We start from the raw sequence: 69,192 nt of genomic DNA, 5'->3' as shown, positions 1-69,192 counted from the left end.
AGCCAAATGAGCCATAAAGGATATTACACTGTGATAGATAGGTAGATCTCGAATTTAGATGAATTTAAATGAAAGAATCACCTAAATCAGAGTTGAAATAAAGGAGATATAACTATCAAAAGATTTGCCTAAATTAGAAATTCTGGGAAAAGAAAAGATGTATTGTTCCGCGGACTCATACTACAGAGCTATGGACCAATGAGAGCTATAGGGGGTGCACCGTGGACCGGTGTAGTTGCTATGCTACAGGCACAATGTATGGCCAGTGAACCGGAGGGAGGATTGGGTGGCCGATCCACCATGGACTGAAAGGTGATTGGGCCCATATGTTAGAGAGGGAGGGAGAGGGATCAGTGGCTTCACGGTGGCTCATTGAGAGAAGGGAGAGGCAACCGAGAGAGAGGAGGGAGACTGGAGTGGGGTGAAGGGTGCCGATGGAGAGGGACGTAGACCGGGGCAAGGTCGGTCAGAGAAGAGGTGGCGGCCAGCTAGAGGAAAGGAGGCGACATCATAGGGGATCTCGTCGGTCGGGCAAGGAAGAGGTGGCCGATGGAGAGAAGCTAGCTCGTTGGCGGCGGCTCTTTGGGCGAGGGAGAGAGAGGTGGCCAAAGGGGTTGAGTAGAGGGAGCTGACGGGCAGTGGAGTTATGACGGCGGCCTGGCACGCGGGACAGTAGCACGGTGTGGCTACGAGCGACGGAGACTGGCTGGGTAGCGCACTGGTGAACGACGCACGAGCTGGCAGCGCGGCACGGTGGAGAAGGGCGTGACCGAGCGATGGTGTGAGCCGGCGATGGGAGGGTGGCGCGACAGCTTGGACCAGTAGCGTAGGCCAGCGGCTGTGCGCATGGGCGTAGACGAGGGTGCGGCGATGCCGAACGGAGGAGGACGGAGCAAGAAGAGGGGCTCATTGGGACAACGCAGTGGGGGGTCAGTGGTAGCGCACCGACGACGACAACAGTGCACACGACAACTACTGCACGCGGGAACGACGCGCGGAAGGCGACAACACGGTGCGAGCAGAGAGAGGCTGGCTTGGGCTGGGCTAACTGGGTGGCGCGGCGTGCTGGAGTGCGGTCGAGCGTCTGGTGGCGCGGGCCGGCGCTGTCGGAAGATTAACTCCTGTCGCAGGGATCCCGAGAGACCCATTTTTAGAGATTCGGCCGGGGGATGATCCTGAATAAGTTCGTCGGAGAAATAAATGGAAGTGGAAATAAATGCAACGACCGGTGGTGGGGGATGATCGACCTAGTGCAAAGGGAAGTAAATGCACCGGAGTTTAGACAGGTTCGGGCCGCAGAGGGGCGTAATACCCTACTCCTGTATGGATGCTATATCTTACACTGAGGGGGATCCCTCAAGGATATATCTGGTTACAAGAATATGTTGTCTAACTAAGAGCTTGAGGCTCCTTGTTCTAGCTCTGCTCAGACTTGCTTGCGATGTTTTCGTCTGAGTGTGGCACGGTCGACCGCTTGGGCCTGTTCTCTCCTCCGATTTTCCGATGTTTCTATCGTTGTCCGATTTTTTCCCTCCTTCTTCTTTCTGTATGCCCATCCTTTTATACACTCGCCGGCCACGACATACCCCGAACGGGAAAGAAGGGGCACAAGTTCCAAGACGCCACGACTGAGAAAGACGTCATCATTTCCTCTGGGCGAAGTGACAGGGGCGGTGGAAAAACGCGGCGCGAGTCCGGTCACTCGTCATTGTGGACGTCCTGGCGACGGGTGCCGTTGACAGGGCCCACCGAGCAGCCACAGAGGCACCTGGCGCGCCCGCCCTGTCTTGTTCCTCTACCACGGCAGGGCGGCAGGCGGAACGCCTTGATCCTGATAACGTTATCCCGAGATACACCGGATGATACGGGACGAGACCCGTGCAATTAATGGCCCCACGCCTCTCTACCAAAGCATGGCAGGGACTGACACCGCGGCGGGAGCAGTTAGGGATGTCAGGCCGCGCATGCCCATTAAATGCGGCCTCGAACCTCTGACTGGTTGACACCTCATCGGCGTGCCCCTCGGGGGCCCTTCTGGGTCGTCGGGGCACCGAGTGCTCGGGGGTACTGTTCACCTCCCCGAGCACTCTCTCCCGAGCACTCTCGCACGAACCTTCGGGGAACCGAGTGCTCAGGGGCTGCCACGTTCAACCCCGAGCACTCTCTCCCGAGCACTTTTGCACTGACCCTCGGGGAACCGAGCGCTCCTCGAGCGCTCTCTCCCGGAACTTAGCTTTTCTGATCATCGGGGAACTAGGGTGCTCGGGGGCGACCAAGCACCTCCCCGAGCACTTTCTTCCCGGTATTTGGACTCTGCGGGTCATCGAGGAACTGGGGTGCTCGGGGACCAGAGGCTGTGGCCCCAAGCACCTTCTCCCGGAACTTAGATTTTCCTCATCCAGCAGGAGGGACCTCGCGGGATGGTGACACGCGGCGGCTGCGCGGGAGCAGAAGCTTCTGGAAGATACCCACGCGGAGGTCGCGCGGGAGCGGGAGATTTTGAAGACCGCCCGCGCCGAAGCTGCGCGGGAGCGAGAAGACGCCGCCCGCCTGGTTGAGCGTCGCGGCAGCAGGCTGCCGAGGCCCTTGCCATGGCGGGGCAGGCGCAGGAGAGGGAGGAGGCGGTCGCGGTCCTCGAGAAGGCGGCGGAGGAGCTCCGGGCTGAGCTGACCAGCCGAGAGGGCGAGGCCGATCAGACACGCGCCGGCCTCCAATGTTGGGAAGAAGACCTCCGGAAGATTGAAGAAGATATCCGCCGGTGGGAGAAGGACGTCTCCCTCCGGGAGGTCGACAATGAGATCACGGCGGCGGATCTGGGCGCCCGGGAGGACTCGCTGGCCCACCAGGAGGACGTGCTGACCCACCGGGAGGGGGAGCTGACTCGTTGAGAGGGGGAGGCTACCGCGGCGGCAACGGCCGTCGCCACCAGGGAGGAGGAGAACGCTAAACACGAGGCGGAGCTGACCGCCCGTGAGCGCGCCTTGTCCGAACTGGTGGCGCAGACAAAGCAAGCCGCCGGCTCCGCAACCGCCGGCGGTTCTTCTGGCGCGGCCGGGGGCCAGGGACTTGAGGCGCAGCTGCGGGCCGCGAAGGAGAAGCTCGAGACTGCCTTTGTCTCGCGGGTCAACCTGCAGCAAATGTTTGAGGACATACTCCGGCGGATGCGGCAGGCCGTGGAGAGGGCCGGCCTTGGGCGACTCGTCGCGGACGAGAAGAGTGATAGCCCCGCACAACAAGTCCTAGGGCTTCAACAAGTCTGCGAGCGCCTCGAGGCGCTGCCCTGGGCCGTCCAGGAACTCGCCGCCTGGGAAGGACGTGGCTTGGCCCACGCGGTGGCCGAGCACGTTCTGCCCTGCTACCGGAGCAGAGACCCGAACTTCCCGCTGGAGCCGGCGCGGGAAGGAGTGGTCGAAGCCGAGGGAGAGGCCGCCCAGGAAGCAGTTTGGAGCACCGCTGCCGAGGTGGCGGTCGGCTTCAGGAGGGAAGTGCCGCCGCCGCCAGCCCACGGGGATGGCCCAAACGACTCCGATGCCGACTCTGCCGCCGATTAGGCTTTTGCAGTAGTTTCCTTTTCTTTTATTTTTGTCTTGGTTGGATGTAAATATGGGAGTGATCCCTTAGAAAAGCTTGTATTTTCCTTGTGAATATAATGGCAGCTTTTCTTTGGGCTTGCAACTCCAGTGCTCTTGAGTACTTATTGTTTCTTCCGATGTTTTGCCTTGAAGTCCCGGGGAGTACTCAGTCGGACCGTTCCCGACCTTTCCGTCCCCGAGAACGAAGTCCTCTCGATCGTTGTTCTTGGCGCGTTCAGCCCCCGAGCCCTCGCGAGTCCGCATCGTCTAAGTCAAAAGACAAAGACACGAACTTCTTTGCTCGGGAGATGGGTCGATCCAGCACGGAACACGCCATGACCGGTGGATATTTTTTCACCTCGCGACCACTCAGTCAGTAGACCAGAGACGCGCGCGAGCGGAAATGTGACCAAGAGTCCCCATGGTTCGGTGGTGCCCGGGCTTAAGACGGACCGAACCGAGCACCGACAGCCCGACCCTGAGGCCTAGGCTCCGGACTACTCGAGTGGCTCGAGCGATAGGATTACCCAGGGCACCTAGGGACTTGGTAGTGCTCGGGGTCCTTAAAATCGGACCGAACACCACGACCACCACGAAGGACTTCGGTCGGACATTACCGCACGTGCGGTACACCTTTCTACGGACTGTTCTGTCGTTCCAGGAAAAAGTAGACACACGGTAGAGTTTTGTGTGCGAGGAGATCATCTCACCGGGCAGATTAGAATACGAGGGCCCCCGAGGATGACTCGGGAACAGAATACTATTGAGCGTAAATTTGTCTGAATTTAACCACTCACCGGATAGCTGTCGGCCTTTCGGCCAACCGATCCAGGAGGGGCGTGTGCTTCCGAGCTCGGGGTGCCCGGGGGCTTGGTTCCTTCAGCCGGAGCGCCCGAGCGTCTAGGGGCACGCGAGGATCCCGGGGTCGGGTGATCTCGACCACTCATGCTTAAGCGGTAAGACCACCCGAGGACCCTTGGGGCCGATCAGGGACCTGGGCATTGAGGCCCTCGCGGTCGAGCTGCTCTTGATTGTCGACCTGTGACTTAAGAGAAAATAGGGAATTTCTTTGCTTAGTGCGCTCTGTTGGTGCGGTACTTGTTATAGACTGCTCTCATTTTCGACCCGAGACCTCTCGAATACCCAGACCGGCGGACAAGAGTAGACAGAGGCATAACCCAGAGGTCCTATGGTCCGATGGCGCCCGAGTATGACAGACCAGACCGAGCACCGACAGTCTGCCCCTGGGGCCTGGGATCTGGACTACTCGAGCAGCTTGAGTGATAGGATTACCCAGAGCGCCCAGGAACTCGGTAGTGCCCGGGAGCCTGTCACGATACCGAACACCATAGCCTACCACATCAGACGTAAGTCAACGGCAACTGCCCGCGTGTATACCGATTGTGATTCTTTTATCAGCGGGGAAAATGAGAGAGCGAACTTTTTCTCGCACAATCGAGCGTCTCACCAGACAGATTAAACATATGGAATCCAGAAAAATAAATTTGGCGTACGACTGCACGTTAATACTTACATTGAATTGACAAATTTTACAAGGTTGGACGACTTACCTACCCAGCTAGTGGTAGCCCCCGGTCAACTTGGACGGGGGAGAAGCCCCCGGCCTGGTTGACATGAGCCGCGAGCATGGCCGTCTACGGGTAGAACCTGCGCAAGTGCTCGATGTTCCATGGGTTGGGAAGCGGCTGCCCATCTTCTGCTGTCAACCTGAAAGAACCTTCTCGCGGGACCCCGATCACGGTGAAGGGACCTTCCCACATAGGGGACAGCTTATTCTTTTCTTCGCGCGATTGGACGCGTCGGAGAACTAGGTCCCCCACCTCAAAGGACCGTGCCCGGACGTGGCGCTGGTGGTAGCGCCGTAAACTTTGCTGGTACCGAGCCGCCCGGACGGCGGCACGCCGCCGGCACTCTTCCAGGTAGTCGACGTCGTTGCGCCTTTGCCGCTCTTGCTCACCCTCAGAATATGCATGCACCCGAGGGGAGCCTAGAGTGAGCTCGGAGGGGAGGACCGCCTCAGCGCCGTAGACGAGGAAGAATGGAGTCTCCCCGGTGGCGCGGCTTGGCGTGGTCCGGTTAGCCCATAGCACGGCGGGCAGCTCGTCCACCCATCCCTTCCCGTGCTTTGCGAGCACGTCATAGGTCCGGGTTTTGAGGCCCTTTAGTATCTCCGCGTTGGCGCGCTCGACTTGCCCATTACTCCGAGGATGAGCGACGGAGGCGAAGCAGAGCTTGATACCGAGGTCTTCGCAGTAGTCCCTGAACAGGGCACTCGTGAACTGGGTGCCGTTGTCGGTGATGATCCGGTTCGGGACACCGAAGCGACTGGTGATGCCACGGATAAACTGGAGCGCCGTGTGTTTGGTCACCTTGATGATTGGGACCGCCTCCGGCCACTTGGTGAACTTGTCGATGGCGACGTACAGGTACTCATAGCCCCCGATTGCTCGAGGGAATGGACCCAGAATGTCCAGCCCCCAGACCGCAAAAGGCCATGATAGGGGGATGGTGTGAAGAGCCTAAGCTGGCTGGTGAATCTGCTTTGCGTGGAACTGGCACGCCCTGCAGCGTCGAACCAGCTCGGAAGCATCCTGGAGAGCTGTAGGCCAGTAAAAACCTTGCCGGAAGGCCTTCCCGACCAGCGTGCGGAACGATGAATGGCCACCACACTCGCCCTTATGGATCTCAGCGAGAAGCTCGCCGCCTTCTGCCCGGGAGATGCATTTCAGGAGGACACCTCCTGCGCTACGCCGGTAGAGATCCCCATCTACTATGGCATAGCGTCTGGACTGCCGAGCAACTCTTTCGGCAGACGCCTCATCCCCGGGGAGGGACTTTTCCTTTAAGTACCCTCGGATGTCGGACATCCACGAGGCATCTTGAGAACATTCAGCGAGTGCAGCGCACTCGCCGGACGGCGGCACCCTGATGGGGCTTCCCACTGAGGGCACCGCCGGGGTCCCCTGAATTGAGTTCGAGGTTTCCCCTTCGTCCTGTTCGACAGGCAGGACGGAAGGCCGTGCGAGTCTTTCTTCAAAGACTCCGGCAGGGACGCGCGCACGGGAGGAGGCCAGGCCGGAGAGCTCGTTGGCCAGAGTGTTGTCGCGGCGAGGGATGTACCGCAATTCCAGGCCATCGAAACGCCTCTCCAGCTTCCTGACCGCTGCCACGTACGCCGCCATTTGAGGATCTGTGCACTGGTACTCCTTGGATACCTGGTTGACCACCAGTTGGGAGTCCCCTTTGACCAGGAGGCGACGAATCCCGAGCCCCACCGCAGCTCGGAGGCCGGCGATGAGACCTTCATATTCCGCCATGTTGTTGGATGCGCGGAACTGCAACTGCACGATGTACTGGAGCTCTTCACCCGTTGGGGAGGTGAGAACCACTCCGGCCCCCGCGCCTTTCAGCGAGAGGGAACTGTCGAAGTGCATGACCCAGTACCCGGGCGCGTCGTGTCCGGGATACGCAGAAATCTCTTCTGGGACGACCTCGGGGACGGGTGTCCACTCTGCCACGAAGTCGGAGAGCGTCTGGCTTTTGATCGCCTGGCGATTGACAAAGTGCAGGTCGAATTCCGCCAGCTCCACCGCCCACTTGACAACACGCCCGGTGCCTTCTCGGTTCCGGAGAATGAGTCCCAATGGATACGTGGTAACTACCGAGACCTTGTGCGCTTGAAAGTAGTGGCACAGCTTCCGGGAAGCGATGAGCACGGCGTAGAGCAACTTCTGAGCCTGGGGATACCTTGTTTTGGCCTCCCGGAGGACTTCACTGACGAAGTACACCGGTCGCTGCACCCGGCGGGCCCGGACGGCGGCTTCACCCGAGGGGCTGTTACAGCCCCCAGGCTCAGCAGTGTGGTCGGGGCTGGCCGGGTGCTCGGGCTCGACTCCCTGGTCGGGAGGAGCAGAGTGCTCGGACTCGACCCCCTGCTCGGGGGGAGCCGCGAGGACTGGGGAGTGCCCGGGGGCGGCCGGGAGCTGGGACCCAGCACCTGGCCCCGCGCACTCGTCGCGCTCCACCACCAACACCATGCTTACGACCTAAGAAGTGGCCGATACGTAGAGCAGTAGGGGCTCACCTTCGAAGGGAGCCACCAGCACGGGTGGTGAGGTGAAGTACTTCTTCAGATCGCGGAAGGCCTGCTCGGCCTCTGGCGTCCAGTCGAAACGACCGGACTTCTTCAGAAGCTTGAAGAGGGGGAGCCCTCGCTCCCCGAGCTTGGAGATGAAGCGCCCGAGGGCCGCCATGCAGCCGGCGAGACGCTGGACCTCTTTGAGTCGAGCCAGGGGGCGCATCTGCTCGATGGCCCGGATCTTCTCTGGATTGGCCTCGATTCCTCAGCCGGAAACCAAGAAACCGAGGAGCTTACCCGCCGGCACCCCGAAGACACACTTCTCGGGGTTGAGCTTGAGGCGGGTGGTGCAGAGACTGTTGAAAGTCTCGGCAAGATCCTCGAGCAGGGTGGCGCGGTCTCGGGACTTGACCACGAGATCGTCGATGTAGGCCTCGATGTTGCGGCCAACCTGTGAATCATGGGTAATGCGAATGGCGCGCTGGAAAGAAGACCCAGCATTGCGCAAACCAAAAGGCATTGACATATAACAGTAAGTCCCCACCGGAGTGGTAAAAGCAGTTTTTTCTTCGTCCTCTACGGCCATGCGGATCTGGTGATACCCAGAGTTTGCATCTAAAAAACATAAAAGATCACATCCCGCGGTTGCATCTACAATTTGATCAATGCAGGGTAAGGGAAAAGGATTTTTAGGGCTAGCCTTATTTAGGTCGGTGTAGTCCACACACATGCGGAGCTTGCCGTTGGCCTTCGGGACGATGACTGGATTTGCCAGCCAGTCGGGGTGGAGGACCTCTCGGATAAATCCGGCGTCAAGGAGCTTGCTGACCTGCTCCCGAATGAACTCCTGGCGCACAGGCGCCTGCCGTCGGACCTTCTGCTTCACTGGGCGGGCGTCCGGGCGCACCGCCAAGTGATGCTCGATCACCTCCTTGGGGATCCCGGGCATGTCGGACGGTTGCCATGCAAACACGTCTGCGTTGGCCCGGAGGAAGGTGACGAGCGCGCTTTCCTATTTGTTGCCCAGGTCACCGCCGATCCGGATGACCTGGGTAGCGCCTTCGCCCACCACGACCTCCTTCGTAGGAACAGAGGCGTCGGCGGCGAGTCGGGGTTTGGATGAGGAGGGTCCCGAGCCCCCTGTGCAGCCTTCGACTTCGGCCCGTGCTGAAACCAGAGCCATGTACGACTGCTCGGCGCAGGAGACGGCACCGCCGGAGTCGGCAATCACGGAGATGGGGCCTGCTGGGCCCGGCATCTTAACCGTGAGGATTAACTCCTGTCGTAGGGATCCCGAGAGACCCCTTTTTAGAGATTCGGCCGGGGGATGATCCTGAATAAGTTCATCGGAGAAATAAATGGAAGTGGAAATAAATGCAACGACCGGTGGTGGGGGATGATTGACCTAGTGTAAAGGGAAGTAAATGCACCGGAGTTTAGACAGGTTCGGGCCGCACGGGGGCGTAATACCCTACTCCTGTATGGATGCTATATCTTACCATGAGGGGGATCCCTCAAGGATATATCTGGTTACAAGAATATGTTGTCTAACTAAGAGCTTGAGGCTCCTTGTTCTAGCTCTGCTCAGGCTTGCTTGCGATGTTTTCGTCTGAGTGTGGCACGGTCGACCGCTTGGGCCTGTTCTCTCCTCCGATTTTCCGATGTTTCTATCGTTGTCCGATTTTTTCCCTCCTTCTTCTTTCTGTATGCCCATCCTTTTATGCACTCGCCGGCCACGACATACCCCGAACGGGAAAGAAGGGGCACAAGTTCCAAGACGCCACAACTGAGAAAGATGTCATCATTTCCTCTGGGCGAAGTGACAGGGGCGGTGGAAAAATACGGCGCGCGTCCGGTCACTCGTCACTGTGGACGCCCTGGCGACGGGCGCCGTTGACAGGGCCCACCGAGCAGCCACAGAGGCACCCGGCGCGCCCGCCCTGTCTTGTTCCTCTGCCACGGCAGGGCGGCAGGCGGAACGCCTTGATCCTGGCAATGTTATCCCGAGATACACCGGATGATACGGGACGAGACCCGTGCAATTAATGGCCCCACGCCTCTCTACCAAAGCATGGCAGGGACTGACACCGCGGCGGGAGCAGTTAGGGATGTCAGGCCGCGCATGCCCATTAAATGCGGCCTCGGACCTCTGACTGGTTGACACCTCATCGGCGGGCCCCTCGGGGCCCTTCTGGGTCGTCGGGGCACCGAGTGCTCGGGGGTACTGTTCACCTCCCCGAGCACTCTCTCCCGAGCACTCTCGCATAAACCTTCAGGGAACCGAGTGCTCAGGGGCTGCCACGTTCAACCCCGAGCACTCTCTCCCGAGCACTTTTGCACTGACCCTCGGGGAACCGAGCGCTCGGGGGCTGCCTACGGGAGCCCCCCGAGCGCTCTCTCCCGGAACTTAGCTTTTCTGATCATCGGGGAACTAGGGTGCTCGGGGGCGACCAAGCACCTCCCCGAGCACTTTCTTCCCGGTACTTGGACTCTGCGGGTCATCGGGGAACTGGGATGCTCGGAGACCAGAGGCTGTGGCCCCGAGCACCTTCTCCCGGAACTTAGATTTTCCTCATCCCGCAAGAGGGACCTCGCGGGATGGTGACACGTGGCGGCCGGCCGGCCTGGCCTCGGGACTCAGGGACCCCCGGTTCCTGATACACCGACAGGCGCGTGGAGCTACGCAGTGGATCTATGCTGCGCTGCGCTGTGTTAGTGTGTACGCATGCATGGAGAGGAGGCTGACATTGTGCTTTGCTGTGATGTTGTATGGCGTGTGTGTGCAGGTGCAGAGCTCGGTTTGTGATGCTTTCTCGTGTGTGTGCTGTGGTGGTCTTATGCAGGTGGATGGAAGAGAGGAGAAAGCAAATTGGCTTTTGCGTGCTCGTGGAAAGATCAAAGGAAGGGTGTGAATAGGAGAGAAAAATGGCGGCACAGTGAGCCGTGAGAGAGGACTTTTGGTGCCATGGTGTGAACATGGAGGCAATGTGGCAGCTGGGAGATCTTTGAGGGAGGTAGAGGGAGAATAGAGAGAGATTGAGAGAGTGATAAATCAATTGTATGGATTTGAATTGAAATGGATTTGTAAACTGGGCGTAATAATTAAGATAAATGTATTTGAATTTGGAATCGAATGTGTGATGATTCGATAAATGCATTTGGATTCGAAATGGATTTATAACAATACAATTTGAATAGCTTGAATTGAATTGGATTGGCATGAATTGTCAAGATATTGGAATGATGATTCAAATATGACGTTCGAACTTGAACCAAGATTCGAATCGATTGAACTGAGTATGTGAAGTGATTGAACGGGAAGGCATTAATTAGAATACAGGTATTTGAATAGGGAAAAGATTTACAGCTCTGATTGTGGGAGAGGTTTGAATTGAAAGGAATTGAATTCGATTTGATTTTCGATGAATTTAAACAAGATTGATATTCGAATTTGAGAGACATTCAAATTCGAATCCCCACATAAAGAACCATAAGAACTATTAAACCAATTGCATATGATTTAATTTAATGCATGAAGAAGTTTATAATTTAGTTTAGTGCAATTAGAATACCTAGCCAATCTAATATATATGAATATATACATATTGGTATACACACACATTCAAATACATATTTCCTTGATCGTAGGTGGTTTAATTAATTTCATTTTTTTAATTTGGAGTGAATTTTGCTATAACCTATATGCTTAAAACTCATGATGTTAGACTCACTACATTGTTTCTGATATTAGGAGATATGCACATTCTTGTCTATCCAGCTTACCATGGTGGGACAACCTTAAAAGGATTATTGATTCTATTCAGCTGTTGTATACCTTCCTCCGATTCATTGATCAAGACAAGAGCCCGACACTAAATGAGGTGCTCCTGAGATACAACACTGTCAAGCAGGAGTACAATTTCTTGTATCATAATGATAGGGATACCTTGCATACATACAAGGTTGTTGCCCATCGCAAAATGTATGATCTGACGAAAGGGACCTACGTGAATGTCGGTACTAATTCTTATAGTACTAATGTTTATGGTATTAATGATTTGATCATCAACTTGCACGGGCTGTATTGAATCCTCGCACGCACTACGCGTATGGCATGGGACCAACCTTGTTCAAAGATCTCCGAGAGGCATTCAAGAGGATGAACGATCTTAATACTGCCGCGGAAGCACTTCATGAGGTTGAAATATATCGGACAAAGTCTCAGTTATTCTCTAGTCCGCTCGATGGCATGTGATTGGGAAGTCTCCACCTGGTACGCACTGACATATCTCACTACATTATTTCTGACATTACATATGCTATTTTTCTAAATATTAGATCACTTTATCTACTTGCAGCGCAATGGTGGTTTATGTTTAGTTTGTCTACACATACACTAACGATGCTTGTCAGGCACCTAGTGTCTCAATGCACTTCATCTAGTGGGTGTGAGAGGAATTAGAGTACATTTGCATTCATCCATACGAAACTTCGCAACCGATTAAGCTACAAGAAACTTAATAAGTTGGTATATGTAAACTACAACCTGATAATACAGAATAATTTGGATGCAGGTATCAGGTCGACTGTTGATGATGATCCATTTCAACAGCTTATGAAGCTCACATTGAATGAGGAGAACAATCTGCTACATGACTGGATGGAGATTGACAAATCAAATGCTATCTCAGAGCTTGATGAGGAGGACACAAATAGTGATATATCCTTATCAGCTCACCTGGTGACAGACACAGTAAACCTATATGATTTGCAATGGCAGACTGAGGTAACTACACAATCACAATAGACTACTAAAGTGGTTGGTGACACACATGGGAAAGAGGAAGCAGCAAAATGCGTATCAAAAGAAGACCAAGAAGATTAAAGGTAAGGACAAAAAACAAGTGCAAAGCTATGAGAGTACAAATAGTGGCTCGAAGAGCCCAACTTACCAATAGTCTAATGACAATAGCTCAAAGACAGATAGCGGTGATGATGTTGGTCAAGGAGACGGTGCTCCTCCACGCCCATCATCTGTCGTTGTTCCCGTGCAATTCACTAGTGAGAGTCAATTTACGCATGTCACACAGGATCAGGACTAGGACCACAGTGCCCTATCCTCACAAATGCATTTCATATAAGGTGGTCATGATGGACCACAAGATAATACAAGCTCTTATAGCAACTATAGCATAGAGAGTAATTCTGGATCATTTTCATACCACTATCCTGTCCCCGATGCAGTCACAACCTTCTATTCAGTGGATCTATGTGTGATAAGACTATGAGTTTTATACCATATTACAAGGACAATGATCAACAACTTTTGTATGGACGGAGTAAAGTTGGGCAGAGTTTAAACCTGAGTTGATATCTGCACAAAGAATAATGCTCATATTTGTCGATGAGTACAATACAACCCAATGTAATCGAAATTAGTGGAACTGAAGGTGATGATAATTTATTTTATGCAACTACTTTATTTGCATACCATGGTCATACTTGTATTGCTATTAATATCTATTTGTTTCCTTAGAAATGTCAAAAATATAGTAAATATTATGCCATTTTTTCATGATTTTAACACATTTTGTCATATTTTCCATGATTTTTCACATTTTCTCCTATTTTTCTGCATTTTTTATGATTCTCGTTTTGTCTGCTCGATTTTTGTTCCAATTCGGTTGGTTTTCGTCAAAATCGAATGGTTTTCAATGTTATCAAATTTCATCAAAATTGATCGAATACCGAAGAACTCAGACGATTAATCAGAGAAATCGTCCGATTACTAAATCCACAATTTAGTCGCTTTTGCCGTGGTCAAACTAGTTTGATCAAGTGAATTCGGTCAAATTCTCGTCGAATTTCAACTGAATTTTACGAATATCACGAATACCAAGAAATCAGTCACCTCAGCATTTTGAGATTCAAACAAAATTTTAAACCTTGTTGCGGACCATCTTTAACGTTGGTCACCACTTGCCTGCTACCACCCTCCACTTTACCGGCACAACCTCCATTCTATCTTTACTCGATGCAACCCTAATGCCACCCGCCTCTTCATCATCTTAATTCTAGCCTTCGGTGTATCGTCTTGACCATCTCTACATGCGCCTAACACTCATTATCCTTACTCTTTCACACCACTAATCCAACCCACCATGGATCTCCGCAATCTACCATTATTCTGCCATCATCCAACAATTATAGGGTTAGAGATCGGATGAACCTTAAACCAAATAGTCTGCACGAGCTCTAAATACAATAAATTTGGTAAAAACCAACCACCTTGTACACGAAGAAGCATCGCATGACAATGACAGTACCATACAGTCTATATAATTTTGTGTTCTCCTTTTTAAGTATAATTTTGTGTTATCTCATTAGCTACGTGCTTTGCCACCATAAACGTGGCCTCTGACAGCAGCCTCACATCGTCCTCCTTATAGGGTGTAATTAAATCGGATACAAAGATATATAACTCATCATATATTTTATCTTATATTTTTTAATAATTTTTCCTTTGTCACTATAAATTCATCAAATCTCTTATATATCAATGACATATAGGTTCATATCCATATTCAGTGGCATATAAGGGAGCTATAAAATTTGTTATGGCACATGAGGAATTCTCTCTATTTTTTCTCGCAGTCAGATACAGATATTATTGAATAATTATTTTCTTATCATGTATTATATTTGATATTTTTTTGAATCGGAGTCGAAACGAATAATGCTATAAGCTTTCGGTTAGTCAGATAGCTGAAAATTTTTCACTTTATTTGCATCGTCACGTACCACATTAAACAATATAGGCTGCAATCAAAATGAGCACATATAAAATGATCATTGAAATATAAAAACAAAAACATTTAGTATCATCTATCTACTAATGTGTGACATTCTACCTATATATTAATATATTTTAAAGTAAAATCATAATAATATTTCTGTTAACCCATACCATCCGGATACTTCAAATATTATTTCTTATATCCGACATACGAAATAGCCATAGTTACCCCATATTTACTTCCCAAACATTCAATCGATCGTACGGGCGAAAAATATCCGTTTTTAGCGGATATTTTCAGCCTAATCCTCTACCTCCGAAAGCAAAGGCGGTTGCCCAGACAATCCGGCGGGAGCATAGCTACCGGCTTCCCTCCCTCCCCGCGCCCAATTCCCGCTTCTGCTCCAGCCTTCGACACCCCGTCCCCACACGTCGCAAGGGCAAAAACGTCATTTCAGGCCCCTCCCGTTTTTAGGAGACCATTCCCCGCACGTTGCCACCACAAAGCCGACCTGCGGAAGCGCAAGCTGCCGAGGCGACGGGCCGCACCGGCGAAACCCCAGGCGTCCGGCAGGAGCCACGCGGCGACGAAGACGGGAGGGGTCCTCGCGTCGCCTTGTGTCTCCGAAGTCGTCGTCGGTGCAGCTCGATCCCGGCAAGTCTGATCCGGCTCGCGGTCATGTCGAAGAGGTAATAATACGATTGCTCTGCACGCTCAGTTGGACTGCTTCTCTGCCGATTCGAACTAGAGGTGGTGATGTTAAGCTCAGGGGGGATCATATTGGTGTCGTTGTGGCGATTTAGTTCAGATTTAGCTCGTATTGTAGCATCGTAGTGCGGTCTTCGTGTAGAACGGAGCTAACAGTGTAAGCGTGGAGGTAAAATTTTTTAGTTAGATGCTGCTTGTTTGTTGGTCAGTTGTGGTAACTATGGTGGCGTTGGCTTAAGGAAGGCAGCAATTGTGGATTCCAGGTCGTATGTAAACTGTAACTGCCGTTAAATTAATCTCCGAGATGTGATTTTGGAAATACCATAGCACGTTTGGTCGTGTAGGGGATTGATCTCTCCGTGCATCACTAAGTATTTGACTGGGGACTCGAGTCAACTATGTAAATTCAAGTCGCGATTCGGCTGACGGCAGTGCGCAGAGAATGGTCTAAGAGCTGCTGAATGCAATTTGTTTTGGGGAAAAAGTAGAGGGATGGTGTGTGTTTTCCGGCATTTTTATCTTTTTGAGTCAGGAGTAAAGTGGAGGTGGTGGTGAACTTTTTAGAACATTGTGACAGAGGGCAGGGGGAAACACTGGTGCACGTACATCCATAAACGAGTAGTGGAATTGTGGAAGTGTTTGACGATTGCATCTGACTCCATGACTTAGATGACCGTGAATGGGAAAGAAGGAAATTTTGGAGTGGAACAACATACTAGGAAACAGAAGAAACTAGGCCCATCATGTTGTCAGTTCTTTGATGCATGAGAAACACTGTTGTGGAATACAGTGCTTGCTTTTTAAGCATAGAACACCTAGAGTAACCAGTAACATTGCATTCCTGGTCTGTTTGTACCGAACCTTGGTGCCTCCTGTTGAGGACTATATTTGTTACGGCGCTGACATAGCATACCAAAATTTATTGTGGTATTCATGTAAGGAACCGAGCCTAGCTTACTTGGTTAAGGGTGTTGATGTACGTCTAGACCATCCAAGTTCTAGTACTCTTCAATGCGAGTGTGTGTGTCTATTTCTTCTTAATATAAAGCCACCTAGTTTCTCCTAGGTTGGTCTAGTTTTTGTATTGTGGTATTCATGTAGGGCAGATAAGAAACAGAGGCAGTTCATACAATGTTTTGCTCATAAGATAGCACAAGAAATACATTCTAATAGGAGGAAGTATCCGTGAAGATTTGGCTTTGTCTTCCCTGTAATTTTTGTTGGAGGGAAAACTAATAATGATGATGTATGTCTTTTTTGTTGTTGTTTTGTTTATTCATCAGGGTCCCTTGCAAGTTCTTCTTGCATGGAGCTTGCTTCAAAGGAGATTACTGTGAATTCTCCCATGACTGCAATGATCGACCAGATAATGTAACTTACACACTCCTAACTTCAGAGTACTTTCCCTTTACATACTTCTAACTTCAGACCACTTTCCGTACACTGCCTGATTTACATTAGCATGGTCTAGTATGTCTTACTGTAATGCTTAACCCCACAGGTTTGCACATTTTACCAGAAAGGTGCATGCTCCTATGGTAACCGTTGCAGATATGAACATGCTGAAGCTCGTCGTAACCACCCCCAACGATCTACTACTACAGCACATGCAGCATCCAGTTCTTCTGAGCTAGTCAGTTCTTCTGGACGCCCTCATTGCAGAGAATGCCAAATAGATGTACGCAACCAAACACAAAAGATATGCAAGCCCACAACATCACTATCTTCTTGTCGACCTGCGTGGAGAGTTGATTGCCATGAACATAACACTCCAGAGGATTTCAACAGCTGTCCATCTAACCAAACTGCACAAAACCAAACATCACAATGTCCTGCTCATCTGCCAATCTGCTCTTTTGCTGCTGCTGGTACTTGTCCTTATGGTAAAGACTGCTCTCAGATGCATGGTGATCTATGCGCATTCTGTGAAAAACAGTGCTTGCATCCCTATCGTCCTGATGAAAGTGGAGTGCATATCAAGCTATGCAAGAAAAACAACAAACGTCTTGAGGCCTTGAGAAAAAGTGAAGAAATAGAATGTGGTGTGTGCTTGGACCATGTGCTTTCAAAGCCCAAGGCAGCAGAAAGGAGGTTTGGACTGCTATCTGATTGTGACCATTCCTTCTGCATCTCATGCATTAGGAATTGGCGTAGCACCTCTCCTACATCTGGCATGGATGTGAACTCTACACTCAGGGCTTGTCCAATATGTCGCAAACTGTCGTACTATGTCGTTCCTAGTGGTATCTGGTACTCTTCAAAGGAAGAAAAGCAGGAAATTGTTGAAGGTTACATGGCCAAGCTCAAGTAAGATACTTGCTTTAAAATTTACATTTACACATAGGCATATCCCTAGTGATCTGTTTGAAAACGTTCAGATTAGTAACAACAACGGACCTCTAGTGTTTCAGTTGTCTAAAAATGGAATCTGTGATCTATCCTAAGATGAAATGCTGATGTGCTTCGGATAAAGTTTCTTTGTGTTTTATTGCTAAAGCTGAAGTTGATTTACTAAGCCACATATATGTTATTGCAGGTGTATTAATTGTAAGTACTTTGACTTTGGAAAGGGCACTTGCCCCTTTGGGAGCAGATGTTTTTACAAGGTATAAACATACTTTTTCCTTTTTGGGCATATGGATTTTTCATCTTCTGCTCATCTAATGTAATATCTGAAATTGAATTGCAACCAAATTTATCCAGGTTGTTTGATTCAATGTTTCAGAGCTATGTTTGGTTTGTCTTGTCATACTTGAATGAAACATAATGGCATATCACATTTGATGTTAATTTATTGCCAATACCTTGAAATTTAAACTAGAATCTTTACATAGCAGTTTGCAACTTTAAGCTGCCTACGATAGTGCATATGCAAACCTTAGAAGGTTAAGTGGAAAGGTACTAGTATCAAAACTGCATGTACATTTGCACGGTGAATTGCTACCGTTTCTTAGTGAACTGTGATAGTTGAAGATGTATACCGTGGTTCTGATAATTGTTACTGCTTGGTGGTCCAAGTGGGTTTTCCCCGAATGCTCACACCTGGAATGTATGTTTTGTGGAGTACCATATAAGTTCCCTTCTGTTGTAGTGCTACCTTGTCATTGTTCCCTTGGTATTTTGCTCCACTGTTTTTTCACTCCTGTAGTTGTATGTTTTCCAGCATGCCTACAGAGATGGTAGTTTGGAAGATGTGGAACTACATCAGCATGATGATGGCAATAGAAGTACAGCGATTGCCAAAAATATTAGGTTGATATTCTCTATCCTATCAACTTTTTTTTTCCCGAAAGAAAAGGCAAGAGTTCTTTCTATCTTCCCTATACAATGTTATAGCTTCAACCTCGCTTGCTGATAGAAAATCTTGCTTACCTCTCAGGTTGTCGTACTTGCTCAGCCGGCTGCATGTTTAGGGAAGGACCGAATGCAAGGTCTGTCACTCTGTCTCTGTCTGTCTCTTATCTTGGTCGAATACAAGCCCTTCTATACTAGTACCATCTTTTACCAAACAAACTGAGTTGATTGCAATTCGCTGACCAGGGATTCCTAAATTTTGTTTTCTACTGAATAGTAAAACATCTAGAAAGGGCCAGCTAATTGCTTGTTTCTATAGAAAAGAAGAAGGCCAGCCAATTCTGAATTTTGTTTTCTACTGAACATTCAAGACATCCAGTAGGAAGATGTTCAAAACGAGCCACTTGGAAGCTGCAACTTCTGACCGGTTGGGTAGGTTCATTGGTGGTTGTGGCCAAAATATGGTACAGGTGATCCTCGAATGCTAAAAGATCACTGGTTGGAAACTTCAACCCTTCGTCCCTTATGCTCAGGCAGCACAGCCTCCCTTCGCTCTTACTACTTTGTTTTTCCTACCCAATGCAGAAATTTTGGGTTTGCTGCCGGAAATCTAAAAAAAAACAGAGGCTGCTCTGTGAACCTGAAGACGAGTGAAATGAAAATCTCTTGCTGCGGAGAAGCTCAGGCGCGTGGAATGAAGTTCAGTTAACCCGTGGGTACTCTTATGAGCAATCTTTCGCCGTCTTTGGGTTACCAGCACACCGGTAGAAGTAGAGCAGAACATTATCTCATTTGCTCTCAATGAGAGGGCAGTGTAAATACCTCTCCATGTCTCAGCTTTGTTGATGGAAAGTTGTTCGGGCCAAGCGGGTCAAGTTGAATCTTTCGGCTGTATGAATACAACCAGAGTTCTTTGGTACCATAAGAAAACAAATTGAGAGCACAAAGCTTAATGACGAACGAGATCCACCGTCTCTATTCATACAGCACACGCCGCAACAAAAGATATACGGTTAGAAATCCTATTGGAACAGGACAAAGAGTTATACTCTTATTTTAAACTAGCAAAATGTCAACGCTAATAACATGTTAGGCTCGCTATAATATTTTATCAAGATAACTTTTAATTAAAAATTAGTCTCTTTAGTTTTTTATGAGGTTAGTGCTATTTAATTGCAAAATATATAAAATTAGAAGAAAAGATAAAATTATGTTAGTGAAAGAAAAAAATATTTATGTTCCAAACTTATACCCAAATTATATATATGTATTGGTTAGATTCTTAAATATTTTGATCAACTACCAAAATCATGTATCAAGATTAGAAAGCGTAATTAAAATTAGAATAGTTTTTCTTGTCTACTGTCTGCTTGATGCAACGACCTTGAGCTATACAGTGATTCTTAATCTATTATCTTAGTAAGATTTTTGAAAAAAAATTAATTATGAATTTTAGCTATTGATTAATTGTATTTTACATTCTCTATATTTAGGTATTTGATTTTTATAATAATTTGATTTTTTTCTAAGACTATATTTGTCGGTGTAGTAAGTGAGAGGTGCCTCAAGTGGCGGGTTCTGCACCGTCAAGTGTCAGCATGCAGCATGTATTATTAAGATCACGACCATATTATACGACCAGGACGATGCTCGCGCGACCAACCCCTTGGTCACGTAGCGGGGTCCTACGACTGGCCCTTGCTGGTCACGAAGCAGATACTCACATACCTGGTTAAGCCTCATTTAGTGCTGCCTACTTTATTATTTTTTTCCTTCCCAGACACTTGCTTTTGGCGTGGTATGGTTGCGGGGCGGTGTGAAGTTGTAGAGACCCGTTCCGTAGCATTAATGCATCAGGATGGTCTGATAGGTGAACATGACGACGTTCAATGATGGTACATGACGCGCAGGATGACTAGAGCAAAGCAAACATGACTATTTGACATTATGATGGGTTAGGGATAGTTGGCTTCGTTAGGGATAAGTTTGATACAAGGTTTGATATGATCCGTTTGTTTGTGTATCTTTGCCGCTGGTATATAAAGAGGTGAAGACTTTGCTTGTAAAGGGCATTCGGTAATAAGTTCACCCAATTTATAAAATAATACACATGATGTAGGGTTATTATCCTACGGGCGATATAAATCTGGATAAACTTTGGTGTTTTTAAGTCTAAGTTGATACATGCATATAGAAAATGCGAATCAATGTGTCCATCGTCAAGTATACATAGGATTATTGTCATGGATCATCCCTCGACAGTTGGCATGCCAGGTATGGGTGTGTGTTTTTTTTTTTGAGTTTTCTGCAGGTATTAATACTATGGTTAGGCTACTCGTGACCAAATCCCTGACTGTTGTGGAGTCCTGTTTCGAGGACCTTGTAACGACCCGTTCCGTAGCATTAATGCATCGAGATGGTCTGATAGGTGAGCGTGACGGCGTTCAATGATGGTACATGACGCGCAGGATGACTAGAGCAAAGCAAACATGACTATTCGACATTATGATGGGTTAGGGATAGTTGGCTTCGTCAGGGATAAGTTTGATACAAGATTTGATACGATCCGTTTGTTTGTGTATCTTTGCCGCTGGTATATAAAGGGGTGAAGACTTTGCTTGTAAAGGGCATTCGGTAATAAGTTCACCCAATTCATAAGATAATACACATAATGTAGGGCTATTATACTATGAGAGATATGAATCTAGATAAACTTTGGTGTTCTTGAGTCTAAGTTCATACACGCATATAGAAAATGCGAATCAATGTGTCCATTGTCAAGTATACATAGGATTATTGTCATGGATCATCCCTCGACAGTTGGCATGCCAAGTATGGGTGTGTTTTTTTTTTTTGCTTTTCTGCAAGTATTAATACTATGGTTAGGCTACTCGTGACCGAATCCCTAACTGCTGCGGAGTCCTGTTTCGAGGACCCCGACCGTCGCGAGGTATTTGTCATAGGATACGACTCAAACGAGTTCGGTGTGCTCCAAGCATTGGATACCGAATCGAAGTTCGAAGACTTCAAGCCCGAGCAGGAGGTTTACATGGCGGCTAGGGATGAAAGCTGTACAGGAATATCCCGTCTCGTCCTGCAAACGGTAATCTCGATCGTTTTCGTTTTTCCCATTCTTACGCGGGAACGGGATGGAAACGGGACGGTGATGTCCAAAAACGGGGCCAAAAATGGTTGATGGCTCATTTCATTTGTTTTATTGAAATCCTGTAGCCGCCATTCACTACCTCCCAAGGCTCACGATTCCAACGGCGAGCGCACATAGCTTCAATGGTGATGAGCTCTCCGTTGCATTCCAACTGCAAGTGCCCGCGCATGCTTCCAAAGAGCTTCGTTGGCGAGCGGCTCTAGTTGAAGAGCGAGCTCCGTTGTGACTCCGACGGCGATCGCTCGTGTGTGGCTCCGACGGCAAGTGTCAGCCGCTCCAACAGAGAACGAGCTCATTGGTCGGCGCCACAACCGGACAGCGTAGCTCCAGAATCCTAGAGGTCAACATGGCTCGCTGTGCAGATCCCCAAGTCCAGTGCCCCTGCTCCTTGCCAGCAGTGTGGAGAGAGAGAGAGAGAGAGAGAGAGAGAGAGAGAGAGAGAGAGAGAGAGTGATGAGGATTCTCTGGTGCTCTGACTCTCTGGACCTTGTTAGCAAGAGGATAGAGAGGAGAGGGAGTGTGATGAGAGAGAATGAAGTGGGAGGTACGACTACGTATATGTCCATTGGACTATTCAGAATTCAATCCAAATTTTATCCAATGTGTATATTTATCATTGGACTTGATCCAACGAAAAATCCAACTCCAGCTTCATCCAATCCATTTAAGTCCATTGCTAACAAAAATCCAGACATCTATGGACAACACACATATCCATTCCCACTTATACCGACATATTATCATTTCCATCCGATACCGATATATTTCCATTCGGATTGGTTCATTTTTTATAAATGGTAATTTTGTGTTCGTTTTGTCCGATTAAGAAAATGTGAAAATGAAAATGGTCAGGAGTTTTCTCGACCGTTCTCGTTCGTTTCCATCCCTAATGGTGGCCCATGCAGCCAGGGGTAAAAACGACCCTTAGGTCGTGGGAACCGAAGGCGAGCCCCAGACCATAGGCCAAGAGGGAAACCCGCCCGGCACCAGGCTTGTTTGTGTATCTTTGCCCCTGATATATAAAGGGGTAAGACTTTGCTTCTAAAGGGTATTCGGTAATAAGTTCACCTAATTCATAACACAATACACAAGACGTAGCACTGTTATCCCACAGAAGTCCGAACTTGCATAAACTTTAGTGTTCTTGAGTTTAGGTTGATTACGCATATAGAAAACACGGATTAACATGTCCGTCGTCTGGTGTACCTAGGACCTAGGATTATTGTCAGGAATCATCACTGACAACATTTGATATGGATCCTTATTTTTTCTATTCTAACCCTAATTTCAATTATTATTTATTTTATTTTGTTTCGACTCTTTATTTAGATATTTAGTTTCTCAAACTGTATGGAAATTGAAGTAGTAATTTTCTATATTTTTATTTTCGAATTTAGCTATTTATTAATTGTATTTGATAGGGACTATTTGCTTTAATCAGAATCGTTAGATTAATTTTCTATATTTTTAAGTCTGTATTTAGCTATTTATTAATTATATTTGATATGGATTCTTTACTTCAATCTAGATATTTTTTAATTGATATAATTTTTTTACTTTAATCTAGACTGTTAGATGTTTGTGGACTCTTTGTTTTAATCGAAATCGTTAGATGTTCATAAGAATGCGGGGTTTAGATTTTTTTAGATTAACATGGTAATTTTGTGGTTTAAAAGCGATAGTGGTGGTTGCTTTTTCCCTTTAAATATTGAGATAATAGATGGGATTATTCATTGTGCCGGAAGAGATGTCTTTTCTACCTATATATATAATAAGAGACCCTGTTGTAACCTGAATTGTTCATTTTGCTCAATGAAGCAGGAAAATCTCCTCATTGTGCCTCTTTGTTCTCGTTGAACTTTGGATTTCCATGTTGTGTTAGAGAGCGGGAGAGAAAAAGTTAATGACCGCCGAATAACTTTATTCAACATATACATCCAACACTACAGCATGGTACAACAGAATAATCAATAACAGATCACAACGGCCACTCGGACACAATCAAAGCTACCACCATCTAAAACGTATAGAAACGGGGTCCAACCCGACCCCGAATCAGCAGGGAATCACCACCAAGTCGCCACCTACTGCATGAGGCCACTCGCGACGAGGATGGAGAACACGGCAGAGCACGCCACGGCCAGGGCAGACACCGCGGCCCCAGCTGCTGCGCCCGTCACGGGGGCCGGCGCGGGCGGCACGCCCAGGTCCATCTCCTGCGCCGCCGCAGCGGCGAACAGCGCGGCCGCCACGGCCAGGAGCAGCACTGCGGCGCGGGACGCCATCGCGAATGCTAGAGCAGCGCACCGAGCAAGGCAGCGAAAGCTAACGAAGCGGCAACGGCAAGGGTGGCTAGCTGCGGCTACGCTAACCAGAGGCAGAGGCTGAGAGGCAATGGTGGAACGGAGCGGCATGGGGTATATAATAATAACTAGGTGGCGCCAGTTCGGGGGTCGCGGTCGCGGGCGCTGGGCGCCTGCGGCGCGACGCGTGTGGGGTTGCGGTGCGACACGTTGGGCGCGCTGGTGGCGGAGGTGGGCAGGTGGCGCGGCGCGAGGGGCTCTCGGTCTCGGCGCGCGCGCGAGGGCGATTCCATCTCAGTATCTCACCACGCCACGGGTCTGGTGACGCCCACGGCCCAACCGGCTTTGATTGGCGCGCGCGCAACCGCGACGCGTCGCCTGCACGGCGCCTTAGGGTCTGTTCGGTTACCCGTATGTTCTTACCGTGACTCGTACTAGTCATGCAGGCTAAGTTGAGATAGGTTGGAGAGATATAGTAGGGTCTGTTTGGTTAGCTGCACATGCTCAGTCTGACTGAGAAGAGATTGTATTTGGTTGCTCGTATGAGTATAGGTTACAATATAAAGGAACTCATTTTTTTAACAACTAATCTTGGATTGAAAATATTTTTATAAATTAGTACATCACATGCTAAGAATATTATTGATTTTTTTATGATTTTTGAAGAATTTTAATTAAATATTAACTTAGGCTTTTTAGATCAAACTAATTAAAATAGGTTGCTAGTAAGCTTTAGTTCACTCATAAAAATATTTAGAACTTTTAGACCACTCTCATACCTTAAATAAAATCAAGAGCTAAATAAAAAAAATCATATATACAGTAATTTGCACCTTACGAGTAGGCTGGACGGATACGGCCAAATCCCACGTATGTGTAAAGCAGGCTGGTGCGATGCTCTTGCACGGGCGGATACAGACGTGAGCAAACGATCCAGACAACCAAACATCCATTCCACAACTGCGATTGTATACGTCGGTGCTTAAACGAGCGGAGCCGAGTAACCAAACACGCTCTTAGCTGAGACCCGCTACGCCGGCAACACGAGACCATTCGGCACCACCACGTAACGTCACGAATGTATCACGCAATCCGTCACTCGACGGCCGTAATCGACGAATCGTCATACGAGTATTGCTCGTATCGACTGTTCGTGCTGACTAAAGTTAACGTCGATCGGGTACGTAGCGTGCCGCCTACGCTTTTCTGGGTCAAGGGTAGCTGTCGTATACCGGTACACGTACGTGCGCGCGTGCGTACGCCTGCCCTGGACCGGACACAGTAAAAATGGCGCACATGCGGTGCGGCTAGGCTACGGGCGGGCAGGGGGCCACGTGCCGTATGGAACCGTTCCAAAGTCTTCACGGTTATTTCAACGCTTTAGGGTATGTTTGTTTTTAGTTTAGGTCTATCTTATTAAATCTAGCCACACTAAAAATTTAGCGAAGAAATTAGCTATCTGTTTTTTCGCTAGTGTGAGTGTGAAAAATGAACTAACGGTTGGTGTAGAGACATGAACGAGTCAACCGTCCGCTCTAAACCAAACATAACGCTCCAGTGAGATTAATACCAAAAAATTGATGGGACACGCTGACTCTAAACCAAATAGACCTTAGTGAACACATCGGCTATACATTTGCTGTATGCCTCGGTAGAGGAGAGACAGACATCAGTCGAGTATATTACAAACGCCACAGTAACCTTAACTGCCGTGCGTGCCGTGCGTGTCAGATCGGCGCCGTCTACGTTGCGCGCGGTACGGACGCGATGGAGCGAAAGAGAGGGCTCAGCTGCAGGCAGAGAGGCTGTCCGTCTCAGGCTCAGCAGCCGACATATCAAAAGGGAGCAGCGAGCAAACCCCGCGGCATTCTTTCTGACCCTTTGCGACAGGACCCCCTTCTCATCTCGCGGCCGTGGATGCCCGAATCTCCTAGCGCGCTGGGACGTCCCGATCGACGGAGCTGAAATGATTTTCCTCCCGGAGCACGATTGGTTCAGGCCGGGTAGATCACAGGAGCATTCTGAATCTGTTCTGCCCCCTCGCTTCACCATAAAAACGTGAATCGGTCATCATCGACCAGTCGCTAATTGCACCTATCATCGTTCCTCTGTCAGCAAACAAGACCTGGATCGTTCTTTTGAATAGGGGACTTGTTGAAAGCTTTAGACTAGCTAGATAGTTAGGTAGTATTTGATTGGAGAGTGAGGTAAGTAGAAGAGGATTCTATTTATATATTTGAGAATGGCTGTTGATCCGTTTTGTCCCACCGTCCCTTAACCAAACACAAACTTAAGGTTACCGGAGCAGGTAACATCTCCATGCGGAGACCTAGTTATTACACCTTTCTTCTGCAGTGAGAAGCTCGTCGCATAGTGATTAGAAAATCCATCATCTGACATAACAGGCTAACCATTCATCGTTAGGTAGCTACCTAATCTGAAATTCATAACAGCTCTCTACTTGTACATTTTGGTTCATGCAGTGATAGATCCAAAACCATAAGTAGAGGAGCTCTCTCAAACTTTGGGGCTCATGGACAGATGCTTTAGGAATCTGATGAGCTGACAGTGGCAATTTCGGTTCTGTAGTTCGGTCTGACAGATTAATCATAGGTGCGTATTTTTCAGAGTTTAAACCAATGGCCCGTGGGTTGCGAGTTAGTAAGATAACTGCACGAGCCAATTGTCCGCAGACTGATACAGAACGAATTTGACGAGCTGGAAGTCGCCGAAATTTGATCGGAGAATTTAGATATGCCTTTTCTGCCACGTGTTTTCGGCCATGGACGAGGAACGCGAAATCATTGGTGAGAACGTGGCCTTGGACCCCACCGCCATGGGACATTGTTGCTTCACGAGCTGGCGCGCTGGCCTCGTGGCACCGCCGATGACTCGACGATGCACGGCGCCGTGGACTTTGAATCGGCTGCTTTTATGCGTTGTGCGGTGTGCAGACCTGCACGGCACAACCAAACTGAGTTTCCTGCCTATCATAGCTGCAAGTTGAGGTAGGTTGTTGATATCCTTTTGCCAGCTTGACGCATGGTGTTTGATACTATATTCTAAGGCGTTATAAATTGCAAAGCGGAAGACACGAAATGGGCCTCTGCTTGCATTTTATTTTGAAAGTCTGAGCATCGCCTCTTTCTTTTTCATAATAAAAGTATAGAGACGTGGATACACCATAGATGTGCCGCTGAATAAATACGTTTAGAATAATACCATAGTTTGATTTTAGAGGTAATAAAAAAAATATTATCTGCTAAATTTCTTTTTTATTTTTTTATTTATTTTCATCAGTAAAATAGCTTCTATATCTGTGCCGAGATGAAGAGGCCGGAGAAGAGGATATATGTGAAAAATAAGTAAATTATTTGAATTTATGAGTTTTATACTGTAGAGATACGCACGTACCGCTGTTACTGCTAACGCCGTACTCTACGCGTTAATGACACAGCTCGAACACGCAAACGTGCGTGCATGCTCAGAAGTACAGTAACAAAGGACTCGTTCAATGATCAACCGCAACGAACCATACCGCACGACCCGTTCGTCCCTTCCCCGAGAGATGACCGCGCGGCCGCCCGCCGGGCCGCTTCTCATGCACATGCAGGCACGTAGCTAGCCAGGCGCCACCACATGGCGGCTCACCCACTCGTCGCAAAAGCATCCCCGGATTAGCTCACTGATCTCGCTATAAATCCCCCGCCCCGTCCTCCCCTCCATTCCCAGGCAAGCAACGAGGGCAGGAACAGAGCTAGCCAAGAAAGCAGCCAGCTCGCCGCGCCCGCCTTTCTTCCTCGCCTCCGTTCCGTCCCGCCGCCGTCCACCTCGGCTCGGTTGCTGCTCCGCCTCATTCTACAAGGGATGGAGATGAAGAAGATCGCCTGCGCTGTCCTCGTCGCCGCCTCGGTCACTGTGGCGCTCGCCGCGGAGGCCCCGGCTCCGGCCCCCACCAGCGGCACCGCCGCCGTCGCTCCCGCCGTCGGCGCCGCGCTCGGGGCTGCCGTGGCATCGTTCTTCGCCTACTACCTGCAGTGAGGCGCCGGCCGCCCGGAGGAGGAGGAAGAGAGGAAGGGGAGATATGGCTACGCTAGTCCGAACATGTGTGTGCATTCCGATGCATGCGTGTGTTCTGATTTGATATAACTTGTCTTCTTCTTTTTTTAATCTTCTTCTCTTAATTTAACGAATTGATGTCGCTGATGCACCAGATTAATGTGATGCCTTCTTATATGTTCTTCCCTGAGAGAGGGATCGATATTGTACCATTGCTTGCTGTTTGTTTGGATCAATTCAAGAATTTGATTTAACCATCGCGTTGAGGTGCTTTGCATGTTGTCCTGACTCCTTATGGTTCTGAGGTCTCCAATTCATGAGGCATCTGCATTGCAAGAATGACTGAATGAAAGAACTTGCCGGATCAGAAGACCCAAGTCTTCAATCTAATCACATTTCCGAAGTGCAAGTAATTCAAACTGTTCTGTGTGTACATCCGAACATTAAAGCAATACAATTTTTTATTGTTTTTAATCTGCTTGCAGTAGGTTAAATAAGTAGAAATATGTAACAGTATGATTTTTCTAACACACGAATTATCATCTGAACTTGTACTGCGAACTACTTAATTTTAGGCAGAGGTATTCCACCCACACAATTATCGATCCTTGTGTAGATCGACTCTCCTCAGGATCCCAATTCACCCCAGCTCCTTCATGGAGTAGAAGAAACTGCTTTAACATTCCAGAATTGCATGGACGCTTTACAGAGTAATTGCCACAAAACACTGTAAAAAGAAACACGCAAACTACATAAAATGAAGGAGCAAAGCAACTTAGATCCAACAACTGCAAAAGGAATGGAAAAGAAAAGACGATATACTCTGTCGCCAAAGACAAGCAGAAATATCTCACTACAGCATCGACATTCCAGGTCATGTCTACTTTGCAGGGTGCACGCACCAGAAAGGTTAAAAGCTCACAAAATTGGTTCCCACAAATTCCTGGAAGCTGCAATCCTGCACCCCCAAGTAGCCACTAAGGGTGTCTTTGTTCGAGATAATATTGGATGAGATATGACTATTCATAATATTTATAGAATGATTTAATTTTCTGTTTGATTGGACGGATGTGATAATTAGTTTTCTGTTTGGTTTGATAAGATTATAGTGTATAAGATGAGCTAATTTTTTATTTAGTTGGATAGATAAGATGAGCTGGATTGGTTATGATAAACTTTTGGTGAACTTATCCTCTTGATTCTGAAAATAACTTCATAAATTGATTTCTCGACACTATCAGCACGCAATAAACTTCTCCGAATTCTATTTTAATATGTATGAAGATATACGTAGCTGGTATTCACAATAATTCCTCATGGCCAAAACAATAACAATGGTCTTACTGTTCAAATTGCTACTATCTACAGATAGCTCCATAATTAAGCACAAGGTGGCAACACACCGGAAGCCAAAAATCAAAGCATTGCTGCGCTGTTCACACAACTCAAATAATCTGTTGGACATTAATCAAACTACCAACATGTGAGGAGAAATAAAAAAAATAGCAAACATATTTCAAAGTATCAGAAATCTCATATAACTGCATAATCCTTAGTCTTAGAATATGATCAGATTTTTAAAAGAGCTAAATTTTATCTAACTTTGCGAAGTTTCACATCTCATACTACATAATCCTTAGTCTTAGAACATGACTACACAATCATTAGTCCCTAAGCACAAGTGCACACAAGTCCACACAATCCTTCATCCTTGGAAGTTGGTGATAATGTACCTAGAAACCCAAACCAACTTGTTATTGAAGTCCAACGTGTTGAATGATCTCGCAATCCGAACATTCTCAACCAAATAGACATAGTAACGAGAAACATGTCTCATCAAAATATGGGAGGTCTTTCATGCTCTCCCGAAGACCCTTGGGCAAATCATTGTTGGTGCTACCGATTTTCTCTATGGCAATGGAAGTCTTTTATCGACAGCCCGAAGTGTTGCTTGTAAGTCCTCATCTTCACTTGCAGCTATTTTAGCTCTCTTTGGTTTGGAAGCCGATGACTCACCATCATTTTTTGTTGCTCCAACACTATCATTCCCAGCTTCGTCTTTGTTAATTTGAGTCACTTCCATAGCTAAGAGGATCACTTGATCCTTTTGAATACTTCCCTATAGCCAAACTATAGCTAAAAATTGTAGTCATATCATGGTAGTGCTCAATAGTTTTGTTTAGAAATTCAACATATCATTTGTGGTCCTAGCACGGAACATTTCAAGTAGGGCGGCAGTGGGGGATGGAGTTTCGAAGGAGGGTGGCGGCCGGTTTCGAAGGAGGGAGGAGCGGCCGGTTTCGAAGGAGGGAGGAGGCGGGGGATGGAGTTTTGGAGGAGGGCGACGACGGGTTTTAAAGGAGGACGACAACAGGGTTTCAAAGGAGGGCGGCAGCGAAGGACGAAGGAGGGCGGCAATGGGGGATGGAGGAGGGCTGCAGCGCTGGATGGAGTAGGGAGGCGGTGTCCGGGTTGTAGGTGAGAGAAGTGTCGGGTGGAAACCGGGGGGGGGGGGGGGCGAAACAGGCGTGGGAGTTGAGTGGATGGCTTCGCCCAAGAGTTTTCAAGGAATGAGTTGATCAAGTTTCTGAGAAAAATATTCTTTAAGTGGTTATCCAATCCCGCTTACCTTTCAACCAAAGACCTTAAAAAAATAAATGACCATCTCCCATCAGAGATATCTCTCCAACCAAATACATCATAACACTTATTTCTGTGTGATGTTTCAGAGTTTTGGTGGAAGCATCATGTATGTTGCGATAGCCAAGGATCTACCAGGGTAAGAAAATCGCTGAGACTAACAAAATTGTTTCTGCAAGGTTGGATCTGTTCTGATTTAGGGCAAAGTACTTTCTTTTATAGATTCTTGCTTCCATTATAAATCAATCTGACTACCTTTATATGTAGACGCTTACATTATTTATGGAAGGGAAAAAAACTAAGAAAACTCTCAAGCTAACTCTAGAAATAACAACTAAGAAAAGTACTGGTTTCCCAAACTTATCTCATGTGGCTGTATCACCCGCAGATTTCATTGCTCTGCGCCTATACACAATACCAAAATGCCCGTCCATAACAATGTGATTGAGCGTGGCTGTAATTGATTTCTAAGCATTAACTTCACAGAAAAATACACACCATACTGTAGCATCAACCAGATTCAGACGCAAATATCTGTTATTTCAGGCACCCATGCTGGATTTACAAGCTGGAAAGGAACCAAACACGCTCACCCAGCACACACTAAGATAAAGAGATCAATCTAGATGCAAGAGACAAGGTACTGCTCAACATATTGAACAAATATTAAGCTGGTAAAGGCGGATACTCAAGAAGAGAGTCTCTCATTTCAAGGACCAGCCACCGCACCTCACTAGCTTGTAGCCACCAGACCTTGGCCTTGCAAGGTCAAGAATGCATGATCAATAACATAAGGATTTCCCCATCCTAGTGCAAGAAGAAGAAAATAACAATGTTTGCATAGGCTTGTTACTATGCTCAAACAATGGTCGAAAAACTGCATGTAGTGCCGAGTTCGGATTGCAGTTTTCCTTTCAGTGAAAAGAGATCTGAAACTACTCTGAAGCTGGATGAGACTAATGTGCATACTCCTTGCATTACAGGTGCCTATTTATAATGGCAAAAGAGCACCAATAATTGGCAATGCTTATCCAGTTGCCCATATAAGGGCTAATTTATTGGTGGTGGACAATGCTGCCTGTGAATCTGTACTATCCAAAAGCATGGTGACAAGCTGTTACCCAGAATTGTTCAGAAGAAGCACAAGGGCTACGAGACCTAACTAATAGGGAATGTCTGGTGCATATCCTGAACAAAATATTTCTCCTTGACCTAAGCTACAAGGCAAACACAGTGCAGTATGTTTTCACTCGGCTTGCTTTCCGGAAATGATGGATATCTGTAATGGCCTGTCATAGAAATTGGGGCATGAGAATTGGGGCTCTTAAAATGAAATATAGCTCTTCAGAGCCAACAGGAATCGGCAGATCCTTATGTTAAAGAATTAACAAAAGCACAGCTTTTTTAAGAACCATTAAGTTAGAGTGTTATACTGTCATGTACTAAACTACATAAAGCTAGACCACGATGCACCCATCAGAAAACAACGGACAATGAGAAAATCCAAATTATACAACTCAGGAATTTCAAAAGCAACTACGAACAAATCCAACTGCTTCGTTCATGCCAATTAAAGACCAATACAGCAATACTAATAAAAAACTAATCGATCAATTCAACCTGTTATCTATCCCTACAACAGAGTTAACAAGGAACTTAGGTAAAAAACCGAAGTATCTAGATTACATTAGTGCACTCGCAGAGGACCAATTTGAGATGTGAACTGGAGCTGCAGTTAACTAACGCTTTTAAGAACCATTAGGTTAGAGTGTTATATTGTAATGTATTGAAACTACATAAAGCTAGATAACGATGTTTCCATCAGGCAACAATGGACAACGAGAAACTCCAAATACTACTCGGGGATTTCAAAAGCAAATAGAAAAAAAAAAATTCAACTGCTTCATTCATGCCAATATTGTCAAAGACCAGAACAGCAATACTAATAAATAACTAATCGATCAATTTAAGCTGTTATCTCTACAACAGTGTTAACAAGGAACTTAGTTAAAAACCCAAGTATCTGGATTTCATTGGCGCACTCGTAGAGGACTAAATTGATTTGTGAACTGGAGCTGCAGTTAGACAAGAACATTACACTTTCATCTCTAAGCACTTCATAAACAAACAATATCAGCAAGGTTTTTTTTTTATTAGATTCATCAAATTATTTCGTGATCACTATTTGGCTATAAGAGGGGACAGACATGCAGTAGGTAAGCTAGACCTATAGGATAGCTAATCTGACCATTAAGATATCATATTGAAGTTGACTTGTCTAAACTTCATGAAAACTCACTTATTCAACAGAAAACAAATTACTGTTCAAACAGAAGACAAACAAATCTTTTTTTACCACACTTGGGCATAGAATAACCAAGACATTAGAGAAAAATGGTACTTTTGAACATAGATGCATACATTGATGACAGAGGATACACAGCAAATGGAGAAACACCGTACTACTGAAAAAAGATCTAGCTTTTAATAGAGCCATGAGCATTTCTCTAAACAAACCTCAAATCTATAACTTCTACTAAAGCTGATTACAAAAGAAACTTTGCGATAGCTCCACATCATCTTAACTTCCAGGACATATTATATTAGCACATCAGGATCATACGTGCCCCTCTCCTTTTAAAATTCTTGATCCCACTACAGCCTTACAGAAATTACAAAAGTAACTCGGGATAAAAAAGGGGAAATAGATGCCACAAGGCCACAACATTTTAAAATTTTAGTTAAGAATGTTTAAATTCCATAGTCTCATTGCCAAAATATAGATCATAATTTTCTATGTCTAACTAGATAATCACTACCGAGATAGTTGCCCTTAAAAAATTACTCTGGTAAATAATTGTATGAGCACTATTTAGTTAAACTACTGAAAGATTATGATAACTATTTTTCCCAATGATTTTCAATGAAGGTAATCCTCGCAAAAAAGCACAGGTCCAACTCTGGCTCTTATTTCCAATTTTCTTGACATCTTGTAAAACCCAACTTACTCCTTGACATCAAATAAGACAATCCTGGAGAAAACATCTAACTGATCAAATCTGAGTTCTGAACTGAGCACATAATTAGACAAGCAGCTTACAGTACAATATGATCTCAGTATCAACTGAATCAGCAATAATAGTCTTCTAGTGTAAGGTGATCATATAAACTTGCCAAATCACAAAGGTTCAAAAACACAGTTCAAAGGTAAAGGGGCCAGTAGGAGATCTAAAATGCGGTTATAGCCACGTTATTAACAAACAGGATATCAGCAATGGAGTTGGTTCAACTACTAAAATCTAAGGAAGATGGCAAACTTCTCCAACTGGTTCGATCCAGCTGAAGAGGAATATCGTTGTACTAGAAACATTTCAAACAATCACATTATGATCTCCTTAGTCTCGTGTACAATCACCAAAATCACAATCCAACATCCAAAAGCACAAAAATTTCGGAGTTCAAAGTCACTTGCCTATACCAGTGCTCTCTTATTCCTCAGTTACCGATACTAACCATCCTTCCCGCAGAGATCTGAGCTTAAGCTTACCGCATCAAGATCGCAGCAACTGACCCGACAGACACCCCGAAAGCGCAAGAGATGGCCACCACCCGCGTCCGGAGCAGCATGAGGTTAACGTTCTTTGTAGCCTGGAGGCACAGCGTGAGCACCTGCAGCCTCGCGTTGGCCTCCATCTTCTGGAAGAAGGTGATGGGTTTGATGGCGCGGCGCAACACCAGGGCCACCGTGAATGGGAACGCGAACGCCACCACGCCCTGCACCGCTGCGGCCGACTCGACCCCGACGGGCGGGGCACCGTAGGCGATCCACGCGCCGGCGGCGAGGTGCGCCCCTCCGAGAAGAGCGAGCGAGGCGCTGAGGCGCTGCACGGTGCGGCAGAGCTCGTCGAGCCCCCGCCGCGTCTCGTCTGCCAGCGGCGACGTGTCGCGCTCCACCGTGGGGCCCTCGATTTCCTGGTGCCGCATAGAATCCGGCGAAGCGGGCGCGGAGGCCGCGCTCGGGTTGGGGTCCGAGGGCCCGGAGGCGGTGGAGTTGGGGCTGGGGTCTGGGGACGTGGAGAAGAAGCGGCGGCAGGGGTGGAGGAGGATGTAGGGGTCGCGGCCATGGGCGAATGACTTCGGGAAGTTTACCGTGGCGGCCACCGTAGGGCTCATAAGGCGGCGGGAGAGGTGGGAGATCGCCATCGGAGCGTGGGAAGGAAAGGTCTCGCGGCGACGGCGCGGTGGCGGCTGCTCCCCTGCTTCGGAGAAGTCTTTTGTTTCCCGAAGTCAAGGGCAAGGCGCAAACATGAAATACGTTTTCTCCCCAGAAAGGCGATAAATTTGGAGTGTGCTTTGCCAGCACACGTGGCAGCACAAGGGGAAACGGAGCACGTGCCGACCGCACCGCTCACGCTCGCCGGCAGGTTCCGGCTGCCTTCCTCTCCAATCCAGCGGCGGCAGCCTATAAAAATCGCCTCTCCTCATCCATTTCCCCCTTTCCTACCTCCGCCTCCTCCCCTCGCCAAGTCGCCACCCTCGCCGCAAGAACGAAGAAATCAAATCAAATCAAGCCAAAATCCCCACCCCACAAGGCTAAGGCCAAGGCCATGGTGGTGTACACGCAGGAGCACGTGTACCGGCACCCGTGGGACCGCGTGACGGCGGCGGCGTGGCGCAAGTTCACGGACCCGGCCTCCCGCACGGCGCTCTCCCACGTCGCCGACGTCCACACCCTCCACCGCCGCCTCGACCCGGCCGCGGGCCGCCTCCACGCCGCGCGATCCATCACCGTCCGGTCCCCGCCGCTGCCCTTCATACTCCGCCGCCTCCTCCCGTCCGCCGCGGCGTCCCCGTCGGGCGCCGCGCTCTGCCACTGCGTCGAGACCTCGCTCGTCGACGCGCCCCGGCAAGCCATGGACGTCGTCGTGCGCAACGTCAGCCTCCGGGGCCTCATCGAGGTCGAGGAGCGCGCGTCCTACCGGCCCCACCCGGACCGGCCCGACGAGTGGACGCAGTTCAGGCAGCAGACCACTATCCGGTGCCGCCCGCTCGCCGCGCTCGCAGCCGTCGCCGAGAAGGTCGAGAACCGATGCGCCGAGAGGTTCCTGCAGAACAGCGCCAAGGGGAGGGAGGTCGTCGAGCGGATCTGCCGGTACCTCGAGGCCGAGGCCGCCGGCGCCGCGCCCTCCGCTGTCTGATATGACCTGATCTGGTTTGCGCCTCCTTCCTTGATCTGATCCGGATCGAAGGGTTCGCTCGATCTGTGCTGCGTTTGCACGGCCAAATCGGTCCTGGCCTCGTATGCATCTTTCGTTTTCTTTTCTTTTGTTTGCAATGATGAGCTGAATCCTGTATGGAATAAAGCTTGAGCCATAGACTTAATTAATTCTTCTGCTATCTATGGAACCAGTTTAACGCCTCGATTTTGTGCATATGCCTTGCCCAAGTCCAATCTGTTATGGAATTGCTGGTGCTTACTGTGCTAATTTGACAGATTGGATAGTGCTGGTGCTTCGATCGATTTATGGCTCAGTGGCTGTTCTGTTTCCTGAAAAAGGCGAAGGCTATTGATGTGTTAATTGTTGAAGCTGGGAACATAGTTCTGTAATTTTAGCGCAACCTGTCCATTTAGTTGATTGGTAAGAATGACATGACATGTATCGTGAATTGCAAAGCATTCTTATACTACAATTGAATTAGAATCATGGCATTTTCCATGTTTCTTGTAAATCTTGTACCTATTAGATGATAGATACTGTGTATCGCTTGCCGCTTTGTTTGTTCACCCTTAATACTGCTGTTTGTTGTAGATTGGCCTTCAGTTTCTTCATAGTGGTGTTGATTCTTGGGGAATATGAACTTATAATATCTTATCTGCCGACGCGGGATAGGCTGCTTGTACTGTTGTGGATAAGTATTTCGTGGAATTATTTGTTTAGTCTACTCAAACTACATAACTTAGAATTGTGGTAAGCCAGCCATAGCTTAACCAGGATGTTTTCGACTGTTCCATTAAGCGGTGTTCTTAATTTCTGAAGAAATATTGCACTCTATCTGTGTGTTCAATCATTACAAGGTTTCAATAAGTTTGGATTCTCACCTACGTCATGGATTTTGTTTTGATGCATTCTTGCATTTACATCTCTACCTCATTAACTAGGCTACGATCCTACATGTCAATATCTTTCCCTGAATCTCCAACTTTCTTCTGACCGTTCATTTCACCTCATGGATTCTGAAGATACTTGAAATGATTTCATTCGATGTCTTTGAGAGCATAAATCAAGTAGTTCTCAAGTGCAAAGTAACAATGTGGTCGCGAGCAACTGCTAGTTCAGAAAACAGGAATGTTCCAGTATATGTTTTCATTACTCTTTTGGCAGGAAATTGTGCATCGAAACGTGCTGATTTCTCTACAAAGCTGCAGATAGCTAATGGTTTTTTACTTGTTTGTGCTCCGCCTGTGAACTTTATGGTTGCAAGCACGTTCTCTGGTCTATCCTTCTTTGCTGCTTCACTGTTCACTCTTTGTTGTTTCTGACCAAGCATATTTGACACTTGTCATCTTTGTGTATGTGAAGACCGCATGTTTTCTACAACGGCGTGATTTGGATTCTGAACTATTTCCTTTTTGTCCCATTGATATTTACCAGTTGCATATATACATGATTGCTCACATTATCTGAGTCACAAAAACAATCAATTCTGTACGTGGATGCTTTTATTCGAGTTTGCATCCACGGTATTGGTGATGTGCTTAGTTATTACCGCATATACAATTTCGGTGTCTATGTCAGTGCTGGAGCTTTGCTTGAATGGCAATGTACATGGTCATCAACAGTCTTATGTTCCAGAATTTCTGAAGACTGGAAGGCACTTAGCTGATATGAATCTGTCTTTGTTGCATATTGCTGTGGAGAACACGCTGCAGCTTCACTATTGCTTACGAGGGGCGTTGCATATCTGTTTTGCTTTGGTCTGGTTAGTCACCCTGCTTAGCTCCGCGTTTCGGATGATTATAGTGATTGTGGGTTATACAGTACAGACTGAAGTTACTGACTGTCTCACTTGTGCAAAAATCAACTTTGACATCGAACGCTATCCGAAGATCACATCACACAGCCTGCAAGCGCAAGCGTCAAGGAGAGCAAGCGGAAAATCTTACAAAAGAAAAGGGGAGAAATAAAAAAAAATGAGAGGAAGGGGGAAAATAAAATATGAATTATCCTCATAAATAGGCCTAATTCAGTGCATATGGGCCGGCCACATGTTTGTGCGAGGAGGCCCAATACGGTAGCAAGCCCTAGCTCACGCCGCTATAAAGGCGCTATCCTGGCGGGTGCGATTAGGGTTTATCTCCTCACGCCGCAGCCTCCTTCGAGCCGAACCCAACCAAAGGAGAAAGGCGAACGCGGCGTTGTCGGCGGCGGCGGCGGCGGCGGCCGAAGATGTCGGAGAAGAAGCGTGGTCCCGGCACCCGCAAGGATGAGGTGGTGACACGCGAGTACACCGTCAACCTCCACAAGCGCCTCCACGGATGGTACCGTCTCCTCTCTCTCTCTCTCTCTCTCTCTCTCTCTCTCTCTCTCTCCCTTCTTCCATTCCCAAGCTCCGCAGCTGCGGCTGAGGAGATCCGCGATCTAAATATTAGTTCTGTGCTTGTGTCGACACGGCGTTAGAGTTGCGCATCGTCTGAGGTGCTGGCGCGGAGGGTTGCGGCCGGCGAGCACTATGTGGGCTTGCGAATGGCTGATACACCTGCTGGGATCGGTATCCTTGACCAGCTAGAGTACAGTTGGAATCATCTGACCGAGCGGGATTAGATTCTTGTGGATCCTGCTCTTGTATTTGATCCCACAATTGCTTTCGCGTAGATCTTCTGCTTTCTGATACTGGTTTTTCTTGGTAAGTAGCCACTATGCCTATTGGTTTTATTGTGAGTGTTGTTTAATTAGGTACCAATCGGGTAGTCAGGTGTCTGCCTTATAATTCCGTAGCTGCACACAGTTACATCCTCGGGAGATGTAATCTGCTCATCGTTACACGTACTGCTTCTCGTTATGCTACCATGTGTTCCATTTGGGTAGTACATTTTTCTTTGTGGACAATGTAACCATAGGTTTGATCCTTCGTTTCTGTTTCATGTAGTTATGTCACTAGTACATAGTTTGCTTTCTTAGTTGTTACTGAGCTATTTAGTGACTATGACTATTGGTTTTATTGCGAGTGTTGTTTGATTAGGTACCAATCGGGTATAGTCAGGTGTCTGCCTTATAATTCTGTGGCTGCACACAGTTACATGCTCGGAAGATGTAATCTGCTTATCGTTACACGTACTGCTTCTCAATATGCTACCATGTGTTCCAATTGGCCAGTACATTTTTCTTTGTGAACTAATCCCTTGGTTGCGATGTAACCATATATCCTTTGTTTCTGTTTCATGTAGTTGTCACTAGTACATAGTTGTTTGCTTTCCTAGTTGTTTCTGAGCTATGCAGTGACTATGACCATTGGTTTTATTGCAAGTGTTGTTTGATTAGGTACCAATCGGGTATAGTCAGGTGTCTGCCTTATAATTCTGTGGCTGCACACTGTTACATCCCCGGGAGATGTAATCTGCTCATCGTTACACGTACTGCTTCTTGTTATGCTACCATGTGTTCCATTTGGGCAGTACATTTTTCTTTGTGAACTAACCCCTGGGTTGCCTTGTAACCATATGTTTGAACCTATTGTTTCCGTTTCATGTAGTTATGTCACTAGTACATAGTTGTTTGTTTTCCTAGTTGTTACTGAACTTTGTTTGTTTGAAGATTTATAACTGATCTAGTAACTTGGTTTGTATTGCCTGGACATAGTCAGGTATTTGTTGTATACAATGTTGTTGTTGATACAGTTTCATGTTCATCGTGTTGATACAGTTTCATGTTCATCGTGTTGATACAGTCACATGTTGCCTTAATATGCTGTCCTGTGTTTCATTTTGGGTGCTACATACATTTAAAGTATGTTTTTTGGCTATTTTTATGATTGTTGCCTTCATATGCTGTCATGTGTTCCATTTTGTCTTGTTACTGAAACTCGTTTCAGCTTCTTGTCAGTTGTATTGCAAATCAGGCTATAGCTGATTTGTCGTTTGTGTTATTAACTGATCACTCAATGATTGTATACAGCACCTTCAAGAAGAAAGCGCCAAATGCCATCAAGGAGATCAGGAAGTTCGCGCAGAAGGCCATGGGCACAACAGATGTCCGGATCGATGTGAAGCTCAACAAGCACATCTGGAGCAGTGGTATCCGGAGCGTGCCAAGGCGAGTACGTGTCAGAATTGCCCGAAAGAGAAACGACGAGGAAGACGCTAAGGAGGAACTCTACTCACTGGTCACAGTTGCTGAGATTCCCCAAGAAGGCCTCAAAGGTTTGGGAACTAAGGTTGTTGAGGATGAGGACTAAGCCTCCAACTATTTGCATTTCGTGCATACCTCTGCCGTTAGCTAAATTTGGGGGTCTTGGTTTAGCTTATTTTATCTACTGTTGATGACTTCTGTAAAAGAAGATTCCAGATGATGCTTATTTCTTTGAAATGCCTGAAATTTTGACGCTGTTTGTCAAATTTGGGATACCTAGACTGGCGTGCGGTGAAATGAAGAGCGATAAAGTGAAGAACCTTATATCTTCTAGTACCGCTACTTAGGCCGGTATTTCCGATCCATATTTCTGTGCAACGTGCTGAGCGCGCCGGGAGCCGGAAATTTGCCGGACCGAAATACTGTAGCGTCGGGAGCTAAAATTTTGCCGATCTTCTGGATTCGAAGGAAGGAGGAGATTAATGTATTATGAAATAAGATAGTTATTGAAGATAAAAAAATAAAGGATACTGTAATAGTATTATAGGAGATGAATTTTTAAAATATCTGCTGAAAATAACTTCAGATTCTTGCCAGTTGTTCGGTAGCTTCATTCGAAGTATTCTCGAGCAAAGTGAAGTAGCGTTGCATTTGTTTATTTACATTTAAGCTGCCTGACGTCGATGATCTGCAATCTAGCCAGTTGAAACCCCAAAAGCGCCCATGTTGACATAATACCACGAGCAAACTCAAACCTACGCTATGCCATATTAGAAATCGAGGGTAACCGGGCAAGCATCCTCAATGGTATTGTCTGCTTGACTTGGTTTCTCCATTTCTCCTAAGCATCTGCACAGTGGAATACCGGTTACGGGGCATTCAGTTCGGATCCATAAAGCTTTGCTGACTCCATAGCTCAGGGGCGTGTCTTATTAACATCTGATGTAAACGACCGGTTAGAGGGAAAACATCTCACGCAGACCTGACAACTCACAAGAAACATAATAAGAACACTAGCTAGGCATGCATTTTTTTCTCCTGGTAAAGAATCTATAGCTCCAAGGCAGCGATTCAATGGTCCGGAACGTTAGTCAAAAATCACTACACAAGGTTAGGATACATGCGATGTGCGACAGAAATTATGGATGGATCTCCACTCTCCAGAGTGTAGTGTCAGCAATTCGTATGCCCTCGACCATCACAAATGAATCTCTGACAAGGAGATGAAACTGTGAGTCCCGGAATTACCTGAGACAGGGCAATGAAAGCCGCAATGAACTGTGGCAGCATAGAGCAGAAGTTTAATTTCAAATATTGAATAATGGGAAGCGAAGCAACTGCTCTGGATGTTAGAATAATCTCATCAGAACCTATCTGCAATTAAGGTAAGCAGAACAGAAGTATTGTAAACCAAATAAACCACACAACTTGGTGTCATGCGTATGAGGTCTAGATTCTAGAACCAACCCACAGCTTGACCAAAAAACTGGTCTAACACATAGTAATGTTGCCTTTGTCTGAACTCTCCTCTAGTGTTTTGTCGGAAAAACTATTTTAACAAATCAAGGAAGAGGCCTCCCCTCTCTAATTTCTTCAAAAGAACAGAAAAAAAGATATATAATAAGTCAAGGATAAGATTTAAGATTTAGACAGGATGAAAAAACTCTACACGATGTGACCACATAGCTTGAAATAACATTTTGTGTGTGTAGCAAGCAAGACATACAGTCACCTTATATGATTTGAGTGCTAAGATGTGTTTCAAGTGCTACATGAGCTCTACTGATAAATGGCAAGAAGGTTAGGTTAGACACCTTAGAGATTCACCGAATTACCAAGTTTAGAGGGCAGATGTAAGGACCTGTTACAGAGCAATTGTTATCCAGTATCACACAACCTCGTAGAACCTACAAAGGTGTGTAGTGCGCAGAATTTCCCAAATCCTAGGGTAATGCATGTTGAACATTTACATGGCACATCAGTTGGTTCAGTTTTGAAATCAAAACCAAAAGCTCAGCATCAAATCTCGTCGTTCAGCTCGCCCGCCCAAACCGTTTTAGATCTAATTAGCATCTAAAATGGTTCGGGTGATCGGGCGGACAGAAAAAATCCGGCCCGTTTTCACCCCTATTAAGCACCAATTAGTGTACATTCTTGAGACAGTAAACTATAGCGCCAAACTGACTCCATAAACAGAGATGCTATTGCACATAACACTGTTAGCACATTTAGTACGGATGCATTTGAATGTTGTAGCCTCCACCATAGTTGTTCATCTCCTACCATATACTACTGCATTTTATCACCATCAGAGACGAGACATAGCAATACAAAGCATATACCTGTGGATCAGAAGTAGACTGCCATCTGAACCCCCTTCTCCACGAACCCACACTTGGCGTAGTAGGCGCACAGCTCGGGGGTGCAGTCGAGGATGACCTTGTAGCAGCCGGCCTCCCTGGCGTTCTCCACGAGGCGGCGCACGACGCGGAGCCCGAGCTCCCTGCCGCGCGCGGCGGCGTCGACCACCACGTCTTCCACGTGCCCCACCTTTCCGCCGCCGCGTAGGAACTTGCGCTCCACGAAGAGGCACCCCGTCGCGAGGATCCGCCGCTCCGTAGCAGCGGAAGAGTGGTCCTCGGCCACGAGGATAACGTGGTCGTCACCTTGGGCCGCGAGCTCGGCGAAGCGCGCGGCAAACTCGGACGCGGTGAGATCTGGGCAGGTGGAGAGCTGGGAAAGGAGGGCCACGAAGCCCCTTTCGTGGTCAGCCAGCTCTAGGCGACGGATGTGGACGGGGTCGTTGGTTTCGGCAACAGCAGCGGCGGCGGCGGCGGCGGGTTCCGGCGAGGGGGATGCCATTTGGGTCCGAGAACTTGGGCGGGGGGCATTTCCATTCGGCTTGGGGAGTTGGAGGTCTTCGTTTTCTGTGCTACACGTCTCACAAGCCGTTGGATGTCGTATCAACGCTCTGGATTGACTATAGCAAAAAGCAGGGGATAAATAGATTTATGCAAGTCAAATGGTGTTTGACCATGGTGAAATCAGGTTTGACAAAGCTCTGGATTTGATGGAAAAAATTATTTGTTAACCTGCTTTTCTACTTGTTCCTGAGTGAGATAAAAAAAGTTCAGTGATATGCTTTGTTTTAGGCTTTTAGCATCTTTAAAATATCAATCGCAACTTGCTTTGAGGTCAAAGAAGGTGGCTAACTTATTTGTTTCTCCATAATTTAGCATCGCTATTCTATTATTTCTCAACCTCTATTCCATGGAAATGGAATTGCCATTTGCTCCTGTACAGCACCATTACCGGCCATTGGCAAGTGGATGTGTAACTTGTCCGGCAATTATGTGTGAGAAGTATTGTATGAAATGGTCACCGGCGGAGAGGAATAGCTAAGTATTTGTTTCGTTTTTAGGACACCGTACTTGTAATGAATATGTATTACTATACGCTTCGGTTGTGTGTGATTGGTGAATCTACCTGTACCATTGAGTAGCAGCGCAAGCTAGATCCACTATTTCTTTCTCCATGGACAAGGAATGATGCACGAGTTATTCATTGGAAAATTTCTTCGCCAGTGATGTCATGAATCCACGTCGACCTAGAAAAGAATATTGGGATTCAGCACTATGCAGGAAATTGGATCCGGTGCCATGGTACTCCAATGAGAACGTGAGCCGTGATAGAGAAGGCTTGACAAACGGGAGTCGGTGAATTAGCCTTAGAAGAATGGGAGTCGTTGAATCACGGGCATCCAAATCTTCTCAAAAGAGGACAAATTGTGTTAAACCCACTCAAACGAATGGATCGAAATTCCTTTTGTGACAATGGAGCAATACTGTGAATTTCGTTTCATGGCTGGACCTGGACAGACATAACAGCTCAGCTAGTATTCCGTTGTGTACACGAGCTATTCAACGTTGAAGCTGGATGCTACTACGTTCGAGTGACAGGCTATTGATCTGAATTCCAGGATAAGGCGTGCTGTATTACAGCTCCATTTAGATAGCCGTCATCAATTCTCAATATAGATCTTAAAACGGTAAAAAAGATTTACTTAATGTTAAACATATATATCAAAGTAATGAACATATAAGATAATTTTTTATTTAAACAAGATTTATCGCTTTAAGATTTACATTGAAAATAAATAATAGCTATATAGACGGTCTGCACAAGGAACCATATGAAAATTACATAATTTTTTTCTCGGGCGCGTGTGGTGTTACGGTCGACGAACTCAACTACCACAACGCCACGTCGCCATCCAATGATTACGTAAGCCAAGTTTAACAGCTTGTTTAACAAAATGGACGGTGCGGATTCACCGACCCGGCGGTTGTCCGGTCCGACGCGCCATCCCGGTCGGTCAATCCCACTCGATCGATCGCTGCCAGTTGTACTTGTACCCTCCCTCCCTCGAAAGCGTCTTCTATTTCCAGTTTTCCACCCTCCGCCGGCTGTGAAGCGCGAGGAATCTGCGTGTGCTGCTCTTCTGAGCTGCGTCGCGTTGGTGATAGGGCCCCTCGTGAGAAGGGAGAAGGGGAGCATGACCACGGAGAGCGGAAGGAGGCAGGGGGTGGTGGTGGCGATCGAGTGCGTGGCGGGCGGGTCGCGGGCGGAGGAGTGGGGGCTCGGGAGCAGCGAGACGGTGCAGACGGGGGACGTCGTGGAGGAGCTGCTCATCGGGGTCGGCGGCCGGGGCGGGCCCGCCGCGCACGCCGCGCCCTTCAAGGGCGGACGCGCCGCGCTGCAGAAGCTGCTGCACGCCGCGTACAAGCGCGGGGACACATCCGTCGAGGTGCGCGTGCGCCGCCCCGCGCAGCAGCAGCAGCTCGTAGGCGGCGGCGCGGAGCTGGCGGCCACGGCCAGGATGCACGCTTGCATCGTGCCGCAGGAGTCCGTCGCCTTCGGCGGCGGCATCGGCCGCAGCCGGCAGTACGTGCTCCGTTCGATCCGCGACCCCAACTACGCCGTCGGGCTCGTCGACCGCATGGAGAGCGAGTGCATCGCCATCCGAGGTAACAATACACACCAGCTGCACACATGCTCGTTTCCTCTTCGCGCAGATTAAATTCAAGATATTTTTCTAACTTTTTTTATCCGCTTTTAGTCCGTACGGACACCCGCTTTTCGTTTTGCGCTAGCTCTAGGAAGAAAAGTAAAAGTCCGCGACTGAGTTTTCGTAACATGCCGGATTGGACTTAGGAAAAACGAAAAACGAAAAACGAGAGGTGCGTGCTTGTGTTGTGCCCTCTGCATGCGACTTTCGTGCACAAAAAGTTGAGCGAGTAGGTTGGCTTGATATGTGACATTTCCACCCTCTTGAGAGAAAATTTGGCGTGTTCACGATAGTGGTTTTGTATGCATGCTAGTATGTTTAGGCATGTACTTGGATCGGTGCAGACTAAGACAGTCAGAAATGGTCACTTCTAAGAGTAGAATACATGATCTGATCGTCTTGTCTAAGGATATGTTCAGAATATCCTGGGTCTGATGGGATAGACTCATGGAGAATAAGTCGCAGAACGTCTTGATAGCATTGTTGTTCTTGTTGTGTTGAGGACTGCTAGTTTGTTGGGAAGTTTCTAGAGTAGCTTGGCCTGCACAAATGCTCTTTTGTTAAGAATATTCAACGGAACATTACGAACAAGCTATCGAAGATCTAGCACTAGATCTTGTTACTTCTTGCATTTGTAAGCTTGTTGCTAATAAGATGCAAACGATGGAGAAATACTTTAAGAAAGTAACCCAGTGATAGGTTACTGAAAGTCATGGTAATTACATTCCCAATCTTAAGATATGGGGAGGTGAGATAAAAACTCGGAAGTTTGCATGCAATGTTTTGACTCTCCTGTCAGTAAAAAAACATCCATTCGCTCTAGTCTAGCTCAAGATGCATACTTCCAGGCAGCAGACACGGGAACACGGCGGGGCACGTTGAATGGAATCAGCATTTAGATTCAGTCATACACGTGACCACTTGCTGATTACTGAATGTCCATCTGACTTGATAATTTGTCTCATATGAGGTGTTTATGCGATGGAAATTCCCAACTTGACCTTTTTACTTCCTGACAAAGTCATGCCACATCGTGCTTGTATTCTCAGTATGAGCAAAACTCCTGCATAATTAGTCTAAAAAACATGCATAATTGCAGATCATGGGAAAGCATTGATCTGAGATTGTGATCTCATCTGCATTTCTAATGTCATGGCCGTCGGCCACCGGCCGTGGTGCGTTCTTTAGGGTCGAGGAGCTTCAGGGTGGTGTGCGCACTGAGTAAGGCGCAGCTGCAGGACGGCTACGTGTCCTACCCGTGGGAGAAGAAGATGAGGGAAGTGCTCCCGATCCCCAACTCCACTAGCTTCCTCTCAATGCTCATCCTGCCCATGGCACTCGACCGTGCCGGCTCCCGCTACAACTCCGTAGACGACACCCTGGCCCGCGCCAACGCATGGATCCTCTCGTCCCAGGCATCGGGGGTGCCCATCATGTTCTTGAACGTCCAGACCGAGGCCCTCCTCACCAAGGTCCGTAACGATCAAAATTGTATGAATGCTTCTGTGCGGTGTACGCCTTTTTTGATGATCTGACGTTCTTGGTGCAGATCTCCGGCGAGACGGCCTCCACAACGGTCAACGCGGGGTCACTGGCCGACCTCCCGAACCTCGCCAACGCCAGCCTTTACGGGTTCGAGGACTACCACGGCGTGGACATCGGCGTGGTGAAGGCAGTGCGCGTTTGGTACACGGCCGGCGCCGGAGAGATGCCGGTGGAGATCACCCTCGACGAGGGCGACACCAGGCTCGGCTTCGCCATTAGCCGCACCGAGGAGGTACGCGAACACGTCTTACTCGCTACAGTCTCTCCGCTGTACCGCGCGTGTTTCATGTGTCCGAGCTCTCAAATCACTTGTGACTGAGCAGGGTTTCATCTACGTCTCGTCCGTCATGGAGGACAACGGCGACCGCCAGGCGCCGTCAACGCGGTCGGGGCTCCGCGACCTCTACCGGGAGGCGAAGCGCGCGTCCAAGCTGCTGGTCATCTCGAGGGTGTCGGGCCAAAAGGTGCTGCCGTGGATGGTGTCGACGTCCGGCGCCATCCGGTGCTTCGACACCGTGTCCCTCAGCCAAATCCTGTCCCTGCACCGGCACGCGCTGCGGCCGATCCTGCTCCACGTACTCATGTGGGACGGCAAGCCCGACGCACCGGCTCGCCCGGGGCGCGAGCCCTGCCCGCTGCCGCTGCCACAACCGTCCCCAGCGTTCGCTGAGCTGCCGCGGCAGAACTCGTTTGCTTGCATGGAGCAACCGGTGCAGGCGGAGGGAGGGGCCGGGATCATGCAGGGGAGGGACACCGCAGGCGACGCATCCTTCAGGTTCCATAATTTCTCGCTGCCCAGCAACTGGGTCTGATAAACACGCCAACGGGGCACAAGCTGGACACCCTAGTGAGTTGCGGTTTTGTGTACATATGTGTATTTCCACGAATGGGTTTGTGTTGAGAAATAGTGTCCCACATTGCATGAAGTGTAATTTTGATCAATGAAATATTGGCATATTTGCTTTGTTTTAGCTGTACTATAGACACTACAGAATGCAGTAGGAGAAGAATAACAGCTTCAGCATAGATTTTAAATATGACATTCATGGACAACAAGGGAGATATGAGATATCACTGGCACGCTTAATGTGCTGATTCTTCTTCCTTTTTTTATTTTTACTTCACAAGTAATATCAGTGTGGTACACAAAAGGGTATCTGCTATCTTAACGAGAGAATTGAACGTCAATGAACATAGTTTGCATAGACATAAAGGGTGCATTGGGAACAACAGAAGCACCCTCCATATGCCAACGTTTGGAAATGAAGACACTACAAGTATCAGTTTGGATAATTTAATTTTGCATTCTGATATCTGTCAGTTATATGATATCCAGATTTATCTGCTGCGTAAAGTCTATAATCCATCCTTTCCTTTCAGGTTAATCACTGAAAGCTCCTGTTCGACATAATCACCAGCGCATATTGGTGGATAGGAGTGAGCATTGGGTGTTCCAGCAAAGTGGCCCAGTGGCTTAAGAATTGCATCAGAAGCAATGTGTGCGAATAACTGTTTAGACAAACAGACAACGTGTTAGTTAACAAGTCATCAGAGCGCATAGGATTTAACAGGTGGACAACTTCTCATGAATTCCTAGCGACGAACTAGATAACATAGCAAGGAAATTGACAGTGCTTACAGTTGACGAAACCCGCCACAAGCTTCTATTTTGCTCTTTTGCCAATGCTATAGCCTCTAGCGTTCTCTTGGTTACCACAACCTCATGCATTCCAGCCAAACACTCACCACCGGTAAGCCATTCCAGCTGTGCAGGAAAAAAACATCTAATTAGTGAAGAGTTGTACAGTGGCACACCTTTTCTTTATTTCACAGAAACACCCAAGATTCCAGAAATAAGCCCCAGCTTTCACTTGTTTACCACTTCTGTCGAAGTATTTTGATACTTCAGAGAAAAGATTCACATCTAAAAGTAGAACTTGATTTCTATGATGACAACAGCATCGATTATGAAAACAAGTACGCACAAAATAGGACAAAACAAATATGATATCATCAAACTGAAAAGGTTCACCCCCAAAAATTTTGCATAAAGATAAGTCCAGTAAAAGTGTTAAATCTAACCTGTTTCCCTGACTGAATGAGAAGGCAGCCAACAGGAACCTTCACCTCCATCTTTTTACCATTCTTTAACCAGATGTTCAGGCCTGGAAATCTACTACGACCATGTATAGTCAAGAAATTAAGATCATAATGGAACCCAGCAAAAACCGTGCCCTCAAAACCATGACGCTGCAGGTCGCTTCCAGTTGGTGCTAGCAGGTGTGGTCCCTAGTATTCACAAGAATGATTGAGCAATCCCAATGAGATGATTGCAAAACTTGAATGTGAATACCATGTATAAAACTACATATGTTTAATTTTATGGCTGCAGAATCAAAGAGCTCATACTGCACATTTTTAGGGGAATAGAGAGCTTAAAGTACGCCTTAGAACCCACTAAGGTACTTTCAGTTTACTAAGTAAACAAAGTGATGGGACTTGGCATTATTTTAAGACTGGGTATCTCAAGTAGATTTACAAATTACAACGGAACGAGAGTACAAAGAATTACAATATTACCTCCTTCATCAAAGAAATAAATGCATCCTTTGGCAAGTCAAATCCAATTGCAGCCATCTCAGCAACAACCTACGTAAACCATATGGCACAACCAAGATAGTATAATACAGCAACACCAAACAATATATCACCTCACTGCAGAAAACATGCTTTTCATCAGAAAAGGTACCATGAATGGTATATGTACCTCAATTGCAGAAATCATTTTAGAACCCCAGGAATCCATTGTCTCTTTCCACTCGGGTAATCCCTCAGGGATAACAGGTTCTGAGTTCAGCTCCTAAACAAGGTTACTTAGCAGCTCAGTATACAGAACAGCTAATTACCACTCATCATGATACATGGCATATGCCAGTTTCTAGAATGACATCACGCGGAATAGATCACAACCATGAAGCGGGTATTCGCAGGGCGAGGACCCACTCTCCACATGTACCGCCATTTCGGGTCCGGTCCTTTAGGGGTGGCTGGTTGAAACTCCTCGGGCATACTCCTGATCTTCTCCTGCATGTCCTTGTCGACCAAGCTGCGAGGAACCTCCACACCTTCGGGTGTCACTCCAACCTTCTCATGAACAATCATAAACAAAAGCCATCGTCAATTCAGGTTTTTACCATACATTGAGCACAGTCTTGGAATGCATCGATTGAGCGTGTCACGGCGATTTCACAATGCAACCGATCGCATTGGTGCGATCTAGATCCAACAAAAGTGGTGTCGATTCCAGCATCGTGAATTCAGGTTTTAGAGCCGTCCGAATTCCCAGACCCACACCTCCGATCCCATCAAACCGCGTGCTGAATGTGCCTAACAAAAAGAAAAGGAACGGGAGGGGGCGGGTACCTGGTAGTGGAGGTGGGGGCGTTCCTGGAGGCGCTTCGCGTCGGCGGATCGGGCGAAGTAGCGCTCGACGACGTCGAGGAAGCGGTCGTTGTCGGCGGCGGAGCAGCGCGGGTCCTTCACCAGCAGCGCCCCCGTGTCCCGCAGGCTGGCGCTCACCGTCGCGCACAGGGCGCGCAGCACCTCCTCATCCGCCGGCGCCGCGGCGACCCCGAGGTACGGCGCGAGATCTACCACGGGGAGGTCCATGGGCTGCGCGGCGCGGGAGAGCCGAGTCGAAATCGCTACTGCGTCGAAATGCGAGGGGATCACTCGCGCGGACTGGTGAAATAATGTGCTGGAGTGGAACAAAGAGCAGAGGAATGATGCGTGAAGGAACCCAGAGGGAGAGGCGGAGCCGGAACGGCAAACCGGGTGCGCACGGAACCGGTTTGGATAGAGTTGCTCGCGACCCGGCTGGCCGCTGCTGCACACTGACGCACGCGATTGGAAAAGTGTGTTCAATAAGAGAAAAGCGACAAAGCGCCTTCTATTTTTCTGTGTCCATTTGCGGTGGCTGTCCAGATTTACAACTCTTTTTTCTAAAAAATGTGTATGCTGTATTGAAGAAGTTGCAACATATTGCTAATGTGGTGTTTGGTTAGGTGATTTTTAGGCATAATACGATTATGCTCATCTGATTTTCTTACATTTGTTTGTTGGACAAGCTCCATAATATGTGAATCTACTTAATTCTGATTTTCCTTTCTTTTAATTATAAACAGATAATGATATAACTCTGAGCTAAGACGACGCTCCCAACAAAGTTGAGAACGACGAATCCACCCCTACGCTTTCCCTTCGCGAGCTTCGTGCCTCCGTTGGTGACTCGCTCACCATCTCATTGTTGGTGAGAGCTTGACAATTGTCTTCTCTCTCTCTTAATATGCGTATGTCTGCATAGCCGAGATCGGGAATGGCGTATCTGAAGGAAGGAAGGAGGAGCACGTCGTCATCATCCACATACAAGGTTCATGACACCATATGGGGTTCAATTTGTTAGTCTTGTAGCTCTTCCTTGGGAGGATTCGATCAGATTAATTTGCTCAATAATATGGTATCAAATATTGCTATATGATCAAAATGAACAATGAACAGGATCATTCATACCGTTGCTAATTCCCCTATAATTTGTTTCCATTTGTGTTTACGTTATCACTTTATGAACCAACACACCACGTAAGTGTTTCCACAAGAACAAATATACATACACACCATTCCAACCTGCATATGGTAGCCAATTGGCTATCATCTATATTTGGTGATGGGTTGTAAAGGCTACCAGTACAATTCAGTTTCGCTAGGAGGCAAATAATTTCACTCCAACTATTCACGCGTGAGAGGTAAACATATGAATTTATGGTTAAATGAAACTTCTTTAGTCCACTTGTTCATTTTAAAGAGTGGGATGACTCAACCATGACAACTCGTCTCTCATAAACATAAAAAGAACAAGAGCCGGTTAGTTTCAACAAATATGGAGGATGAGACCGTAACAAATTTGTTCACTATGGAAGAGATGATTTTCCAAACTAAGCACCTATTGTTATCCTTTTGGAGAAAGCTTAGTGCAATTCTCTTTTGTAGTAAAATAATGGGAAATAGCTTTTTTTTAAGGGGAAATCGTGGAAAATAGTCAAGAGTTTCTAATCTCCCATGGCAGCTAAAGGCCATGAGATGACCTCACGTTACCATGGGCCATCCCAATCACCTTTCTTATAGGGCCACAAATTCGTCTGTAAATAAATCCAAACGGTCTAAAGCCTACTTAGTTTTGGTCACCCGGATTCAAGGGAACAGTGAATGAAAGCAATGCTTAACAAAACTATAGATTCCACTAAGAAACAAAACACCTCTCAAAAAGAAAGCCTAAGAAAGAAAAACAAAACTATGCAATCCTCTCTTAAAAAAGGAATTATCTCTCTCTGTTTTTCCTTTTGCAAAAGTAACAGGAGCTCTGTCAATCAACTAAGCAAAGAAGAGCAAGTTTTTACAAACAGTGGTCATGAGGACCAAACCATCCAGCAAGGGAGGACACAAGATGAAAATTGAGTGGGGGCACCTACGTCTATGAAGCTTGTTGGAGAGGGGGTTGTGACTGTCGATCCTGAAGCCGAGGCTGCAGACGGAGTGCCAAGGGCCGATGGAGTATGTAGGGTCTCTCTTCCGGGTGGTGACCGAAGAGTAAACACCGCATTGTACCTTAGGCATGTAGTAGAAGTTTTTCATTTCTTTGATAGGCTTGTGTTGCTGTTGTGGTCATAGTTCTTCTGTGTTGACTAGCCCTTCTACTCACTCCGCACCCCCGACCACCTCCATCGACCAACGCAGTCAGGAAGCAGTGGCCAAGTGTGAATTTAGGTTTGCAATCGAGCGAGAGACCCTGTAGAGCGATCTTTGAGGTTAGTCAACCTTGACATGGACTAAGCCACGTGTAGTCTTAGGCTAGCCGAGTAAGACTCGACGAGCTGACTCCTGTGTGTTTTACGATCTGTTTCTTCGACCAACTTGTCGAGAGTTGCTTATGATACGAAGGGACCTGGAGCAAATGATGATGGAAGACAACTAGTGGCGGGCGTATTTCCATGATTGCCTTAGTCAAAAATTTTATCCCTTCGACTCGTTGCTTCGGTCCGTCGACGTTCGAGTTTGCCTAACTCCCGGGAGCACCGTGATTGGTCACAAAAATTGGCTCTTGGTGGCCTATGAGGAGGCGGGTGTACTCGAGCAGAGGCTTCATGGGACCGTCGGTGATCATCTATTTGAGGTCAGTGTATACGGCACATGCCTTGCCCTTGCCTGTGTTAGTGAGCACTTTCCCAATCTCAACCTTGCCTCGGCAGTCTCTGAAGGCTTTGCTGGTGCCCGAAAGACCACAGAGGAGCTTCATGACCTTGCATACTCATTTCTATTCGCAACTCGCCCCTTTCTTTGGATCGTCCGGTTCAAACCACTGGAAAGTGTCTTCAGATCTTGGGGACACTGAACAGATTTTTAGAATAGCCTCTGGGCATTACCCTTTCTTCTAAATAGATTTTCCTTGTGCTCATGTGGTGAGTAGTCTCTGATTGCTCGTTACACCTATCGGGGGTCAAGGTTTTTCATACCGCTCGCTAGTTAGGTATATGGCATTTGCAACAGCTTTTAGCACAGCAATCTCTTTGTTCGCGACCAGCGCTTGACCCGAATTAGGAATTGCAGTATCTTGGCTATTTTCCTTCAGTCGTCCACATCCCTGACATTGTGCGAGCGGCAATTTTCTTCCCCTCTAAGTGACTTGGTACTCACAATATGCATGAACTGGCAAAATAATCTAGGAGCATAAAAAGGAAAACAAATCCAATACTACTCTAGTCCCCAATCGTTTGATCGGTAGAAGGGTTATCAGCCAGACGGTCTAACCTTTGAATCGGAAAAACTTGAAAGCCGAGGATAGTCCGCTCTTGTTCAGGAGATCCTGCAAAATAGAGAAAATGGGCTTACGCTCGAGCAACCTTACACACTTGAGTAACTGGTATATGCTGCATGAATTGTGTAATACTCGACCGTTCTCGATGGTTAGCTTGACCGCACCAGGTCGGGTAACCTCGACCACTTTGTAGGGCCCTTCCCACTTGGGGGAGAGCTTGTTCCCTCCTACCTTATTCTGAATTTTCCTTAGGACGAGGTCACCTACAACCAGGGTTTGCTTTCGTACCTTGCAGTCATGGTAACGCTTGAGGCCTTGCTGTTATCGTGCTGCTCGAATTAGAGCGCGATCGCAGAACTCTTCGATCAGGTTTATGTCATCCTCCCATCGAGCCACCTGATCATGATCCGAGTTACTGGTTACACGAGGAGACTAGAGGATGATCTCGGAGGGGAGCATTGCTTCAGCACCAAACATTAGGAAGAATGGAGTTTCGGTCGTGGCTCTGCTGGGGGTCGTTCACAGGGACCAGAGTATTGTGGGGAATTTGTCCACCCAATGTCTCGAATAGCTCTGAAGTTGATTGAAAGACTCGAGTTTTGACCCCTTGTAGTACCATCCCATTTGCCTTTTCATCCTGCCCATTGCTCTAGGGGTGTGGCACCAATGCGTAGTATACTTTGATCCCAATCTCGTCGCAGTAGTCTTTAAAAGCGCTACTGATGAACTGAGCCATGTTGTTTGTAATTATGCGGTTTGGAATGCCAAACCGTACTACCAGCCCTTTTATGAACTTAATCATTGTCGCGGCGGTGATCTTCCTAATTGGCTTAGCCTCAATCCACTTAGTAAATTTATCGAATTCCACGAATAGGAATTCGAAACTGCCAAGGGCTTTTGGGAAACGTCCCATAATATTGAGCCCCCAAACAGCGAAAGACCAAGTGAGTGGTATGATTTGTAATGCTTGGGCTGGTAGGTTGGTCTATCGGTCATGGTACTGACACGGCTCGCACTGTTTCACCAGCTCGCAAGCATCCTCGAGGGTCGTGGGCCAATAGAATCCTTGCTGTAATGCTTTTCCTACCAGAGTACGGTATGAAGCATTGTTACCACATATACCTCCGTGGATATCAGAGAGTAAGATGCTCATATCTTCTTGGGTGATGCATTTTAGCAAAAGATCGTTGCTCCCCTGCGCTACAGATGTCCTTCTACCAAGGAGTATCTACGGGCTTGTCGTGTGACCCTTTCTGCTGATGCATCATCGTCAGGGATTGCTCAATTACAAAGATATACCAAGATCTGATCCATCCAAGTTACACTCAATCAAGCCGGTGTTGCCTTCAATGGTGTTACCTCGGGTGCTCCGTTTCCGAGTGGAGATCCCCTTCACTTTGCCTCAGGGCCACACTGGATGGTCGTGTGACTCTTTCTTCAAAGACTCTGACTAGGACAAGTGCATAAGAAGAAGCTAGATAGGCCAGCTCATCAGCGAGGAAGTTGTCCCTATGCTGGACAAGCTTAACCTTGAAACCAATAAAATGTCACTCCAACTTTCTCACTTTAGCGAGGTGCACCACCATTGTTCGGTCTGAACACTGAAAATCCTTTTGCACTTGGTTTATGACCAATAGCGAGTCCTCTTTCGCTAGTAGCTATTTTATACCAAGTGCGGAAGGTGCTCTCATTCCGGACAAGAGACCCTTATATTCTGCAGCATTGTTAGTAGCAGAAAAATATAATTGAACCACGTACCTGATGTTCTCGACGGTCGATGAGGTCAAGACCACTCCAGCCCCCGCTCCCTTCGGTGTGAATGACCCGTCGAAGTTCATGGTCCAGTGCTCTTCTGCCTCTAGTTGATGTTCTTGCCTGGGCTCTAAGGATGACCACTCGGCCACAAAATTGACCTACGTATGGGACTTGATAGCCATCCAGGGGATGAACTGAATATCGAACTCCCGGAGCTGCACTACCCACTTAGCTGTTCTCCCTACTGCATCCTTGTTGTGGAGGATCTCCCTAATCGGGAGCAAGGAGACTACCTTAATTTTGTGGGCACTGGAAATAGTGCATGAGCTTACAAAAGGTCATCAACGCGGCATGCATCAGCTTATATGCCTGTGGGTATCGAGCTTTCACGTCGTGTAGGACTTCATTGACGTAGTAGATTGGTCGCTAAATACATTCACGCTTGACGACCAGGACCACGCTCGCAACTTGCGGGGTAGCTGCAACATAGAGCAGGAGCTCCTCGTTTGGTCGAGGAGCGGTTAGTATACAAGGGGAAGAGAGGTTCCTTTTGAGATTTTGAAAAGATGCCTCTACTTCTAGCGTTCACATGAAATAGTCACTTTTCTTCAGGAGCTTGAAGAGCGGCAGCGCCTTCTCTCACATCCATGAGATGAGCTTGCTCAATGCCACCACACACCCTGTTAGCTTATGCATTTCCTTCAACTTGTTTGGGGACCTCATCTCGTCAATGGCTTTGATCTTTTTAGGGTTTGCTTCTATTTCCTGGCTGGACACGAGAAAACCGATCAATTTTCCTAACGAGACTCCGAACATGCACTTCTCTGGGTTCAGCTTCATGCGGTACTTTTCAAGGTTGCCGAACGTCTCTTGGAGGTACACGATCAGGACGTCCTTGGTCCTGCTTTTTATGACTACATCATCAATATACGGCTCGACATTTCTACCGAGCTGTGATCGAAGGATGATCTGAATGCATCATTGGTAAGTGGCACCATCACTTTTCAAGCCAAAAGGCATCTTTACATAACACAAGACCCCAAAGGGCATTACAAAAGTGATTTTATCCTCATCTACCCCATACATGCTGATCTGATGGTACCCTGAATGGGCATCTAAGAAGCATAGCAGGTCACTATCGGTAGTCAAATCAACAAGCTGGTTGATCTAGGGTAGAGGAAAGCGATCTTTTTGGCACACCTGGTGAAGTCGACGCACATCCTTCACTTGCCATTGGGTTTTCAAACCATGACGGGGTTAGCCAGCCACTCTGGGTACTGCACCTCTTGGATGAAGCCTGCTTCTAGGAGCTTATCGATCTCCTCACGAAGTGCTTCCTTTTGGTGGGGTGCGAATCGACGCGTCTTTTGCTTTACTTGTTGTGCATCAGTTCTTGCTGATAACCTGTGCTCGATCACTTTCCTAGGGACACCAAGCATATTAGACTGACTCCACGAAAAGACATCCATGTTTTGCCTAGAGGAAAGTTATAAGACCCGAACCCAGGATCTCCTGTACCTCCTATGTCAGTCCCTAGAACAAGTGGTTGATACGCATAATATAACAGTAGTAGTATCATAGTCAAACTTCGTACATACTTACTAAAGTTCAGAGTACAAAAGATTATAACCCATATTGTATATTACAATCCTGGATTAGAGGCTAACAAAACACAATGGAAAGCAAAAGCCCAAGCCACAAGCAGTTGAGGGTGCGAACATGACTATTCTTCATCCTTGCCTTCACTTCTAGCAAAGTCAACATCGGCTTCCTCATCTGAATGACAACAAGAATGAGTATTGAAGGTACTTAGCAAGCCCTAGTCTACCTCAATGTGTTGATAGATGCATAAAAGGGATAATTAAAGGATTGAGCTTTACGATTTAGTTTTAAGCTTAAAGCAGTTTATGCAGGTATCCAATTGTATCATCTAGGATTGACTTAAAAATAGTTTAAACAGTTCAAACCAGGTAACAAACTATATCTAGGGGTTTTTGGTCCTGGGAGGGGCTACACCACACTCCGCAGTCCTTTTTATCACATCTAGTGTACCTCTAGTACCACATAGATTCTGATACATTGAGCCAAGAACCTCATCATACGGACATCTAATCCACACACTCACTCATCAAGACACACGCACCCGAAGTCTAGTCAACGCGATTGCTGCTTTCGCATGTCACCGTGGACACGGCTATTCGAATAGGTTTACACTCTGCAGAGGTTGTACAGTTTTACCCACGCGATATGCTCAGCCTCCAACCGTTGCAAGCGGAGGAGCGAATCATACTAAGACCCTCTAAACACCTTTCCTGCCGGGCTTTTTCTATGAGATTTACCCCCAAGCGCCAGAGTCCATGTACTAAAGGTCAGTCCCCTTTTTAAGCCTAGGCTGATACTAGCAACCTCCAAACAGAGGGACAGATGGTCACTTGACTGCTCGCTGCTCCTAGCCTCCTAGTATGATGCCCAACTCAGTCGATGAAGGAGAGGTCAAATCTTACCTATTTAGGATGCATGGTTGCACAGGATGGCTAAGCTAGACGGCGCAATGACTCGGTCCTTAAGCGGCCAGTGCAGATATCTCCTGGCAATGAACACTATAGAGGTGACTCAAGTCCCTAGGAGCATCCTCATCTAAAGTACTACTCCACCTGCCCCCGCCAAAACATATTTCACCTATTTTTACACACCACCCTCCACATCCCACAAAATATTAAGGATTTCACAACCATCACAGGATTCACAACTATCGAGAATTCATGGTATATGAGTTATAATTGATAACAATAAATCTTTATCTCCAAGGAGAGGTGTTTTAAAAGCGACATCTCCGAGGAGACGTATTCAATCCTAAGCATGCTAGATATCAAGATGTCATCTGTCATTAATATAGATAACAACAAGTAATCCTAGGGTGATATGTATTTTGGATAATAATATTTATGGCATGATAAGTGTTTAATAGGATTAACTACTACAAGCAGCGCAATACATAGCACATACGATATAAGTCCAGTTTTAAGTTGATCATATAAATTATTTGAAAATATAGGTTCAATATGATCAAGGAAATAGAACTTGCCTTCTCCGAGGTTTTCTTCAAAGTCTTGGTTGTAGTCAGGATCTTCCTCGCTCCTGATGCTTCATGCGCAACACTCGTAGAATTCTGGCGGTTCTGTAATTGCAACTATGATCAGTGACGAGTTATCCTAGAGAAGAACCAAATTTAACATCAAATGGAAATCTAAATGAACCCTAATGGATATCACACTATGATAGATGTGTAGATCACGAATTTAGATGAATTTTGGCGAAAGAATCGTCGAAATTGGAGCCAGAACAGAGAAGTTATCACTCCCAGAAGATTTAATGTAAAATTAAATCAAAAAATTATGAAAGTACATTATTCATGGGTGGGGCCCACATGTGAGACCCACATGACCAGTAGTTTGGGCCCACATGAACTGTCCTAGATTGGGCTGAGCTGGGCTTAGATGGGCCGAGTTTGGGCCTGGATGGGCCGGGATGGGCTTTGGGTTGCATAGTGCTGGCTTAGCTGGCTGCAGAGCTAGGCCAGGCCACTGCGGCGTGGCCTTTGGCGACTGGGCTGACCTGCCTGGCCAGCGGCACGCTAGGCTCAACCGTGGCCCACTCGGCCAGGCCGAGCACGGCCAAAGGCCAGTCTACGCGAGCACGCTGGCGTGGTGTGAGCGGCAGAGGGGAGGGGAAAAACAGCCAGCAGCGAGGAATCCATGGTAGTGCGCACTGGGAAGCTCGCCGAAGTTGGGATCTCGACGAGGTTTCACGACGGGAAGTCAACGTCGGACTTCTACGTAGTACCGCGGATGCGGCGGGGAGCTCATCGATGGTGGGCGGCGATGAGATCAACACCAGATGGTGGCTGAAGAGGGGATAGTGGCACGGGAAAAATTAAGCAGCACCTCCCTTGCACTGGGAGGTGCCAACCTGCAAAGAAAAGAGGCCTAATGCCTCTAGACATCACGACACGATGGTCGGCCACAACATAGAGCAAAAGCACGTCGGCGGTGGACGGTTTCACGACGGCAGAGGAAAAATGCTACGGTTACGCGCGAGAAGGAGCTACGAGGATGCCTACATGTTATCAGGTGGCCTTAAGGGGGAAATGGAAGGCTCGCCGACGTTGAGACAGCGAGAACTGGAAGGTGGCCGGTGGAGTGACGATGTCAAAGCGGTTGAACAGCTTGGTCTTCTTGAGCAGGCGACTCATGTCGGGCCTCCGGCGAGCGAGTAGTGGCACAGGGACAGTGTAGGACTCCTAGAACTCCTCGTTAGCACGTCGACGATGGCTCAGTGATGACGAAGTTGTGGCGGAGAGAATTGGCACGGCGGCGGCGAAAGGGAAAAAGGGGAGGAGAAGGAGCCAAGTGTGCTATTTATAGATGAAAGAGGGGAGAGAAGTGAGCAGAGAGACGGTGGGCACGTGACATCGGGCGGACATCGACGGGCAGCGTCGTGGCGAGGTGGCAGATGACGCCCACCATTTTCCTCACCTTATGGGCAGCCTGCGCCATTTGTGCGCGTGCGCAATCGTAAAAGTCGCGGGCGCCAGGGGCTTTGGGTTGCGGGAGAGAGAGAGAGAGCTGAGAGAGTGGGAAGGGAGCGAGAGCACGCGACCGGTGAGAGAGGCAAGTGGCTCGCTGGCCGTCACGGTGGTGAGATACAGCGAGGCGCGACGCTGGGTCGCGTTGGAGGAGAGGGAGGAAAGGCGCGAGCGATCACTGGATCACCGACACATGGACGGCCATGCAACGCACGGTGTGGGAGCTCATGTGGGAGCAGGCCGGCACGACGCAGGCGAGCTGGGCCCGGAGAGCGCGCAGGGGAGTTGGGCTGAGCGCACTAGGGCGAGAGAGGAAAGAAGGCGGGGCACTGCGCTTGGGCCAAAACAGAGGGAGAGAGGGATTGAGCCCAGGGTAAATATTTGAAAGAAAATTTGGTTTTGGGATTAAATTCAAATGTGTGATTTGAATTCGGATTTGACTTTGGATTAAGATCAATTCAATTAAACATATTTGAATTATGATTTGAGCTTGAATCTTGAGCTTCCTAAGATGATTTCAAATCTTCACACAAAGAACTATAAAAACTTCAAACCCAGCACATGAATCAATCTAACACATAAGCTATTTTGGAAATAAATTTAGTGAGATTTTGGAATACTTAGTCCATCTAATATATATGAATGTATACATATTGGTATATATATACATTGATATACATATACATATTTCCTTGAGTTTCATTAGCTTAATTAAACATAAAAAGTTTTAATTCAGGATGTTACAAAAGTGATCAGCGCGAGTTCCTATTTTGGGTCTAGGCTAGCCCGATATGGACCATTCTGGATGGGTCGACACTTTCTAGGCATACTGCCTTGAGACGGTCATTAAGATTGGTGATGACGTGGACCTTCTCTGGGTGGCCGTTTGGCCTTGTGTCCTAGGGCTACGACCCGGGATTCAGCTTGACCATGTCAATGCTCCTTTTGTCGCGGTGCTGGACCATCTTTTTGTTGTCCAAAATGGTGATGGCTCCCTTAGGACCAGGATCTTGATTGCCTGGTATGCATAGTAAGTGATGGCCATGAACTGGGTCATCGCTGGTCATCCTAGGATCGTGTTGTACGTTGTCACGAAGTCTACCACATCAAACAGGACTCTCTCGGTCTTGAAGTTGTCCGGTGAACTGAAAGTGATAAGCAGCTTGATCTACCCCAATAGCTTGGTCGAAGAGCCAGGGGTGATCTGAAAGAAGGGAGAGATGGTTTCAATGTACTCTTTGGGATCTGCAGGGCGTTTGGTACGTCGGTGAAGAGGATGTTGATGGAACTCCCTTCATCGACGAGCATGCGCCCATTCGGAGATTGTGTATTGTGGGCTCGACCACGATGGGGTAACATCTGGGGTGCATGATACATGCGGGGTGGTTCGTCTGACTGAAGGTGAGGGGTACCTCCGACCACTTTAGTAGCGGAATCGGGCCCAATATGGTTGCACACACCTCGCGAACCACTGACTTGTACTCCCTATTTGAGGAATACGTCATGACTCCCCCAAAGATATGGTGGACCATCTGCTTAGCCTGCTGAAAACCCAGAGCCGAGTGGTTAGGATTGGGCCATCTTCACCATCGTCGTCGCGCCCAGGATTGTGGCCCCTAAGATCTTTGTCGATGATGTCTCGCACGCCCTTGCATTTCGTCAGGTCATGCACGTTGGTGCGGTGCATCATGTAGTAGCCTCTGTCCTTTTTTCCATCCTTCTTTCTGAAGCATCAGCGTGGTTGGCTAGCCTACTCGACTGCCATGACATTGGATGGTTCGGGCTTGCACTTGTTCTTCTTTTTATCCTTCCAACTGGTCCCTTTGGAAGAGAAGGGTTAGCCAGCGGTTGGCTGCTGCTTCATGCCCAAGGGCGGAGCTAGCCGAGATGACCACCGGGGTCATCATCTTTGGACGACAGGATCAACAATACATATGACCAGCCAGGAACAGTAATTTTCCATAGGATTCATGAAATTTCATCGGGGTTGCATGACCTCGATGGAAAAGGCTGGCTTCACCCATGCCGATTTGGTGTTCTCGGGCCATGGCGACGTGCATGCACTTGTCCGTGAGCTTAAAGAGCCCGGTGTTGCTCCGAACCTCTTTGGTAGCCAGCTTTTCGACCATCTTCTGGTCTATGACCCTCTCCAGAACGCGATGATCATGGACTTGCACATGATCTTCAAAATGGTATTTCGGCATTCGGTGAAACACTAGATGTAATCTTGCAAAGACTCGCCATGCCGCTGCCTGACCTGGTACATGTCATCCTCAACCCCAGGTCAAGCGTAGGTTCTCTGAAAGTTAGCGATGAACTGGTCGTGTAAGTCTTCCTAGGAATGAACCTACCCGCGAGGAAGGTTCATGAGCGAGGATCAAGGGGAACCAGTCAGGGCGGTCAGGAAATAGTTCGCCATGACCTTCCCGTCACCACCCGCAGCTTGCACCATGGTGGTGTAGATCTATAGGAACTCCTCTGGGTTGGTCGAGCCGTCGTACTTTTCGGCTAAGACCAGTCGAAACTTATTCGACCAGTGCACCTCTCGTAGCTGGGCATATAAAGCATTGCATCTCGTCCCATAATGGGGAGCCGCTCGTCGATTGGCAGCTTCGCGCGACTGGGGACAGAGCCGACGATCTCATGGCCCCAGCGATGCGGGTGGAGGAGTCCGACGTACCCTCATGAGGAAAAGGTGAGTGGTAGGGCCGCTTGCCTTTTTTATGATCATGCCGGGCACGATCCTCCTATTTTCGGGTGGCCCTCTGGCCTCGGATTACATCGCGGAGGTCGCGGTGAAGAAGAGAGTCACGTAGGTCAGTGGGTTGACTATCCCAACACGGTAGGGTCTCTGCCTCTAGGTCCGCTGCGAACCTTGGCTATCGCGACCTCAATCACTCCTTGTGATGGAAGAGGTGGTTGCCGCCACGGTCTTGTGTCAGGCGGTCTCTACCAAGAGGGTGAGGTCGCACAACCATGGCGCTACTTGTGAACTCTCTGGTACCACCACCGGTGGGTGGCTAAGAAGCACTCGCACAGTCTGCAAGTTCGGCATGGGGGTCATGGCATCGTAGTCGAGCCGCTAATTGCGGATCAACGATATATTACGAGGGGGGAGCCCCGACGCTCGTGTTCTGCGTACGACGTGCATCTATGGTGCGGCGTGAAGGCCTTGAAGACGCCTCCTCCAAGGGCTTAACCTCAGACGGGCACTGAAAGTGCATCTAGCCCTTATGTGTGATTTTGATAATTAGTGACAATATATATGGACTAACAATGGTGTTGAGTTTGTTAGTAGGTTGTTCCATATGTAATGTATTGAGAGATATGCATGGGCTCTAGGTGAATAGTGAGATTGAAAATGCATCAAGATGAATGAGCTCTAGGTGATGCTCGCGTAAGTGATGACAATACATATAGACTAATAATTGTGTTTAGAATTGTTATTAGGTTATTCTATAGGAGATGCATAAGTAATGAATCATGAATTTAAAATGCCATGAGAACAAACGAAATGCATCGTTGTCTTTGAGCTCGTAGTGATACTTATAAGGAGAAGGAGAAGCTCGATAGGATTGGCAATAAACTTGATGACCAAGTTACTTGTGGAGATCAAGTAACTGAAAGTATGATATTGTCAACTAGGTTTTATAGACTAACCCGTGCGCTTTGTGCTTGAAAGTGAGTTGGGGTTAGAATCCATAAGAAAACATAAGTTGAGTTGAGATATTCTATTTGCTAAGAGTGAAAAACAAGATTAGACTCCACATATGATAAAGTGAATTTATTGAAGATGTTGAATACAAAGTGGTTTTCTATGGCAAGACGGTAAAGGACAAGCAAGACTCGGCTGCGATGTACCATCTGGTGGTGAAGGGCAAGCAAATGGCTTGGCGTCGAAGGACCATGGCGGTGGTGGAGAGCGAGTGAAGAGTTTGCGCCAATGGACCGTGTGAGGCCATGAGAAACTATGAATGATTCACATCAATCATATGAAGAATCAAGAAGAGATAGAGCGAAGAATATATGAAAGTTGGCAATCCTCAATATTTGAATGAAAGAAGCGGTACTTGAAAGTAATCAAATGCTTAAATTGGTTCAAACGAGTTTTATATTTGAATTTGAGTATATGTATGTCGTACTATTAAGAGGGATGCAACATAGAGCTAATTGTCGTGTCTCAGTGCTTAAGAGTTTCTAACCAAACCCAAGTGAGAGTTCTTTTTAAAAATCCCGATGTGAAAGTGTGGAAGTGTCCTAATTTGATCCAGTGTATTTGAGGTCATGAATTCAGTTGAGATGTGTAGCTCTCTGAATAAGCATTCCATAGAGTCCAAAATTATCAAAATCAAACTTTATGATCAAAAGTTATCGCCGTTTTTGGAGGGCCAGCTGTATTGAACTCGGATACTCTAAGTTGACCCGGATTCTTTGGGTTGTCCAGAGTCTCTGGGTGAGATTCCGAGCCGAGTGGTCTGTTAGAGCCTTTTTGGTTTACCCGGATACTTTGGGTTGACCTGGATACTCCGGGTTCCAGATATTCCCGAAGAGGTTCCGAGATGGAGGTCTCGGTTTTAGTCTTTTTAGTTTACCCGGATACTCTGGATTGACCCAGAGACTCTGGGTCAGTAAAAAAAGTGTTGTAATGGCTATTTTTTAGGAGTTAGGTATTTATATCCCATCCAAGGTTTAACTTATAGACCGACCGTCGGTTACCGAGCTCGGGCGGTTATCGAAAATTCACGATTATCGCGATAACCGCTCGAAATTCGGTTGAAATTTGAACAAAATTCATTTGCTAAAATTTGAAATTTGATTAAAAAAAATTTGTCAGAATCGACGGTTATCGAGCGATTTTCTCGAATTTTCCGCATTGTCGGTAACCGCTCGGTTTTCTCGATTTATCGAGTGGTTTTCTCGATTTTCAGTGAAGTTCAACAAAAAACCCAAAAATCAATAACTAATTCATCTGAGCTTCAAATCAAGTGAAACAAATTTTGTTGGTTTCCTTGTAACATGATCTACATGATAAAAATATTTATACTCATAAAAAAGTTGAAAATTTTCTATGAGAAAATGTATTTATTAAACCAAGTTAAATGCATAGTTTACTCTTTGCTAATCCAAGAATCATGAAACTAATTTTGTTAGTCTTCTTACATGGTCCTATGTCTTTTAAAAATACATGAACTCATGAATTCATTATTGTAACATGCAGGATTGTGTAAATATGTTACGACTAGATTAATTCATAATTGGACCATCACACCTTTAAAATTAGTGAAACCACTTTTATTAGTTTATTTATACTATGCTTTATGTAAGAAAAATAATAGTAGACATGAAAACGTTAATTATAGTGTTGTTTCTTAACATATTCACTTTAGCGTGTGAACTTTGTAAAAATCGTAGAGAAATTAATAAAACTCTAAATGAAGTGAAATCAATTTTAAAGATCCTCTTAATATACGCCCTACACAAGAAAAATATGTGTTTGTATGTTAAGCTTTTACTTAACATAAGTTAATAACTCAGTCGCACGCTTCAACTTTTTTCATTTTTTTCAAACTTCCTCCCTATAGAATATGATGCAAATGACATTATTTTGAAATGTTTTTTCATATAAGGTCTTATAATTGTGTCTAGTTTTTTAAGGATTATTTATTTATTTTTGATTTTTTTGAATTTTTGAATTCAAATTTGGTTACCATTCGATTTCTGAAACCGGACTGGAGCAGTAAGGTCGGTAACCGTGAATTTTGATTGATTACCATCGATAAATTGAACCCCGATCCCATTACTCGCATCCTTTGGAGCTGCTGCAAGGGCACAAAAGAAAAACCTTTTAGAGCTAAAAGAACTCATTCTTACTCTATTTTAGTGAGAGATTTGAGAAGAAAAGTGAGTTGGGTTGAGAGATTTGAAGATTGAGTGCAAGTGAACTAAAATTCATTTTTGAGCACTTGAGTTCATCGGCAAGAAGTTCGTGAAGCATTTGTTACTCTTAGAGGTGAAACCTCCTAGCCGGCTAGGTGTTGCCCGGCGAGCTCCCGTGCTTGTGGTGAGCCGCGAGGAAGTTTGTGAAGGTCTATCTCTCCTCCGCAAGGAAATAGATAAAGCTAGTGGATCGCGGAAAATGATTGAAAGAGACCTAACTCTTTGGAGCTTCCTCAATGAAGACGTAGGATTCATGATAGTAAATCCGAACTTCGAAAAATAAATCTTTGTGTCTTCACTTCGGTTTGTTTATTTTTGAGCTCTTGCCCTATATTTGTGCATATCACTCGATCTACTTGCTTGTGTGAAATTGATTGTAGGTTTTTCGTGGATCTACTCGGAATCATCACTTGGAACATACGACTTCATTTTGGTTTGAACTATAACTCTTTAGCGTACTTTAATTTCAGTTTTGAGCACATTATGTACAGAACCTAGGAGTTCCGGATTTAACCCAGAGACTCCGGATACTGTGCAATCTGCTTTCAACCTGGATACTTTGGGTTGACCCGGATACTCTGGTGAACAATGTTTTCAAATCTTTTGCTAGAATTGAATAATTTTTGTCACCATAGGATTGTAACTTTCACACTTATTTAAGGTGATTGTGTACTAGTTGAGCCTAGCATATTTAGGATTTTTACTTATGAAAAATCCGTTAGTTTATTTTCCGCTGTAAGTTTAGATCAACGCTAAAAGGGGATGATTTTTTGCAAAAACGCCTATTCACCTCCCTTAGGCGACATCATTGTGCTTTCAGGTACTCCTCCAGGTGGTATTGTAGGCGCTTGGGTAATATAGGACCGCCACTATGCTTGGCGTCGGTCTGGTTTCCCTCTTGATCAATGGCTTAGGGCTCACCTCCGGTTCTCAAGACACGAGCGTCTCTGTTGCTCCCCATTGCATGGTCCATCATACAGACTTCATGTTCGATCTTCGAATCTTTGGACTCCATCATGGTGTCCCATGCTTAGAGCACATTGGGCTCATCTGGGTGTTACTTCATGACAAAAACCTTGCGATGGCTGGGGTCCTCGAAATGGGGCTTCACGGTTGTCACAAATTCGGACATGGGTAGCCCAATCATGGTCTCAAAATATGAATAAACGCGAAAAATGCACCCCTACCTGACACGCCCACTGTTTAGGGATGATCTTTGACAATGAATTCAGGGTGTACTGGAGGACCGGCACATTGCTCAGCGTTTCTTGTGGTTGTTTCGAAAGAACGCCAGAACGCGGGGGATTATCTAGGCTTATACTTTTCATGGGATAATAGTCCTATGTCATGTGTATTTTGTTATAAATTGGGTGAACTTGTTACATAATACATCTCTTGATCTCCCCTCTCACCTTTATATAGCAGGGGAAAAGGAGAACGTACAAACGGACATGGCTAAGCCCTATATCCGGTCTATTCCTGACTATAGTAGACCTACTCTTAGATTATCATGACGGGGGTAGGCATGCCTGATCTGCTCTGGTCGTCCTGCAGGTCTTTGTCCCGTCCACCGAATGATATCACACTTTTCGACGAGGTCATCCCATAACATTAAATGCTATGAGACGGGTCATTCCATCTTTACGTCCGCCCACGACCTTGCTCGCTGAAAGGAGGTAATTAGGAAAAGAAAACATTTGAGTGGATGTTGTTAAATGTGATTTGACTAGTTAGGTGAGTAACTACCCTACGACCAATAGAGGCTGGCCGTATGGTTTTATTTTTGACCAAGGGGCTGGTCGACGGAGACATGTCTTGGTTGCAAGGTGGGGCCATGGTCTTAAGGATATCCATTCATTGGCTGACATTCGACAGTGTGGCACCCGACTGGCGAGGTACCCCTTACCTATTACACAAATAATTTCAAATTCCCTATTTTTAGTATTTGTTTCACTGATCAAACACTAATATACCAAACATTTAAATGTAGTGCTCTTGATACATTGTTACCACTTTTGTTGGAAAAAAAAGTTTTACTTCCTCTTATTTGACAAGATGCTTAAAAATTAACATAATTTAGCTTTTTCTATTTTATAATCTTACTTTAATGATTAAATGCATAAAAAGTCTCAAATAATGATATTATCAAGTAAACACCAAACAAAACATGTTTCGGGGTAATACATACTTTTCATCATACTACATAGAAAATTAGCTTAAATTTCAGAAACAGTTTAGATCAAGATAACGAGCTTCTGTAGACAGTTAAGCTTAAGTGGCTCATGCATATGTCTAAGCTGTCTGAACATTGAGAGTGGATTTTTACAATGTGATTAGACTTATATGGTGGTGAGCATAACTATTTTACTTGTAAGAGGGCATCTGCAACTTCAAATAACTTATTGATGGATACTTGCAATATTTCCTAATTTTAAAAGAAAAAAGTCTGCCATGGATGATGTACATGCTAAAAAAAAGTTATTGTTAGCCTAAGTTACTCATTAGTCATATGCGATCTCAGGTTGCAATTTTTGGTCATATGATGTAAACAAACAACATCACGCTCATGTGAGACAAGATATTACAAACGCTAACATACGAGAGTGACTTGCTGCATATGACATTCGCCAAGTAAGATGCTGATCATTACTCAGAGTCTTAAGCCGCCTAAAGCCCTCCAAAAACCCTAACAACCCTCTAAATCCCACGCCGAGGTGGCCTCCGTAGAAAAACTACCCAAACTGCCCCTACGAACTTAGCCCACCAGACGCAGAAATATCACCGCCGTGCGTGCGCAGCGACGGGAAAAAAAGAGGAGAGCCAACCGACGCGAGCGCCTCACCCAGAGCCCCAGAGGCCAGCGACCACGGGGGATTAGGGGGTGCCGCCCACCCGTATAAAAGGAGCGGCCGGCGAGGTCTGCAGCCTCCCTCGTCTGCTTTACCCGAACAGCCCCTCGCCTCCAAGGGCCAATCATTCCCTCTGTGCCTCCTCTCCCTCGCGCCGCCTCTCCCGGGCGCTGAAGCTTCCGCGCCGCGGGCGGCAGGTCTACCTCAGTCCCCATCCTAATCCCTTATCCGCGCCCAATCCATCTCATCTTGTTCGCGCGTTCCGCTTCAGGGGGTCGATTTGGTGGGGGAGGGTTTAGGGTTTTGATCCCGCTGCAGATCGTGCGCTCGGCTGATGCTTGGTTCGGTTGGGGTTTAGTGGAGATGTCGATGTTTCTCGGTTGCCTTAGAGAACCGTGCTGTTTGGTGTGTTGTGAATTGCACGTTTCCTGTTTTTTTGTCTGGGCTGATTAGATTTGCTGGTGTTGGTTTTTGGCTTGAGCAGGAATATGGCGGGGAAGTCCAAGGGTGGGAGGAACAAGGGGAAGGCGCAGGGCGCGAGCCAGGCCGTCTCGGCGGAGCCAGAGGTTCCCGTGACTGATGAGCCCGAAGTGGTGAATC

The 69,192-nt window shown here is 47.0% G+C and overlaps 9 protein-coding genes across 23 annotated transcripts in view; 6 read left to right on the top strand and 3 right to left on the bottom strand.

Moving 5' to 3' along the window:
- The first annotated feature begins 14,846 nt into the window (after positions 1–14,846).
- Positions 14,847–19,351, top strand: LOC133919679 (E3 ubiquitin-protein ligase makorin-like). Of its 8 annotated transcripts, none has more exons than XR_009909950.1 (8): positions 14,847–15,157; positions 16,460–16,547; positions 16,678–17,483; positions 17,713–17,782; positions 18,340–18,428; positions 18,556–18,607; positions 18,748–18,968; positions 19,056–19,351. XR_009909950.1 is itself a non-coding variant. In XM_062364150.1 (7 exons), the coding sequence occupies exons 1-6, from the start codon at positions 15,147–15,149 to the stop codon at positions 18,587–18,589; spliced, it is 1,098 nt and encodes a 365-aa protein (XP_062220134.1). In that variant the 5' UTR covers positions 14,848–15,146; the 3' UTR covers positions 18,590–18,607; positions 18,842–19,351. The 8 variants fall into 8 exon arrangements, 2 of the variants coding, with proteins under 2 accessions (XP_062220134.1, XP_062220132.1); XR_009909949.1 differs by having other exon boundaries at positions 18,717–18,968; XR_009909952.1 differs by having other exon boundaries at positions 14,848–15,157; positions 18,842–18,940.
- Positions 19,352–27,502: 8,151 nt separating this feature from the next.
- On the top strand, positions 27,503–28,252 carry LOC133917685 (arabinogalactan protein 23-like). The gene has a single exon (XM_062361557.1). It carries the CDS (start codon positions 27,807–27,809, stop codon positions 27,978–27,980), a length of 174 nt encoding a protein of 57 aa, XP_062217541.1. The 5' UTR covers positions 27,503–27,806; the 3' UTR covers positions 27,981–28,252.
- A 5,741-nt stretch (positions 28,253–33,993) lies between these two features.
- LOC133919674 (uncharacterized) lies at positions 33,994–34,948 on the bottom strand. Its single transcript, XM_062364137.1, has one exon. It carries the CDS (start codon positions 34,839–34,841, stop codon positions 34,182–34,184), a length of 660 nt encoding a protein of 219 aa, XP_062220121.1. The 5' UTR covers positions 34,842–34,948; the 3' UTR covers positions 33,994–34,181.
- Positions 34,940–36,058, top strand: LOC133919675 (uncharacterized). The gene has a single exon (XM_062364138.1). The coding sequence runs from the start codon at positions 35,246–35,248 to the stop codon at positions 35,834–35,836; it is 591 nt and encodes a 196-aa protein (XP_062220122.1). The 5' UTR covers positions 34,940–35,245; the 3' UTR covers positions 35,837–36,058.
- Positions 36,059–37,600: 1,542 nt separating this feature from the next.
- LOC133919676 (probable glucosamine 6-phosphate N-acetyltransferase 2) lies at positions 37,601–42,923 on the bottom strand. 8 transcript variants are annotated; one of them, XR_009909946.1, is made up of 3 exons: positions 42,328–42,921; positions 41,106–41,197; positions 40,578–40,924 (listed from the first exon to the last, which is right to left on the bottom strand). XR_009909946.1 is itself a non-coding variant. In XM_062364143.1 (2 exons), exon 1 carries the CDS (start codon positions 42,845–42,847, stop codon positions 42,335–42,337), a length of 513 nt encoding a protein of 170 aa, XP_062220127.1. In that variant the 5' UTR covers positions 42,848–42,923; the 3' UTR covers positions 37,601–37,761; positions 42,328–42,334. The 8 variants fall into 8 exon arrangements, 7 of the variants coding, with proteins under 7 accessions (XP_062220127.1, XP_062220129.1, XP_062220130.1 ...); XM_062364143.1 differs by lacking the exons at positions 40,578–40,924; positions 41,106–41,197 and adding an exon at positions 37,601–37,761 and having other exon boundaries at positions 42,328–42,923; XM_062364145.1 differs by lacking the exon at positions 41,106–41,197 and having other exon boundaries at positions 42,328–42,923.
- LOC133919678 (large ribosomal subunit protein eL31-like) lies at positions 37,977–40,237 on the top strand. Its single transcript, XM_062364147.1, has 2 exons — positions 37,977–38,178; positions 39,812–40,237. Exons 1-2 carry the CDS (start codon positions 38,087–38,089, stop codon positions 40,089–40,091), a joined length of 372 nt encoding a protein of 123 aa, XP_062220131.1. The 5' UTR covers positions 37,977–38,086; the 3' UTR covers positions 40,092–40,237.
- A 1,506-nt stretch (positions 42,924–44,429) lies between the features above and the next one.
- On the top strand, positions 44,430–47,654 carry LOC133919671 (uncharacterized). The gene is made up of 4 exons (XM_062364135.1): positions 44,430–45,012; positions 46,242–46,525; positions 46,603–46,830; positions 46,922–47,654. Exons 1-4 carry the CDS (start codon positions 44,541–44,543, stop codon positions 47,408–47,410), a joined length of 1,473 nt encoding a protein of 490 aa, XP_062220119.1. The 5' UTR covers positions 44,430–44,540; the 3' UTR covers positions 47,411–47,654.
- Positions 47,655–47,667: 13 nt separating this feature from the next.
- LOC133919672 (uncharacterized) lies at positions 47,668–50,454 on the bottom strand. Its single transcript, XM_062364136.1, has 7 exons — positions 50,022–50,454; positions 49,569–49,742; positions 49,366–49,458; positions 49,179–49,247; positions 48,681–48,887; positions 48,238–48,363; positions 47,668–48,107 (listed from the first exon to the last, which is right to left on the bottom strand). The coding sequence occupies exons 1-7, from the start codon at positions 50,265–50,267 to the stop codon at positions 47,955–47,957; spliced, it is 1,068 nt and encodes a 355-aa protein (XP_062220120.1). The 5' UTR covers positions 50,268–50,454; the 3' UTR covers positions 47,668–47,954.
- An 18,180-nt stretch (positions 50,455–68,634) lies between these two features.
- Positions 68,635–69,192, top strand: part of LOC133919669 (clustered mitochondria protein-like) — a 13,599-nt gene continuing 13,041 nt past the window's right edge. The window contains exons 1-2 of the mRNA XM_062364133.1: positions 68,635–68,789; positions 69,077–69,192. The exon at positions 69,077–69,192 is cut by the window's right edge and continues 114 nt beyond it. Of these exons, the coding sequence (XP_062220117.1) occupies positions 69,081–69,192 (112 nt within the window). The 5' untranslated portion in view covers positions 68,635–68,789; positions 69,077–69,080. The remainder of the gene's footprint in view (positions 68,790–69,076) is intronic.

This window comes from Phragmites australis, chromosome 5, assembly GCF_958298935.1.
Source record: "Phragmites australis chromosome 5, lpPhrAust1.1, whole genome shotgun sequence".
Taxonomy (NCBI): Eukaryota; Viridiplantae; Streptophyta; class Magnoliopsida; order Poales; family Poaceae; genus Phragmites; species Phragmites australis.
The sequence above is the reverse complement of the archived record's forward strand: the minus strand, read 5'-3'. Positions and strand labels throughout refer to the sequence as shown.

Excerpts from the sequence above, each read along its gene's own strand:
- LOC133919679 (XM_062364150.1), top strand. Across the intron at positions 16,548-16,677 it reads GCAATGATCGACCAGATAAT|GTTTGCACATTTTACCAGAA; the intron begins GTAACTTACACA and ends TTAACCCCACAG. Across the intron at positions 17,783-18,339 it reads GGAGCAGATGTTTTTACAAG|CATGCCTACAGAGATGGTAG; the intron begins GTATAAACATAC and ends TATGTTTTCCAG.
- LOC133917685 (XM_062361557.1), top strand. The coding sequence starts at position 27,807 with ATGGAGATGAAGAAGATCGCCTGCGCTGTCCTCGTCGCCGCCTCGGTC.
- LOC133919674 (XM_062364137.1), bottom strand. The coding sequence starts at position 34,841 with ATGGCGATCTCCCACCTCTCCCGCCGCCTTATGAGCCCTACGGTGGCC.
- LOC133919675 (XM_062364138.1), top strand. The coding sequence starts at position 35,246 with ATGGTGGTGTACACGCAGGAGCACGTGTACCGGCACCCGTGGGACCGC.
- LOC133919678 (XM_062364147.1), top strand. The coding sequence starts at position 38,087 with ATGTCGGAGAAGAAGCGTGGTCCCGGCACCCGCAAGGATGAGGTGGTG. Across the intron at positions 38,179-39,811 it reads CACAAGCGCCTCCACGGATG|CACCTTCAAGAAGAAAGCGC; the intron begins GTACCGTCTCCT and ends GATTGTATACAG.
- LOC133919676 (XM_062364143.1), bottom strand. The coding sequence starts at position 42,847 with ATGGCATCCCCCTCGCCGGAACCCGCCGCCGCCGCCGCCGCTGCTGTT.
- LOC133919671 (XM_062364135.1), top strand. The coding sequence starts at position 44,541 with ATGACCACGGAGAGCGGAAGGAGGCAGGGGGTGGTGGTGGCGATCGAG. Across the intron at positions 46,526-46,602 it reads CCGAGGCCCTCCTCACCAAG|ATCTCCGGCGAGACGGCCTC; the intron begins GTCCGTAACGAT and ends TTCTTGGTGCAG. Across the intron at positions 46,831-46,921 it reads CCATTAGCCGCACCGAGGAG|GGTTTCATCTACGTCTCGTC; the intron begins GTACGCGAACAC and ends GTGACTGAGCAG.
- LOC133919672 (XM_062364136.1), bottom strand. The coding sequence starts at position 50,267 with ATGGACCTCCCCGTGGTAGATCTCGCGCCGTACCTCGGGGTCGCCGCG. Across the intron at positions 48,888-49,178 it reads TTATTTCTTTGATGAAGGAG|GGACCACACCTGCTAGCACC; the intron begins GTAATATTGTAA and ends TGTGAATACTAG. Across the intron at positions 48,108-48,237 it reads TGTGGCGGGTTTCGTCAACT|TTATTCGCACACATTGCTTC; the intron begins GTAAGCACTGTC and ends TTGTCTAAACAG.